Source organism: Cryptomeria japonica, chromosome 7 (genome assembly GCF_030272615.1).
Source record: "Cryptomeria japonica chromosome 7, Sugi_1.0, whole genome shotgun sequence".
Lineage (NCBI taxonomy): Eukaryota > Viridiplantae > Streptophyta > Pinopsida > Cupressales > Cupressaceae > Cryptomeria > Cryptomeria japonica.
Genome location: NC_081411.1, coordinates 768445032 through 768517120, shown reverse-complemented (window position 1 = coordinate 768517120; position 72089 = coordinate 768445032). Strand labels below are relative to the sequence as shown.

At 35.7% G+C, this 72089-nt stretch overlaps 3 protein-coding genes across 3 annotated transcripts; 1 reads left to right on the top strand and 2 right to left on the bottom strand.

The window, feature by feature from the left end:
• Nucleotides 1-41395: 41395 nt before the first annotated feature.
• On the top strand, nt 41396-45248 carry LOC131056716 (pentatricopeptide repeat-containing protein At4g02750). Its single transcript, XM_057990974.2, has 2 exons — nt 41396-42538; nt 42762-45248. Exon 2 carries the CDS (start codon nt 42812-42814, stop codon nt 44447-44449), a length of 1638 nt encoding a protein of 545 aa, XP_057846957.2. The 5' UTR covers nt 41396-42538; nt 42762-42811; the 3' UTR covers nt 44450-45248.
• An 8126-nt stretch (nt 45249-53374) lies between these two features.
• Nucleotides 53375-53752, bottom strand: LOC131056711 (calmodulin-like protein 7). Its single transcript, XM_057990969.2, has one exon. The coding sequence runs from the start codon at nt 53750-53752 to the stop codon at nt 53375-53377; it is 378 nt and encodes a 125-aa protein (XP_057846952.2).
• Nucleotides 53753-60733: 6981 nt separating this feature from the next.
• On the bottom strand, nt 60734-61492 carry LOC131056703 (calmodulin-like protein 3). Its single transcript, XM_057990952.2, has one exon. The coding sequence runs from the start codon at nt 61490-61492 to the stop codon at nt 60734-60736; it is 759 nt and encodes a 252-aa protein (XP_057846935.2).
• Nucleotides 61493-72089: the final 10597 nt, after the last annotated feature.

Sequence of the window (72089 nt, the reverse complement as noted above, 5' to 3'; positions counted from 1 at the left end):
AGTTGTGTCAGATACCATGAAATATGGAGAATGAGAGATATGATTTATTTAATAAATTATCTCAAAGAAACATAATGCAATGATTCTAGCAGTAGCATGGTATTGTTTTAAATGATCTTTCAAGTTTTCAAACCTATGGGATAAGAGGGAGTCAAGAGATATTTTTAAACATTGTTTAATTTGCTGCAATTGGTAATAACAAGACACTTTAAGAACTTCTTAGTATAAGAATCTGCAAAACACATCATCATGAAATAAAAGGCTCAAGAGTATGAGTATGCCCTGATGATCACCACCATGATTCCAGAGGTTCATGATACCAAGATTGGGCACATAAATTTGCAGGAGATCAAAAAGTTCTTCATGGAAGGTGATAGATCAAAATTGTCTTGTAGAGTGGCGGGAAGTGGCTTGATTGAAGCAACATGTTTTCCCATCTCAATTCAATGTACAAATTTGGTGCTAGAATGCTCAAAAAGATATAATCCCAATGCAAGAGAGATAAGAGCTGCAGATGGATCCTTAATGGCCAAACTAGACGGAATTTCAATAGCTATTATTCTTCATTTGCCATATAAGGAAAAGTTCACTCACATCGATAAGCAAAAAGCTTAAAAATACTTCAGCGATAATAGAAGCAAATGCCTCAACAATCTGGCTAAAGAATGGATGGTTGCACCACGGGGAGGACAGTCTCAGCTTCCAAAAACACTCCATCGTTCTCTTTTCATCAAAGATATTTGTTACTTGATTTTGTTACTCCATAGAGTGACAGGAAGTCCTGACTCCACTGATTTTGAAATGTGGATGTATCTCTTCATAACAGTCATCTCTGCCAGTAAGCAATTCATTGACTGGGGCCACTTCATCAGCAACTTCATACATGACCAGTTAGTGCACTTCAAAACAAGTCAACGCTTCCATATGACCTCTTACTTGATATATGCTATTGCTAATTTGAGGTCATGGCCAGGGTTAAGTACTAATGGTGTCCTGAATCAAGAAACTCAAATTTACCATTATTACAAGCAACTGCAACTCGAGGAAAGCTTTGTGTATTTCAGGCGGGTGAATGATGCTTTCACAATGTGGGCAGTAAGGTTATTACAAGGAGACATTGCCACCAGAATATCAAAGGAAGCCGCTAAATTGATAAAGAAATATGGAAGTTTCTTCATCTAGTTTTCGAGATTTACCTATCTTCGAGTAGGAGGATTTGAAGGTTATCCACACAAGCTACCCAGATATGTTGATGATAAGCTCATTTTAGTTGAGCTTTGTCGGCAATTGGTTTCAGTTCAAAAGAAATGTAGAGATAGAAAGAATAAAGGGGTAGCTTTTCCTATTTGTCTCGGGCACTATAGATGTGAGTCAAGTTCAAGAGCAGATGAGGCAGAAAAGGCTTTGTCTAAGGTCAACTTGTATCCATACCAGATGACGTTTCCTTTTGATAGTAAGGATTATGTCAAGAACAGCTTAAAGTTAGGTCCTGGCTATTTTCATTTTCCTAATCTTGAAGACTTTTGGGAGGATTGTGAAGATGAGTTCGAGGTTAGAAAAAGAGATTGGACGAGGTTGACTTTGAAGCAAATGAAAGATTTCAAGATGGATTGGACCATAGAAGGCATTGAAGATGATGGATCTGATTTGATTGATCCTATCTATTTTGAGCAAGTCCAGTCCCAGCCACTTCCTAATTTGAATTGGGCAGATCCATAAATGAGAGATGTCAGAGAAAGAACAAGTTTTGTAATCAAGAATTCTGAAGCCTGGATTAAGAAGAAGATTACTCAAATGACTGCTACTAGGCCAACAAAGGAAACTCCAAGAAGAAAAGGAAATCAGCTTGAGAGCTCTACTTCACTACATTCTTCCCATACTCCAGCTAGGGATACTCCTTCTTACCAGAATACCCAAGGAAGTGATGGAGATGAAGACCCTCCAAGGAGGAACAATCTTCTGAACACATGTGGTGATGAACCCCGACAAAAGAGGAAGAAATCCAGAGCAAAAGACATAGAAGAAAATTCTATTGCAAGTCAAGTAAAGGATCAAGTTCCAGTGGAAATTCTGGATGACACAAGATTTGATGATGGAATGCATTCTATATCTCCCTCAGTTCCTATTGAATCCCTACGACAAGAAGCACAACAAAATACTTTAGTCATGGATTCATCATTTCCAAGCAATCCAAGCGATCAATTTGAAGAAATCAGAGAGGTGACAACAACAATGGTAGCAAGACAAGAAATCATCCAAGAGTCTACAGAAAATTCTTCTTCCCATGGTTAGAACAAAGTCTATTGAAGAAAAGGAAGGTAGAAAAGCTAGTGATACCTGAATTTAGTAGCATATCTGATCTCTTTGGAAAAGCTGAAAAACCGAAGAAACTCAAAGTATCCTCAAGAATAAAGACTAATCCAAATTCAAGGAATATGTGCTTAGAGATTGCTCAACCCATATCTGAGAAAGATACAAATGAGGCCACCTCTGCAGACTTTGTCATGATGAAGATTGATATGGGACCTTCTTCTCATGAGTCTGATATACAGAACTTTAATGTGATGGCAGCCAGAATGGTGGAGAGAAGTGAAAAGGATAAGCAATCCAAGGATCAATTGAAACAACAAGTGCACACTTTGTCTTCTTACTTGAAATCCGTAGTTGATACCTCCACTATGCCACTAAGTGTAGATCGCCAGCCAATTATATTGACACCAGAAGGAGAAATTGAAAGGAATGTTATGGATAATCTTCAAAAGTACCAAGCCTATGGAAAGGTAACTGAAGGTTGGGTAGAAAAGGTCAAAACTCTCGCATGTGAATTCCTAGTCCAAGCAAAATCTATCCATGATGAGGCCTTAATAAAGAAAAATACTATTGAGAAAGACTTGAAGAATGTCAAGAAAGAGGAGGCAGCTTGGAAAGAAATTGTGAATGATTTTAAACAAATGATAGAAATTGGAATGGACACCCTTGCAACCGAGAAAATCTTGCCTAGTAATGAAAAAGATTATCCAGAGATATGGATAGAAAGCATTAACTGGAAACTAGTGATCATAGATCAAGTTTCATCAGAGTTAGAAAAGCTCATGCTTTCATGTGATCAAGTGTGTGTCAAACTCCAAGGACAACTCACTGCTCTTCTCCCAAATGTGACATTAATGGAAGACTTGCAGGTGTTACAGAATAGCTTCCAGAACATGGTAGATCAACAACTTTTTAACAGGACAAATTTCAATGAAAATACCATCAGAAGGTTGATTGATATTTACTATTCCTTGAGAACTTCTATGCCTTAGACACTCAACATGGTGATAGAACTAAGTGGCATTCATAGAAACTTGAAGACATGGAAAATAAGGATAGCTAACATCCTAATTCCCAAAGGAAAATCTGTCACTTCAGCCATTCGACTTTTCAGAATCTTCAGAGACAAAGGACCTGGACAACCTAATGTGCCTACAGAAGCAACAGCCTCATCGGCAATGCAAGGAGTTAGCTTAGAATAAGTGCAGAGTTGCATTTTGTATAGTCTTCATTTTTGTTGTGTTACTCGCATCATGTTTTTGTCTTTCTTTGTAAATAACTCTCATGATCGAGTTTCCTTTCTCTCATCTCTATTGTAATAAAGGATAATCTTGGCTCTTTTCATATGAGGTAGTTATCCTAAGTTCTCATTTTGGGTAGTTATTCTAAGTAGTTATTTCTCCCAAAGTTGAGGAAGTATTTCAAGTAGTTGAGGAAGTTATAAAGTAGTTATAAAGGTGGTTAGGGTAGTTACCTCAGGTGGTTACCACTTCACCTATATATACCTCATTATTATTCAATGTGAGGGGATTCCACTTTTTCACAAGCTTTGTATAAGAGACTTGGATAGTGTTATTCAAGCAATTAAGCAATAGAGATCAATTTGGATGTGTGTTCAACTTATTCTCATGGGTTATTATCAATGTTCTTATGTCTAATTGATGATTACCTAATGCTTTCCCTTTAACATTGAATGTGAAGAAGTTTATTTCAAGTTGTGGTATCTCAAACTTGATTATATGGAATTTATTTTAATCTAGATTCATACCTTATATGGCGTTCAATCTTTCTTTATTGTTCGTTCTTTAAATTTTTGAAAAATCCAAATACCCCCATTATACAAGGGAGCTGCCCCTCTCAAATGCAGAGAAGAATTACCATTTCTTTGTGATTCTTCAACTGTTGTGAACGTTTTTGTTGCTAATTACAGGGCAAAACAGAGTTTTTCAAGAAAGTTTCTTAAAGCAACAAATCCGTTTACCAACAAAACTAAAATTGGGTTACCTTTGGCCAATAAAATTAAGTTCCTCTTCAATTTATGGAGCCTTTTTAGATTTTTTTTTTTAATCTTTGAGAGTAAGTTACATATACTAGTGGCATGTTTCTTCTTACAAATTTCACATTTTTTTGGTTGATTCAAAGGATATTCTTTGAGTGGATGTTTTTACCTATACTTGGGGTAGTAAATGGCTAATGGTTCCATCATCCTTTTGTTTTCTTGATAACTATCTGCATTAGTATTGAGATATAGGAGAATGTTAGTATTGATATTTGCTAGTTCTTCCACAACCTTAGTGACATCACTAGATCTCTTTCCTCCTTTTCTTATCATTCTAGTGTATTCTCTAGTATGAGAGTAGTTTGTGAAGACATAATTTCTTCAAAGGTTAAATTATTGACTCACCCTTTCCCATAAGATTTAATACCTCTTTGGAATCATCATCAATTCCTCTCAAGATAATGGTTAAACTAATCTCCTCATCTAGGCCATTTCCACATCTCCTATGGACAAACAAGTAACAATCTACATAGTTTTCCAAGTTTTCATCTTCCAATTGTTTCATCCAGAAGAGTTCATCTTTCCTATCTCTTACCCTACAGTTTTCCAAGAATGTATCTAAGAATATAGTTTCCAATATTTCATGCCATGTATATATATATAGTTGGCATTCAATCCCATTAATCAACACAAATTTTATTCCTTTAATATTGAGGGAAATAGTTTTATATTTTGAGTATCAATCCCATAGTTCTTAAGTTTAAACAATAATTGTTTAGGATACTTAGACACTTTCCCTCTAGATGCGGGTAATATAGAAGGGGAGATGTTTTCCATTGGAGATCTATTTATTTTAGGATTTAGGGCTACAAGATATGCAAAATTTTTATTAACAACCCCATCATCTGCCTCTTCAACCATTATGTTGGATGGTTCAAATGATGTTTTTGATCCTAAAAATTCTACATTTAGTTGAAACTATACTTCTATTATGTTTTCTATAAGTATTCTCACAAATCAACCTAGAGGATGCTTAGGTATGCTCATCAAGTGAGATACATCTCATTTAACTTCTTAACTGACATCATGGCTTTGGATTTACAACATGTTCCTTGACAACAGTGTAAAAAATAATGGTGGGCTGAAATAGTTTTCACAATTCCTACAAGCATTTAATTTATCAATTCAGAGGTGTCTAAAGCAATCTATGGTAAGCCATGTTTGGGAATAGCATCTTATCATTTTCAATGTTCTCACCTTATTTTATTTTTTTTAAGATTTTAACTGTAAGGGAATACTCAAATCCCGTTCCATCATGCTATTCAATCAATCTATTTACTTACAGAAAAGTAAACATTATTCTAACACATCATGGAGAAATTAAGATGTTTCTTTTACTCCATTCATTTATGAAGAAAGATATGTAAAACTAACTCACACTTGTAAAAAAAATGTTACACTACACACACTTGTAGGAAAGGTAATCCACACTTGCAGGAAAGCAACTAATCTAAACCACATTGTGGAGAAAAAGGAAACTAATCCAATCCACACTTGCAGAATAGGAAACATTCATCATTACAACAATATTCTATACAAAAGCAAGAGTCCCACAAACATGATTCATTAATTCTTTTATAAGCATGTATTTTTCATGGTAAGTGTCTTAAAATTAAGAAAAATTCTTTAAACATGAGTTTAAAAATTCAATTTTTAATCTCATTAAAATCACCATTAACAAGCTAGAAAATGGAATTTGGAAACGATATAATTTTTACCCTTTGATTGGTAATCATTTTCAGTAGAAAATGTTCAAAGCATTAGGCTACAAAATATACAAAGTTAGAGCAAGAGAGCAATCTTAGAGAATGAAATGAATAAGTCCAAAAGAAAAAGAATTTAATCATTAATGGTGAGACAAGTTAAGACATCTACAAAGAGCATTTGAATTGATCAAAGAAAATTAAGACCAAAAACAACCATTCAAGGCATTCATAAACTTTAGCAAAGTCTAGTAACACACCTATTCTATATCTTCTCAAACAATAATAATAATATCTAGAATATTTTGGATTTTGATAAAACTAATCTATTCAAACTAAATAGTAAATAAAAACAAGTGACAAACACAAAATAAAAAAGCTTTTATCTATAATATTAAAGAAAATATGGAGCATAATAACAATACCTAATTATATATTTAAATAAATTTGTTTACCTTAAATATGCACTTAATATTGCCTTCATTTTAAACTATCACCTAGGGAACCTTGTTGCAAAAGCTTCCAAGTAAACTATCACAAGAGGGGTTTTGTCATTAGCCATTGGGAAAGCCTAATTTTATTTTGAACATTTTTTTAAAGAAATTTAGAGTCAGAGGAAAAGTTGGCAATAAAATTTGAACACGTGCCACATAGTGGTGAGTACTTTTTTTTTTAATCAGTAATTGCTTTTGATTGGAGCTATAAAACAATGGGTTCACATTGGGTGACCCGATCCCCGTGGTTACAATTCTATTTTTTGTAGATGCATTAACACCTCCTAGATTTTTTGCTCTTGCTGGAATTTCTATACTATTCATACTCTTTATCATTCCATACTCCTTATCCGATCTCCTTATTTCTCCATGCTCATGCAACCCTTATCTCTCCACTTCTCCTTGTCCCTCCATTGCACCAAGCCCCTCTTATCACTCCTGTCTTATTTTATCTCCTTATCTCTCCATCTATGAATCCTTATCACTCCATCGTATTCATCTTATCACTCCATATCCTAACTCTCGACCCTTATCGCTCCATGAATCTCCTTATTACTCCTGCTTAGCATTGGTGGGGTCTCTACCATGCTTCAATGTCACCTTCTATCTTCACTCGCCACATGGAGCACCTAGCATGTCGTCTGAGGAACATTGACTTTGGGGGGAAATATCCATCCAAGTATCCATCCAATACCACCACCATTCATACTTTGGTATCAACACCAATGATCCATTCCTTTCACGCATGTGGGGTTGTCCAACTGCCAACTTGTAGCACTTGCAAGATGAAGGCAAGAAAGCATGGGTTTCGAACTTGGGATTTCTTGATCAATAGGCTCATGACAAACTGTCATACTGTGGGGTCAATCCTACGTAGTGGTGAATAATTTCCTTCATAGTATTGTAATAAAAATATTTGTTAATTATTATAATTTTTAATTATTGCTATTTTTAAATTATATTATTTTAATTATATTTATGTAATATTAATTATAACTCTTTCAAGAAAAGGAAATTCCTCTTTGTTCCTTTCTAAACAAAGTGGAAGAGACAATGGTCGAATTAGTGAACAATACATCCACTTTGCATTACACCGTTGGCAATTTGGAGGAATTGATTATGTGTTGCATTGATGTTTTATCACTGATGTCAACATTAGCTACTTTGGCTGTTTACCAGTATTCCATTGGTCCTGGTAGGATGTTTGGTTTCTGGTTGGTTAGATCATGATGATCTAGTATACTTCAGTATGCTTTGGCTTAGATTTGCTATTCATGCTATTCAGATATATGTTCAGTCAATTGGTTTTGATTTGGTGATAGAATGCTATCTTATATGCTGGTAAGCTTGGTTTGTTGGTTTCACTGACAGAGTTGTGTTGAAGTTATTTTGATGTTATGCATAAGTGGTGTTGGTGCAGCTTCTAGTATGGTTTCAAGATGTTGATGGTGATCGTGTTTGAGACTTGATTGATTGGGATCATTGATTTAGCATGTGTGGACCTAAATTGGGTCTGGTTCTATCTAGGTTATGGACCGACTTAATGTAACGTGTTGTTTGGTCTTCTCGACGTGTTTCCGAGATGTCTTATGTGTTGGATGATATTTGTTTGGTCTTAGGCCGACATGTTTTATAATTATGTAATTGGTTTATTGTCTGGTGGCTGACCTTATTGTTTATGATCGAGGGTTTATATATATTTGTGTATGATCTTATTGTAAATTATGATGGATAATGGATGGAATGGTATAGGAGCAAATAATATAATAATAATTCATGCAGAGGATTTGGTCGATCATTGGTGATCAAGTTGGGTTTATGCAAGAGGTTTAAGTCCTCTGATATTGAGTTTAACCAAAACTATACTTAGGCATTGGAGATTCTATCATTACAGTTCAATCTTCCTTTTGGATTGTAGTCTAGATTTTTATGTAGTCAGTGAGACTCCTTTGTAATGAGCAGTGTGCTCTAGGCTATTGGCCTTCCTGCAAGTGTAGGCCCCTCAATTTGTAATCACATACTTACTGTAGAAGTATTATCTGACTGTGGGTAGGCTTTCCACCGTGGTTTTTCCTTTTACTGGGTTTTCCACGTACAAATCTTGGTGTGATGTGGATGTTATCTATTCTCTAATTGTTGGTTGTGCTTAATTGGTATATCTGCTATTTTGGTAATTGGTTTATGTATTATGGTATTGATCTTATGTGTTCCGGTAATAAAGTTTTAATTTCTTAAGGTTCTAGTAATCTGGTGACAATTGATTCACCCCCCCCTCAGTTGTATTCTGATTATTTGAACCATCTAACAATTGGTATCAGAGCTCTAGTCCTCTCTGCAAAAGCTTAACCTCTTGAGGAAGATCCTATGACATCTAATAGTTCAAGTTCATCTATTTCATCTGCAGTTATCTTTCAGAGAGAAATTCCTAGGCTTGATGGAAGAAATTACAGAGTATGGAATATTCAGATGGAGACTCATCTGAAATATCTTGGTAAGGAAATTTGGGAGATCACTAAGAATGGGGTTACTTCTTTTAATTCGGCATCTGGCAATCCTCCTCTGACAAACTTGGATAAGGAGCTTGAGAATAATTGTAGAGCTAGAGAAACCCTCTTGTGTGCACTCTCTGATCAACAAATAATGGGATTGGCTAACAAATCAACAACCAAAGCTATATGGGACAAGTTGGAGACTCTAAATGAAGGTGAACCTACTATTAAGATTGCTAAACTTGATGGTTACCGGGTGAGATATGAAAATTTGAAGATGGAAGAAGATGAAAGGATTACTGCATTCATGGAAAGGGTAAATGAAATTGTCATGATAATTCAATGTTGTGGTGAATCTTTGAGTGAAAATGAAATAGTTTCTAAAGTTCTGAGAGCTTTACCACCAACTTATAAGATGAAGGCTACTGCAATTAATGAGTTGAGAACAATAGCTAATACTTCTATCAATAGGGATACCTTGGTTGGGAAATTATCTTCTTTTGAGCTTGAAGAATTTGGACCTTCTAGAGATGTGAAGTCTGAACCTGCTTTTCATGCATTTACATCATCAACCGACAAGAAAGATTGGAAAGCTTTATATGCAAAGGAATTGGATGATATGAAGAGAGAAGATGAAGAATTTGAGCAACTTGAAGCCCTATTTGCTAGAAGAGTACCTAAAGGACCGGTAGGAAATAAGTATGAAGGAAAATCACCTTTTAAATGTTTTGCATGTAATAAGATAGGTCATTTTGCATCTAGATGTCCTAAAAGAAATTCAAGATTTGAAGAAAGAACTACCCTGGATATTAGAACAAGCATAAGTACAGGAGAAACAAAGATAAATCATGTTACTTTGCGGATGAGGAAGGTGTGACTGATTCTAATGATGAACCGACACAAGACTCTACTAGTGGTTCCAATAATAGAAAGGAATGGGTGTTCCTGGCTATCAAGGAAGATGTTTCGGCACTGGAAGAGAATGTACCTAAAGAAAAGGCCCTTCCAAATAAAATTGAAGATAAGGATGAATGGGTAATTGACACTGGATGTTCACATCATATGACTGGAGATAAAAGGAAGTTTCTTTCTTTGCAAGAATTTGATGGCGGTCTGATTAGATTTGGAGCTAACAAAGCATTCATGATCAAAGGAAGAGGAACTATATCATTAGATGGTAAGCACAATACTGATAATGTTTATTATGTTGAAGGTTTGAGGCAAAAATTTTTGACTCTAGGATAATTGGTGGATAAGGGATTTCAATTACAATTCAAGGATGGAAAATGCAAAATCATTAATAGATCTGGATTGGAGATTGCAACCGGTACTTAGACAAAAGGTAATATATTTCATTTGAATTCCAGTGAGAAGACATGTTTGATTGCACAAATTGATGAGAGTTGGCTTTGGCATAAAAGACTATGTCAAGTGAATTTTGATTGCATGGTAAAGATCAGTTCAACTAAGGTAGTTAGAGATATACCTAAGATTGTGAAGCCCTATAATCCGGTATGTAAGGAATGTCAAATGGGAAAATAGGTCAGAGCCTCTTTTAAGAGTATACAAGACAAACCTAATGATGTTCTTGATCTTATTCATACTGGTTTGGGTGGTCCTGCTAGAATTAAAAGTTTTCAAGGTGATAGATATTTTATGATAATCATTGATGATTACTCTAGAATGATGTGGGTTACTTTTCTAAGGGAGAAATCTGAGGCTTTTGAAAAGTTTACAATATTTACAGCTAAAGTTGAAACTGAGATAGGATTGAAGATTAAGTGCTTAAGGTCAGATCATGGTGGAGAATTCACATGCGGTGAGTTTAATAGCTTTTGTGAGAAGCATGATACAAGGAGACAATTTTCTGCTCCCCGGACGCCTCAACAAAATGGAGTTGTGGAAAGAAAGAATAAAACTATCTTGGATGTGTTACAAGCTAGGGTTGCTGTTGCACCAAAAGATCAACCTGTCAATGCCCGATACAACCACTAGACTTATAGAATCCACAGGAGGCTATTAAACCATGTCACGAATCCCCGCGAGGGACGCTGGCCCATTGCCAACAATCCCCCTCCTAGCATCACTCGTCATGGCCTGCGTGGTTCAAATATGTGACCAAGCTCTAATACCACTTGTTAAAAGCTAGGGTTGCCATTACACCAAAAGATCGACCTGTCAATGTCTGATACAACCACTAGACTTATAGAATCCACATGAGGCTATTAAACCATGTCACAAATCCCCGTGAGGGATGTTGGCCCACTGCCAATAGGATGCTGCTAGAACCATGATGATGGAAGCTAATCTACCTCATATCTACTGGAGAGAAGTAGTGAGCACAACAATTTATACATTCAACAGAGTTCATATCAAAGGAGAAATCCGTAAGACACCTTATGAATTATGGTTTGGCAATACATCTACAGTTAAGTATTTTTGAATCTTTGGTAACAAATGTTATATCAAGAGAGATGATTTCATTAGAAAATTTGATCCTAGATGCGATGAAGGAATATTTCTTGGTTATTCTAATGAAAGCAAAGCATATAGATGTTATAACAAAATATTGCAGAGAATTGTGGAGAGCACTAATGTCAAGGTGGATGAGTTGAATAGAAGTCAAATAAGAATTTATGAGCAAGAATTGGCAGTGGAAATGATCATAATTGAACTGGTAACACCTTTACTGGAACAAAATGTTGAACCAATTACTCCGACAGTATCAAAAAATTCAACAGTAACTAAAGAACAAGAAAGAGGAACAGAGAGTCAGAAGACTCCTAGGTATGTAAGGTTGAATCATTCAGAAGATCAGATCATTAGGGATAAAAACAATGAAGTGATGATAAGAAGAATATTGACAACTAATGAGGTATGTTTAATTTCTCAAGTTGAATCGATATCAATAACTGAAGCATGTAAAGATGAATGTTGGATGAAAGCTATGGAACAAGAATTAGATCAGATAGAAAAGTATAACACATGGACTTTAGTTCCCTAGCCTAAAAATAAGAATGTTATTGGAACTGAATGGGTCTTTAGGAATAAATTAAATGAAGATGTACAAGTTGTGAGGAATAAAGCTAGATTGGTTTGTAAAGGATATTCTCAGAAGGAAGGAATTGATTATGGTGAAACTTTTGCACCTGTAGCTAGGATTGAAGCTATAAGATTATTTCTTGCCTATGATGCACATAAAAACTACAAGATTTATCAGATGGATGTTAAGTGTGCTTTTTTGAATGGGGATCTTAATGAGGAAGTTTATATTGAGCAAACTGATGGTTTTTCACTTTCAGATGATAAAAATATGGTTTGCAGGTTAAAGAAAGCCTTATATGGATTGAAACACACACCTAGAGCTTGGTATGCAAAGTTGGACAAATACCTTTTAAAACTTGGCTTCACTAAAGGTAATGCTGACAGTAATCTATATTATAAAGTTACTAATGATGATATACTGATTATTGAGGTCTTTGTTGATGACATCATTTTTGGAGGTGAGGATAAGTTGTGTATGGAATTTTCTAACAATATGGAGAATGAATTTGAGATGTCTATGAATGGGGAAAGTAATTTTTTATTAGGTTTGCAGATTACTTAGACTGATAAAGTTATTTTCATCCGTCAAACTAAGTATGCTAGGGAGATGTTGAAGAAATTTTGTATGGAAAATTCTAAACCGGTTAGTACTCCTATGGTTACAAGTGAGAAATTGACAAAGAAAGATGAATCTACACTGGTAAATCCTACAAGATACAAGTCTATGATTGGAGGTCTGCTATATTTGACTCAGACTAGACCAAACATAATCAATTCAGTTTGCATTGTATCAAGATATCAAAGTGATCCTAGAGAAAATCATGAGAGTGTGGTGAAAAGGATTTTTAGATACTTACAAGGAACATCTAAATATGGTTTGTGGTATCCTAAAGATGATGACTTTACTTTATGTGCATATATAGATGTAGATTGGACAGGTGATCTTGATTATCAAAAAAGTACTTCTGGTGGAGCTTTCTTTCTTGGAAAGAAACTTATTTCATGGATTAGCAAGAAACAATCATGTACTTTTTTATCTACTGCTGAAGCTGAGTATGTTGTTGCTGCTACTAATTGTACACAAGTTCTATGGATGAAGCAAATATTGAAGGACATAAAAGTGCATTGCAATGGACCAATAGTTATTCACTATGATAACTCTGTTGCTATAGACATATCAAAGAATCCAGTATTTCACTCTAAGACAAAGCACATATCTATCAAGTATAACTTTTTGAAGGAAAAGGTGGAAAAAAATGAAGTTAGAGTGGTTTATGTGAACACTAAAGAGCAGATTGCAGGCATCTTCACCAAACCTTTGCCTAAAGAATCATTTGAGTACCTCAGAGACAGATTAGGGGTTTCTGCCCATCCGATAGAGCATTGATTGATGCTATTTGGCATCAGTCCAGGATGCATTATCAGAGCTATTAATCATTTTGGATTGATGTGGTGATGCTACTACTCAAGGGGAGTAGTTAGTCTTATGATTTAGTAGTTTATGATTTTTCTTTGATATTCATGTCAGATCTCTGGCATTGATGTCAAAGGGGGAGAGATATTCATGTGAAAAACTTAAGGAGATATATACATTAGGGGGAGAAATTTGTGGAGCTTAACTAAGATATCATCTACAGGGAGAGTATGGATCAAAACTTCATTGCTAGATTCTTGTATGAGAGATTTGTTTGGCATTTCTTGGCACTTGGATATTTTTCACATCTAGTGTTGCCATCAATGCCAAATGGGGACATTATTGGCAATTTGGAGGAATTGATTTGTATTGCATTGATGTTTTGTCATTGATGTCAACACTAGATGCTTTGACTGTTTACCGGTATTCCATTGGTCCCGGTAGGATGTTTGGTTTCTGGTTGGTTAGATCATGATGATCTGGTATACTCCGATATGCTTTGGCTTATGTAATTGTCTTAGATATGCTATTCATGCTACTCAGATATATGTTTAGTCAGTTGGTTTTGATTTGGTGATCAAATGTTATCTTATATGCTGGTAAGCTTAGTTTGTTGATCCGGTGAGGGTTTCACCGACAGAGCTATGTTGAATATCTTTTGATGTTATGCATAAGTGGTGTTGGTGAGACTTATAGTATGGTTTCAGGATGCTGATGGTGATCGTGTTTGAGACTTGACTAATTGGGATCATTTCTTTAGCGTGTGTGGACTTAAATTGGGTCCGATTCTATCTCGGTTATGGACCGACTTAATGTAACGTGTTGTTTGGTCTTCTCGATATGTTTCTGGGATGTCTTATGGGTTGGATGATATTTGTTTGGTCTTAGGCTGACATTTTTTATAATTATGTAATTGGTTTATTGTCTGGTGGCCGACCTTATTGTTTATGGTCAAGGGTTTGTATACATATGTGTATGATCTCATTGTAAATTATGATGGATAATGGATGAAATGGTATAGGAACGAATAATGTAATAATCATTTATGTAGAGGATTTGGTTGATCATCGGTGATTGAGTTGGGTTTATGCAAGAGGTTTAAGTCCTCTGGTATTGAGCTTAACCGGAACTATACTCAGGCATTGTAGATGCTATCATTGCAATTCATTCTTCCTTCCAGATTGTAGTCTGGATTTTTATGTAGTTAGTGAGACTCCTTTTGTAATGAGTAGTGTGCTCTAGGCTATTGGTCTTCCTGCAAGTGCAGGCCCCTCAATTTGTAATCACATACTTACTGCAAAAATATTATCTGACTGTGGGTAGGCTTCCCACCGTGGTTTTTCCCATTATCGGGTTTTCCACGTACAAATCTTGGTGTGATGTGGATGGTATCTATTCTCTAATTGTTGGTTGTGCTTAATTGGTATATCTGCTATTTTGGTAATTAGTTTATGTATTCTAGTATTGATCTTATGTGTTCTGATGATAAAGTTTTAATTGCTTAAGGTTCCGGTAATCTGGTGACAACTGATTCACCCCCCCCTCTCAGTTGTCTTTCGATTATTTGAACTGTATAACATACACCAAGAATGCTAAATTTATAGAGAGAATAAAGATGACAATCGCTACAATTCACTTGGTTTAAACTAAATTTCGACGATGCTTCATAAGGGAATCCTAGTCGCTTTGGGGTAGGTCGCATCATCAGATTATGGGATGGTGAGGTAGTGGCCAAATTAATAATTCCCCTGGAAAAAGATACCAACAACATGAAAAAGTTGAAAGCCTTGACATAGGTTATTATTTTGCAAATATTTTGATATTTCTAAGCTAGAGATTGAGTGTGACTTGACCCTCATAATTAATGTTATTAGAGTAGGATCCATGGTGAACTAGAAGCTTCCAGCTTATGTGGACAAGATTATGGAGTTTCTTGGGTTTTTTAAGATATATATGATTAATTAATACTATTAGGAAGCAAATTCAGATGCTGATGTCTTGGCTAACTTGACGACAGATGCATCTGAACTGGGAACAATTGACTTCGACTAACAAGGTGGTGGCAACAACCGAATGACGTAAGTATTACCTACTAAATTTATTGTAAAATTGTTTATATGGGTGTTTTTGATACCGAGGACCTAAATTCCTAGACTTCCTTTATCCTTTCATAGCTTGGGTGGTAAATATTTGGAGATTTTCTTAGGAATTTGCATAAGTGTTAGAAACATGGCTTCCCCATTGTCTCGACTAGATAGAAAATTTAATTTTCATCATCGATTGGTATTAATGCAACTTGGGAAATGGTGTCACTTGCATTATAAGAGAGGAACTGAAGGGTTGTTAATCCTTTAGTTTAAAAATAGAGATACCAATAAGGCTGAGGTCTGACAAAAGACAAATGTCGTTCCTTGGCTTCATATCAAAGCTAGTTTTTCAACAATCCTTTTTGACATGGCTTCCCAAAATATGATGCATTTCATCTTGGGAAGATTCACATGGCTCTTGTAGGGCATTGGTTTTCATGGGGTTATTGGGGTCTTAACAATTTTTTTTGTAAGATGTGTTTGCTAGTCTATGGCAATATAGGTGTTTGTAGATATTTTTTCTGGGTTTTGTATATGGGATGAAACATGGTGTGGCCTTTCTAGAGCATTTTGTTAAGTTTTGATCAAATTATAAAAGGTAGGTAATTTTAAATTTTATCTGAACTTTAATCTCTGTTTGATGTCAATTCAAACTATATACGATGGAGATCCAATTTGCAAAATGTATATTGAATTCACTGCAAGTGAATATCACAAACTAAATGTGTATATGTCAAAGACTACTGTATATGTATCCACCTTTTATTGGTTATAGTTCTCTACATGAACAATGTATTTATTGCTAGCCACTGATTATATCTTCGCCTTATTGTATCATGTATATATCGTTGTCTGCTTATTATATCTCCGTCTTATCGTATCCTATATATATCATTGTCTGCTTATTATATCTTCACCTTATCGTATCCTATATATATTCCTCCCAAAGGAATTGCATTGTATGATATAGGATACTCGAGGTCATGACTCTACACGTAGGGGCATGATACCTTTGGAGGCAAACCGATACATTAATGTAATTGGTATTTATAACTAAACCAATTTTAAACATAATCAGTTATGTGCAATAACACACATCACCAATAATTAGACAATACAGTGATAATAAGGATCGATAATGTAATATAGATATTGATAGTTGATTATACATATCGACAACAATCATTTGCTAATGTTTTTCATATTATATATATATATATATAGACATTAACTAATATCGATTTTAATATTGTTTAATATATCAGGCATTTAATATCAGTTTTCATTAATAGCTGGTATACGTAATTGTCCAAGGCTGATAGGCCAATTAGACAATTACGTTGTCTCTGTCGGTCCTAATAGATTCTGACCGTGGCTATTCTATCATCAACACTCCCTCTTAGCTAGGGATAGATCTTTCTTAACCTTTATAAGTTGCATCACCTCTTGTGATGATATATCACAATAGCTACATCTATTTGTGGAAGAGAAAGACACCACCTCACAATGATATCAAGCATTATGGCATATCCACGGATATCACTTCTCATGATATCCATTATAGATATATCCTTATGTAATATCCACCATTATGGCTTGTCCACATATATCACTTCACATGATATCCACCATTATGGTATATCAATAGATATTACTCTCAAGATATCAACCATTATGGCATATCCATAGATATCACCTCACGTGACATCCATCATTATGGTTTATCCATAGATATCACCTCATGTGATATCAACCATTATGGCATATCCATAGATATCACCTCATGTGACATCCACCATTATGGTTTATTCATAGATGTCACCTCACGTGATATCAACCATTATGGTATATCTAAAGATATTACTACATGGCGTATCCACGGATTTCATGTCACATGAAATCCACCATGAATATCTCTTTATGTAATATCCACCATTATGGCTTATCCATGAATATCACATCTCATGATATCCACCATTATGGCATATCCATAGATATTACTACTAGAGATATAAACCATTATGACATATCCATAGATATCATGTCCCATGATATCCATCATAATGGTATGATCAATCAATATCGTAAGATCGTCAACTTATGATAATGATCAGATGTACAAGTGTTCACTATTGAGAGATCATCACCAAAATTGTCACGGAGTCACACACAAGACATCCACCATGAACCATATCAGAGGGTGTAGATAAGGGCTTTCTCCTTAAGTCTCTCTCAAAGAGAAATGCAATCATAAGAGTTTACACTTTAAAACATCTTTTGAAAAGAAGAATACATTAGTGAGTAACATACCTTTCCACCATGTCTCTAACATAGTGATACTTGATTTCCACATGCTTTGACCATTCATGAAACACAAGGTTGGAGTCTGTATCACTCTTGGTGTATTCCAAGCTCACCAAGTATTCATCTATCCAGGAATACCATGACCTAGAAGTCAGCATAAAGGCCTTCAACCTACATAAATGGGACTCCATCTCATTAATCATAGTCCTTTGACTGATCACTAGAGAAACCATCTTGACATTGTCCACTCCCTCTAAATCAATATAACCAAGATTCTTGGATATCAATAGAAGAACATCCTCTTAACTACTCCCTCTGTCATGGAAGCATCCCCTGCTCACATGGTCCCAGTCATGGAAGATATATTTCTTTAGGAGACTCTTATCATCTGGTATGATCCTCATACGGTTGGAAGTGCTAGATCCAAAACCACCATGGATCTACTATCATAAGATCAAGCTCTAGGCAGGAATATGACCATCTTGAGATTTAGAACAAAATTCCCTTTCAATATGCACCCTCTCATTGAGAGAGCCCTCTTGTCTCAATCTTGGCTTTGTAACCCTAGATGCTATCATTACCAGCACAAGTGCCTCTATGGATTTCACAAGTGAATTGTTGCACTTCTGCTGGTAGATATTTGTTTTATAAAAATGGAAATGCAAAATCTCAGAATCTCCACTAAAGTCCTGCATATTCCTCCTTAATTTTATTCTCTTCATCACAAATAGAACTTCAAAACTCTATAGCCTAAAAAGCAACAGACTGTTATTCTAAAGATGTCCTAAATGTAAGGGACAAATTTCTCATAGTAAATTGAAGAAATTTAAAACACAGGATATCCAAATGTAGCTACCGTAAGCGAACATCTACTGACAAAGTTGTTTCACAAATAACACAAATTAAGTTATTGCATGAATTAACAAAAAAACTACATATTAAATTCATGAACATTATTCAACCAAAAAGAAAATTTATCTCTTTCAAATCAGAATATGAATCCATCTGAATCCTTTTGTGGAATAGTCTCACCAACATCTGCAATGGAGGCTTGAGGCATAGTCCTGGTTGGACATTTCATTGCGTAGTGACCATGTTTGTCACATCTAAAGCATTGGATTTCTGAAATGTCCTTCCTTCTTTTGTGCGTAGGAGCACCATTTGATTCCTCATCTTTCTTTCTTTTGGAGTGTCCTTTCTTACCCTTCTTCTTTGAGGAGTGTGTGACAAGAACATGAATATCTTCATTTGTGGAGCTTTGACCAATACCTCTTGTAGCCAATTTTGACTCTTCTTGAATGCAGTTTGTCTTCAATCGATCAAACTTAGGAAGTTTAGATTGTGCACTTATCCCTTGAATGAATGATTCCCAAGAAGAAGGGAGACCATTGAGGGTCAACATGGTTAACTCTTTACTTTCAATTGTGTGACCAATGGTGGAGAGCTGGTTTCTCAGTTTTGTTATCCTCATGAAGTATGATGTGATAGATTTGCCCTTGATCATTTTTACATGATGGAGTTGTTGCTTTAATGCAAGAGCTCTACTAGTGTTATTTATCTCATACATACTTTCTAATGATTTGAACATGTCATAGGCCGTTTCCAATTTTGAGATAATTGGTACAATATGATCTTTCACAGAGTCAACCAACATTTTCATTGCTTTGTTGTTCTTTCTTTTCCATTGAAGCTTCTCATCCTCTTCTTTTGGTTATGGTACGACATCTTTCATTAAGTTCGTGTAATTCATTTCCCCCCAAGGCAAGCATAACTCTAAACTTCCAAGATATGAAGTTTAATGCTCCTTCAAGTCTATCCTCAAATCTAACACCATTCACCATTTTGATGTATAGAAGGGAGTAGAAGAATTCGAGGATATATAGAGAATAGTCTCGCCTATATAAATCTGATTTGATCTTTTTCTTATGCTGACTCTGATACCATGTTAATTTTTGATCAAATACGAAGTTTAATGCTCCTTCAAGTCGATCCTCAAATCTAACACCATTCACCATTTTGATGTATAGAAGGGAGTAGAAGAATTCGAGGATATATAGAGAATAGTCTCACCTATATAAATCTGATCTGATCTTTTTCTTATGCTGGCTTTGATACCATGTTAATTTTTGATCAGATTATAATAGGTAGGTAATTTTAAATTTTATTTGATCTTTAATCTCCATTTGATGTCAATTCAAACTATATACGATAGAGATCCAATCTGTAGAATGTATATCGAATTCAAGCAAGTGAATATCACAAACTAAATGTGTATATGTCAAAGACTGTTGTATATGTATCCATATTTTATTGCTTATAGTTCTCTATACGAACAATGTATTTATTGCTAGCTGCTGATTATATCTTTGCCTTATCGTATCATGTATATATCACTGTCTGCTTATTATATCTCTGCCTTACCGTATCCTATATATATCGTTGTCTTCTTATTATATCTTTGCCTTATCGTATCCTATATATATTCCTCCCAAAGGAATTGCATTGTATGATATAGGATACCCGAGGTCGTGACTCTACACATAGGGAGACGATACCTTTGGAGGCAAACTGATACATTGATGTAATCGGTATTTATAATTAAACTAATTTTAAACATAATTGGTTATGTGCAATAACACACATCACCGATAATTAGACAATATGGTGATAATAAGGATTGATAATGTAATATAGATATCGATAGTCGATTATACATATTGACAACAATCATTTGCTAATGTTTTTCATATTGATTATATATATATATAGACATTAACTAATATCGATTTTAATATTGTTTAATATATTAGGCATTTAATATCGGTTTTCATTAATAGCTGGTATACGTAATTGTCTAAGGCTAATAGGCCAATTAGACAATTACGTTGTCTTTGTCGGTCCTAATAGATTCTAACCGTAGCTATTCTATCATCAACACATTTGTGCTTGAATGTCTGCTAAATCTGATGTAATTTTTCTTCTAATTTTTAATATAATTTTGTAACATTGGTTGTGCTTTATTGATAAAAAACAATTTTATTTATAACCCTCACTTTAACAAATAGTATTAATACTTATCTTATAATATAAACATTATAGTAAAATATACATTTTTTAAAAACACAATTCTAATTTAATTAAAAATCTTATATAGTTATGATTATAATAATAAAATTAATTATTAATTATTAGTTTAAGATTATATGATTTTAATTATATTTATGTAATATTAATTATAACTAATCTAAATAAAATAACTTTTTTTTTTTTTTTTTTCGGTAAAAGGCCGAGGCCAAGAATTTTATTAATCATTTTGAAATTATACACTACTCCACTCATGCGGGCGCCGATAGGAAAGAGTGGAGGCGAGAAAACCTCCGGCCTTGCCCGAGACCATAGTCCAACAAAACATTTATACTAGTTTTAAATTTAATACATCATCACCCCGGGCCAGGGTGATCAGGTGGGGGGTATTTTATTTTCCTCCCCTTACAAGCCCAAAAGTATAATTTTTAATAATCAGTTAATCATTCCTTCAACTTCTGTCGGTTTGGCTCAGAGGTTGTTCTTTGATTGTTTATACTCTCTCCTTAATTATCCCAGATAACCTGTTTGACCTGCATTGTTATATCTCAAACACTTGGCAGATCTGTTAGTGTTATCCAATCATTTATATCATATGAAAATTCATTTGTAAAGTTAGACTCTGCCTATCATGCAATTTCCTGTGAAAACCAATCTTTTTAGATCATAGAATAAAGAATTAAAAAAAATAGAATTGAGATTCTGATTACGATTAGGCTGGAGCAAGATTGACCAGTGTCCTAACCAACCAAATAATCTTTAGGCTACCAACTCTTGTTTATGCTCCTGGATTTTGTCCTTCATAAAGGATCAAACCCAGGCTACAAAAACAAGAGTAGGTGAAGGATATTCAGTCATACCGACCCTCCCAGCCTAGTAAATTTATTAGTAGCATCATAAGCCAAATTTCATAATGTAAAACTATTGATCTATTCTTCAAACAGTTATTGTAGCCTTGTATATCTCTTATTTTGATATCCCATTATTTTGATTATACCAAGATAAGAGACCACCCAGGCTATAATAAATGAAGTTAAGTCGTGTCTTACAATCCAGAGTTCTTGTCGGCCACTTCCGGACTGGGCTTTTTGAATATAAGGATGTAGGAAAACAACTTAAAATCTTACCATGTTTGTAGTGTCCCATTTTACCTGGTTGACGAAGCCTTAATGCTACCAACGCTGCATTTACCTCTTTTGAATTCTTAGCCTTTAATCTCGAACCTTATGTTCCAACTGCCATTTCCAAGGGCCATTACAGCTGTGGAAATCTCAAAAAGAGTGTTAGCCGATCAAAAAAGGAAAGTAAGAAGATACTAAAAATGTCATTCGTAAACCCCTGCTCATTTTACCATGCCATTTAGGACAGCTCATAAGCAGTATGTATATACCATCCTTATGTTACTATATGTATATGTCTATATACATGAAGATATAGGTATGCATTCGATCAAAAAATTCAACCACATAATCTAGTAGAGTTGAAAGAGTGTATTGAGAGTACAGTCTATTCTAATTTTAAGTCTTAACTTAGGACTATATTTGCATACCTATTCACATATTAAGTAGTCTTGTAGATATATTAAAAGGTGTTTGCCTAAATTCAGCCTTAACCCATATTAACAGGAACCATTGGTTCCGCATATACAGTGATATTTTTTGCTGCCAGATAATCCTCAAACGAATCCTCCTTTGTTGGAGGCTTCACATGCATTAACCAGCATAGAAAATCCATCCTTCGCCTGATCTCTTCCTGTCGAGATTCGAAGTTGTCTTCCTCCCCTAGCATTAAGATGGGGAACCTCGGTGGTGGTCTGTTATTCCTTATGAGAATGTCATAATATCTGGGCCAAGGGATTGTGAGATTGTCATCTATATTGAAAAGAACCCTGTCTAGTTCTCCCAGAATGGATGGAATAAAGATGTTTTTGCATAAATTCCTTATATTATCTCTGTTGCTGTCGAAATGCATGGCTACTACGAGGAACATTGCAACAATGTCACTGTTTGCCCTGGTTCTGTCATCATTCTGAAGGAAATCCTTTCCTAGCACCTTCTTTACTGCATAAATGACAACTTCATGTGGGAGTAAGATAATCTCATTTAGGCATTTTTTGGAAATTTCCCCACAAAAGGGCATTTGTCTCTTGTCACTCTTGAGTCTGATAATTGTATCCATTTTTCCAGTTTGAGTTTGAGAGATATGGGATCTATGTTTTAATATAAACGTGAGCCAGGCTAAATATCAGGTTATAATCATTATTCGAAATGGCAACACGTGTTTTCATGCCATTTTAGTTATTGATAATCCAAGTTAACTTTTTGTTAATTGTGAAGATCTAAATCGTATCTAAAAATCTCTTGGGGTGAACTCACAATAATGGTTCCCACTTTTTTGCCACTTTTGACACTGAGATGTACATTTTTAAAATAATCTTCAACTTCCGAGAACTATAAATTTTAAACTATTAAAAATTTGAAGATGATGTAAATTAGTGATTTCTATAATTTTGTTTGTAGATTCTATATACATTTTTTTCAATTTTTTTTGAAGGATTTAAAAAAAAAAATTCCATCTCCCTCGAAAAGTAGTTTTTTACAACAAACTACATTTTTTAAGAGTGAGGTGCCTCCCGAAACCTATAACTTTTTTTCTATAAATGATAAAAACTCAATTCTTTCGAATTTTGGTTTGTGACATCAATATCTAGGGCTTGCATTTGGTTTTATAGTGATATGTTGAATATTTTTCATTTTATAAAGTTTTGAAGTCCGACTAGTCATAATTTAGACATAGGTTTACGTTTGAACACATAACTTGTTCTATATAAATCGAAATTCAATATTTTTTTTTTGTTAGAAAGAAGACATCAATACCAGGGGCATAGATATTTTTCAGAATTTTTTTGAATTAGTTTCTTATTTTTCCCAATGCGTTGAACAAAGAAGTTCATGTTCGATGAAAAACCAATTTTCCATAAAATTAAAAAAACAAGAACATAATAAATTCAAAATATAACAAAATTATACTCGTTGGAAAGCTTGCTCCGAGTACTACAATCTAATATTTTTGGGTTATTAATATTATTTCATTCATGCTCTGAACCAGAGCTCCAAAGTCATTAATTCTTCAGAATTCTAAATTTTTTTGGGAGAAACCTCAAATTAGAGGGTTCGAATGAACAGTACTTCGAGCGAATGGGGTTCGCTCAAATCAATTATGGTTCGAGCGAACCCCCATTCGCTCGAACCAATAGGCTTGATTTTGGCCCGTACAAAGTCACCTGCGGTTCAAGCGAACCCAGGTCCGCAACGTGGTTCGCTCGAACTCCCAGGGGTAGTTCGAGCGAATACCACTATTTCGCTCGAACACCTAGAAAATCGAAGTTCCCACTTTCGCCAAATTCCTTCGTTGGCAAAAGTGGGAACCAGCTTTGTGAATTCACCCCTTGATGTCGTATTCTCCTTTAATGACTAGCAGATGTTCCGTAGATTGAGATCATGCTTAATTTATCATTAATTGATTCATTTGAGATGACATGCTTCGGAGGTCATATCTGTCCTATCCTTCACATGTTTCAAAAATAAATTTTGGATATCAATATCATCGAAACTAATGCATAATCTTCATTCTTAATTATGCTATTAAGTCTGTATGAGGATCGAGCCTCTTGGAGAGCATCCGTGTCGATCTCCATAAATTCGGCCAGTCTGGATCAATGCTTTTATATTACTCAGTTGTAATAAATTCTACTAGAGAGTGAGCTAGGTTATAAGGGTATAGGACCATATATATATAAATGCATTTATATGAATATACAAGTATATAACAGTATATGTATACCCATATGTTTATGAAAATATATATCTATCTGTATATATATTTGTATGTATATAGGTATATACAAATATATATATATCTAGATATATATGATTATATATATATCAAGATATACAAGTAAACAAAGATATATATATATATATATATGTATATACATGTATATATATACATATACATATATATACATACATATATGTATATGTATGTATATATATATGTATATGTATATATACATATATATATATATGTATATGTATATATGTATGTATATATATATGTATGTATATGTATATACACACACACACACACATATATATATATATATATGTATATGTATATATGTATGCATATATATATGTATGTATGTATACACACACACACACACACACACACACACACACACACATATATATGTATCTATACATATATATCTGCCATATATATATATATATTTGGAATATATAAGTACATATGCATATATATCTATATATAAATATATAAGTATATGTCTATATATTTATACATTTGTATATATATAAGTGCATATGTAAATATATATCAATACTTGTCCAATCTATATAAGAATATATTCAAATATATATGCATATATATATATATCTATATATATATATATATATATATATATCCGTGGGTATCTTTGTATGTGCATAGATTGACTGAGTCTGAGCAAATATGTAGAATATTTTTGTCTATGCCTTATCTATATGTGTATAGATATATAAAAATTTGTTTATCCAACTTGTTCCTTATCGGTAGAGTCTGATATATTAATCATTGTCTTAGTTATCCCATCTGCCCCTAAATTGGCTAGAGCATCAACTGCCAAGTTTGTCTCTCTGTATATGTGGTTGATAGTGAAATCTGTGAAATAATTGAGTAATTCCAATGCTTTATCAAGAATACCTTTGAGTTTCCAATTAGACATTCCTTTAGTCCTAATTGCATTGATTATTATTGTTGAGTCACCTTCAATTTCTAATTTACGTATCCTTAGTTCTCTGCACATCTTTAATCCTTTTATGAGGCTTAGGAATTCAACGGTATTGTTGGTGGTTTGTCCTAAATGAATGGATTTAGATCCAATACTCTTCCCTTTATCTGAATGTATTATACATCCTGCCCCTGTAGTACCAGGGTTTCCTTTGGATGTTCCATCAAAATTTAATTTGAACCATCCGTGCTTTGGAGGTTTCCACTTGCATGTTTTCCTTATTTCTTCTTTGTCTGTTCCCGTTTTCCTAGTAAAAGGAGGGATTTTTATTCCACTCCATTGCTTTCTAATAAAGTTGTCCCATTCTGTGAATGACTTTCCATGTAATGGAGTGTTCATATTCCTATTATTGGAGGTTTCGGTTATAGCCACTTCTATTTTAATTATGAGTTTTTCTACTTGCATTTCCTTTTCTTGAAATATTCTTCTATTTCTTTCTTTCCAGATCTCCCATATTACTATGGATGGGCTGCAGATCCATAAATTATGAAATAGACTTTTTTTCTTGATAATTGGCTAGTATGAACACCATTCTATCAAGGAGGAGCTAAGAGCTCCTGATCATCCTAGCTGTGCCATTAACCAGTACCAGCATTTCTGGGTATATTTGCATGTCATGAAAATATGATCACTTGTTTCCTCATCTTCCCTACATAATAGACAGATTGATGGTCCTTCATATCCCCTACGTCTGAATTGATTGGCAGTAAGTACTTTCCTTTGAATTGCCGCCCAAGCAAAGAAGCCTACCTTTGGAAGACACATTTTATTCCAGCAAAGTTCGACTGGAATGTGATCTTTGTTGAATTTTGCCTTATTGTATATGCTCCTGAAGCCATCTCTGCAGTTATATTGCCCGTCCTTGGATTTTGACCATACTAAATTATCATCCCCTTCTCTAAATGAAATCAGTTGGTGATTAAGTATCTTTTGCATTTCTTGGAATTTGATTTCAGGCATAAATGGATGCATGTTTTTCCATTTCCATCTGAGTGCCGATTTTGGTTCAGGAATTATGTAATCCTTTACATAATTCCCCCAAAGGTTCTTTATTTTATGCTTGATGTTGGATGTATCCATCAATACATCTATTGGAGGTTGACCCCCCCAGGAGTCTTCCCAAAACAATGCCGATTTGCCATTGTGGATGTCCCAAGCCAGATGATTTGTTATGATGGAGTGACAATCTTTTATAAAATTCCAGATTCTTGAACCCTTCTGCAAGTCTTTTTCCTTGAATATTGCCTCCTTATGGTTGTTTGCCAGATACTTATTTCTTAGGATTCTAGCCCATTTGGCATCGGATGAGATATATGTCCTCCAAATTAATTTTGCCCCTAAGGCCTTGTTCTACCATATTAGGTTCCTTATACCCGTGCCCCCATTGCATTTGTCTCTGCAAATTTTATCCCAAGATATCAATTTTATTTTGTTTTTGTTTTCTGTTCCCTGCCAATAAAAATTTCAAAAAATTTGGGATATGTTCTTATGTACTCCTAATGATATAGGAATGCAAGATAGAAGGTAAATGGGTATTGCCAATAAGACTGATTTTATCAATGTTATTTTGCCTGCCCCTATCAACCAAAGGCCTTTCCAAGATGAGAGTCTTTTCTTGATGCGCTCAATGAGGTGGTCCCAAAGCTTGTTCGATCTTGTTCCTTTATCTATTGGTATTCCTAAATATGTGCATGGTAATTGTCCAATTCTATACCCAAGCCAGCTAGCTATTTTATTTTCCTCTTGTATAGACATATTAAAGCAAAAAATTTCTGATTTTTGGTAATTTACTAATTCTCCCGACGCTTTCCCATATGTGAGTAGGATTCTTTTGATTTCCTTAGCCTCTTTGAGTTTGCCCTTTCCCAATATCATTGTATCATCTGCAAATTGTTGATGTGTACAGGGTTCTACCCCTATTGTTATCTGAATACCTTGCAGCCTACCTCCTAATCTTGAGGCATTAAAGGCTTTTCCTAAGGCTTTGGACATTATAATAAATAAGAAGGGGGGGAGCGGATCCCCCTGTCTCAAACCCCTTGTTGCTTCGAAATATCCTTCCAGTTTTCCGTTTATCAAGACCAAGTAACTGGGACTTGAAATACATATATATACCCAATTAATCCATTGTCTATTAAAGCCGAAGGCTTTCATACAACTACATATGAAATACCAGTCTACTTTATCATATGCTTTCTTGATATCAAGTTTTATTAGCATATTTGGTTGTCTTTGATTTTGTATGGAATGAATAGCCTCTTGTACAATAATTATCCCATCCAAGATTGATCTGTTAGGAACAAATCCTGTCTCTTCTTCAGAAATGATAACTGGTAGGAGCTTTTTTAATCTATTAGCCATGATTTTTGTTAATAATTTATATGTCATTGTAGCGTCATAAATTGTACGCACTTGCTAGGGTGGTACAATTTCACACCTAGTTTAGCACCCGCCTTGGCGCATTTTGCATTTTGCATTGCATTTCCCCTTTAGCACTTAATTAATTAAAGTAATTAGGTCTAAGGTTCTATTTTATCATCTCCCATATCATAAAGTTGGGCCCTTTTCATTAAAGTGTGCCCCTTTCATTTTATTCTTCCAATACATCATTTAATCTAAAACCCTAATTAGGTCCTATTTTGAACTTGGGGGCTTGATTTTGGGGGTCAAAACATCTTGAAATCACCTATAACTTCGGGATTCGCTCTAAAATCATCATATCCGACGGCCCTGAAAATTTGGTGAAAAGTTGTCGGGACCATGGCGCCCAGCCTGCACACGGTCCCGGACATTTTTCCCGAAATTTTAGGAGCGCGATCCAATCATAAAATAAAGCTTAACCCCAAGAAATTGGTGGGAGATTCAATCTCTAAGTCGGCCTAAAGTGAAATTAAGACCTAGGGTTTCATATATAAGAGCTCTCTTTCTTCATTTGAGAGGATCCGATTTTGGGTTTCAAGGACCTTCTAGGCAGCGAAAGAGCAGATCTTTGAAGACTTCAACAACATTCAACATCCATCCATTAAGCATTCATCAATTTCATTCATCCATTTAGGGCTTTGAAGGCATTGAAGAACAATAAGGGATCACCGACTGAAGATTGGCTTGTACCCCTCCCTTGGGGTTGGGTATGATTTCATGTTGTTTTCATGTCTTTGCATAAGCTTCATCATATCATTTGTATTCATGCTTTAGATCACTTTGCATCTTGATTTGGAGCATTTACATTATCATGTACAAGCAATTAGGGTTTACTTTTTAGGTTGCTCTAGTTTGCTTACTTGCATTTTAGGATCTTGCACACACACAAGGTCTGCACACACTACTTTTACAATACAACTTGGCTATTCGTGGAGGTGGAAACCACCAAAGCGGGGGTTTGACTAAGGCAAAACCCTATATAGTCGCCCACCATACCTTTTCAGATATAAGTGCAGGTTTCGGGATTCGGATGACGCCGCAAGTTGCAGATCCAACGGAAGCGGACCGAGACAGAACAACACACCAAATTTTAGAGCAAAAGACCAGGATAGGGGCATGGGACGCCCTGGTCCTGCCAGGACAGGGGCGCTGGGCGCCCTGGTCCTTCTGTCAGACAGCAAGTTTCAGATAGCTTTTCAGGTTACAGAACAACAGTTTCAGGAGCAGTTTCAGGGGCAGTATCAGGACAGTGGCGCTTGCGCCCCCATCTCGAACATTTCCACTCAGATTTTAACTCCGGGTACACATTTGCATTCTTGTCTTGTCCTTGTGTTTATAGCTTTCCATTGTTTAGTTTCAATTCTGCAATCTTGTTAGTAGTTCATACTTGCACTTTGGGGTTAGGAGTTGAACTTGCATCATTTTATCTTTCAATTACAACAAAGGAATAGAAATCCTAATAGGTAGCCCATGGATCTCTCTTCCACAAAAAGAAGTAGCCAATTGTGTGATACCTCTAGGCTCTTTCGTATTCCGCAATGTGTGTCAAAAGGTAGGATTAGGACATGTTAGCCTAGTCTCGCTTTTTCCCCTACACATTTTGGTGAACCTGACGTGAAACTTATTATTTCTTTCTCTTGCATTACATTTGTTAGATCTAAATCTAGATTTAGCATGTTTCATTTAAGTTTCATTTTCATAGAAAAAAAGAAAAAAGAAAAAAAAAAAGAAGGAAAAGAAAGAGTGTGTTTTGTTTCTTTGCATTGTGTGCAATTTTTATTTCAAAATGTCAGATTTTTATTTGCAAGATGTTCATATTTGTGATGATTATGAGTTAGATGAAGCTTTAGATGAGTTTTTGAAACCTAAAGATACCAAACCTTCATTTTACCAAAAACTCATAAACATTGTTACTATGCCATTTCGTTGTGATGAGAAAGATAAGTCGAATGATTCCTCTCAAGGGTACATTCCTATCAACTTTTCCACTAAATCTAGTAACATGGTTGTTTTCAATGATCCCCTCTATGAAGAGATATCTCCTTTTGAATCAAAAGATAAACCTTTTAATAGATATGATCATGCTTTGTTGGATGATGCCCTTGATGACCTTGTGGCTCCTAAAAAATGCTCCCTTCATGAGGATCCTTTTGTGCAAGAAGATGACATTATCCCTACATTTCCTAGTGATGGCATTTCCTTTTCCAACAAAATTCCCACTAGAGATGATGAATTAATGATAAATGCTTACCCTTCTCCTAAAGTTTGTCTTACCCATAAGCATCCCTTAGAGAAAGAAGATGAAATAAAAAGCAATTTCCTTAATTCTCTCTCCCCTAAATATCATATTGAACATATTTTGAGGAAAGAGGATGAGTTTAACACATCTATTGATGCTCTCCCTCCTAAGGATGAGGAATTAATAAACAATGTTATCTCCTCTCCCGAAATTGACAATACTTCAAACACTCCTTTCAACAACCTCACTATTTGGGATGAACCATTAGAAGAAGGTGTAGATTATTCTCTTCCCCATGAGAGAACCCTAGCCAAAGGGGATGAAATCAAGATTGAAAACTTCCTTGATAGTTTCTCACCTTCCTTGAATCTCAATTATTCTCCCTCTAAAAATAAACCATCTCCCTCTCCTCAACTTGGTTCTACTCATAAGGAAACCCTAGTTCAAAACAAGATGGTTAACATCTCTTTCAAAGATCTCCATCTCAAAAGTGAGACTTTAGAGAGTAATGTTGATCCTTCTCCTAGAGAGTTTATTCCCCATGTAGATCCTTTGATGATAGAGGATGATATGACCTTTCCTAGTATTACTTTTCCTACTAGAACATCAATGCCTACCCCTTGTCTCTCTCCTAAAATTGATTTAATCTGTGATATGATTTTAGTGCAAGAGAAGACTATCAATAATTCTTCCAACACTTTTGTTCATTCCTCTAAACCATCCTCAATCAATTTGATACATGTGAATGAAACACCTAACAAACCTCTCTTCACTGTCCAAGGTGCTTGTCCTTCTCAAAATTCTCAACCTTTAAATAAGCCTATCTTAGTGGTTCAAGGTGGTTATGCTAATGATTCTTTTTGCACTCCTAAGAAACCTATTATTACTGTGCAAGGAGGTTATTCTACTAAGAGCCCTTATGAGTATGCTAAGCAACTGACTAGAGAGAGTTATAATGCGGTTGCTCATACCTATAACACAAGAAACAATAGGCAACCTAATCCTCCTCCAGTTATCCCAACTTCACTTCCTCCTTCCCAACCTATTCTTCCTCAAGCTCCTCGGATTTCACAAGTTCTTGGTAAGGAATATGATCTCATAGAACAACTTAAAACTACTCCTGCTAAGATATCCCTTTGGGATTTGATCCAAACTTCTTCCGCTCATCATGGAATGTTACAAGATGCCTTGAAAGATTTGAATGTTCCTCCACCTAATACATCTAGTAATATAGTGTCTTTGGTTAACTCTGTGATGAATCCTAAAGCTCAAATTGTGTTTACTCAAGATGAGTTGCCTACTAGTGAAATTCAACATCAATGTGATCCCTTGATGATTGTGGTTATCATAAATGACACTGCTATAAGACGAACACTGGTAGATAATGGTTCTGGCCTTAATGTGTGTAGCATTAATCTATTGCATAAGATGAATGTGGATACATCCCTTATTGAGCCTGACTCTCGTCCCATTCGAGGCTTTGATAATGTGGCTAAGTCTTCATTAGGTATTATCACCTTACCCATCACAGTGGGACCTGTTACTTTGCCTACTCCTATCCATGTTATTTCAGGAAATCTAACATACAACTTGTTATTAGGAAGACCTTGGATTCACAGTATGCAAGCTGTCCCCTCTACATTGCATAGACAAGTTAAATTTATTTATAATAATAAGACATATACCTTGATAGGTGATACTAATTTTCAAGCTTGTTTGCAAACATCTACTTCCAAAGGGAGTTCTTCTAAGCCTTCCTCTTCTAGTGATGACTCGTTAAACAAGATACCTATGGATGAATCATCACCCTCTGATAATCAAAATTCTTTGGATGAGTCTGAAGTTCCTGAAGAATATTCTTCTCAACTTGAATCTACACATGAAAAGGTTTTTGATCCTGAGAAGGTTCTTGCAGATGACGATTCGGGATCTCTTGATTTTAATCCCACCTTTGTAGGTGAGTATAGGGTTCCTCCTAGAGAGCTTAAAGTTAAAAAGAAGGAAGAAACTAGAGATCAATTAGTCTTACCTGAACCTATGAGCAATAATTTTGTGGCCGCTTCTCAAACTTCTTCTCCTCACACCTCTAATTCTGAAGAATTTGATTCTTTGTCTTATGAAAAACCACCTTTTCTTTCTGAAATGGCTAATCGTTATGGTCGTGGTTTCCATATTTTGGCTAAGAGTGGGTATAGTGGAAATGGTTGTGGCACAAATGAACAAGGAATTAAAGTTCCTTTAGAACATAACATGCATGAATATTCATTTGGACTTGGATATAGTCTTTCTAAGCCCACCAAAGCATCTAAAAGACCATCTCTCAATGTGAATGCTATATTTAGTAGTGATGATGATCTCACTTCAACTAAATCATCTTCTACTTCTATCAACTCTCATTCCCCTCATAAGGAAATCTTGGCGATGAACAAATCTCTTTATGAATCCCCTCAAATTTCTAAATCCACTTATGAATCTTTATCTCCTATTCATCATAAAGTCCCTTCCTCTAGGGATAAGGCTCTAATAAATTACACTCATCCCTCTTCTAAGATTTCTTGTGACTTTTCTTCTTCAATTTTTATCACTTTATACATGTTTTTGATCTCACTTATAGTTGAGCATTTAGCATGTCATATTTAAATACCTCATTTAGTCTATCATGTCTTTAAATAACATTAATGGCTATTATGTTGCTCATCATTATGTGACATTGGTAGCTCATTTACTGGGGGCTCATTGTAATTCATGATGGTACAATTTCAAGTGCAATCATATTTTTGAAGCAACATAATAGCCTAATTTTTCTATGTTATCTCTTGTTCCTATGGGGTAATAATGTGGAAATATTGATCATCTTTGCTGTAGAACTCTCTTTTCCTAGATATGGGAGAAGATGCGTATTCTCTTTCTTACCTTACCCACTTCTTGTGAGGAGCATTTTACATACACTAATGTCTTGCTTGCATGAACTCATGTGAGTATGTAGTACATTTTGCTTATGTCTAAATTTCTCCCTGGAAGATTGTGTAACTCCTTCTCATTGTCCTTATCCTTGGAAAGCAATGATCTTTTCTTATTTTTATCTAAGGATCCACTTTTTCCTATTTTGTGGATGGTGTGAACTTTATTACTTGATGTTATTCCTTGTATGCATTTGTTGTTGTTTGTTCAAGGATTCTGTCTTACAAGAGGTATAAGTCCTTGACTACAACCTCTTTTGCACTTGGTAAAATACATCCATAATGAATTCACTCTCCCAATTGAGTTAAAAAGAGTGTCATCCTTCATTAAGAATCACTTTCACCTCGCAAAAGAAGGAAGTATTGCATTCTTATTCTCTTCTTTGTCTTATTCTAGAAGATGTTATATTTGTCTAAGACAATTCCTCTCGGGGATAGGTGTCTTTTGTACAAAGATCTCTTCTCCTCTAAGGATCTCCTTTACACATACTACAAGATATCTCTTTTTCAACTATCTTATCCTTGCTTAAAGAGTGCAAAACTCTCTTGCTTGGATCTATGACATTGTTGCATTTTCGGGGTATCTTCTTTTGTGATGAAGGTAGGTATCCTTGTTCTACTTTTCTTATGACGTAAACATTACACTTTTTGAGCAATGGGTCATTCTCGGAACCAGAGCACAGACTCTTAGAGCGAGATGTCTCCATTTTTCTTTTATGCAAGGTGATTATTCTCGGAACAAGAGCACAGACTCTTAGAGCGAGATGTCACGCTTTTGTACTATACATATACAGGTTGTAGCATACTCGGGCATAGACTCCTATGAGGTGCTTCTAACCTCCCGTACACACACATGCATGAGGTTGAGTGGAACTAGTGGCATAAGGCTAGACTTTCTCACTCTCCTCCCTTACATGGATCACCTAGACAAGATCTAGGGGCTAGAAGTCCATGTTTTCTCTCTCACTATTCTTCTCATGGATCACCAATGTGTGTATTCATGCTTTTTTCCTTTCTTTTCTTCTCTTTGCATTTTGTTTCCATTTACATCCTTCATCTTGTGTTAGAGAACTCTCAAATCCTCACACTCTTTGTTGTGTTGGAATTGAGACTTAGTCCTCTTTCTTACCAAATGGTTCTCCATTAGTTTTTGATCTCATATCAAATCTTCTTGTGAGCATTTGTCATCAATATTCTTTAACAATTCGAAGTGGCAAACATGATACCCTGTTTCAACTCACTAAAATTAGCAAGCCGAAATAGGGGGGGGCATATAGCTACCCTCTAATTTTCATCACCTTCCTTAGTAAGCATTAGGTGATTTTGTGATCTAACGTGTGTTTTGTAGGGTGCGGTTCCTAACTGTGTACTGCATATACCGCTGGGGGCTTTGTTCGACAGACTTATGGATATATCCTTTTTCAAATAATGTTTACTTTTCTGTACTTTAGCTTGCATATGCACGTAGTGTTCATATGACCGCTAAAGTGGGGGCTAAATGTAGCGTCATAAATTGTACGCACTTGCTAGGGTGGTACAATTTCACACCTAGTTTAGCACCCGCCTTGGCGCATTTTGCATTTTGCATTGCATTTCCCCTTTAGCACTTAATTAATTAAAGTAATTAGGTCTAAGGTTCTATTTTATCATCTCCCATATCATAAAGTTGGGCCCTTTTAATTAAAGTGTGCCCCTTTCATTTTATTCTTCCAATACATCATTTAATCTAAAACCCTAATTAGGTCGTATTTTGAACTTGGGGGCTTGATTTCGGGGGTCAAAACATCTCAAAATCACCTGTAACTTCGGGATTCACTCTAAAATCATCATATCCGACGGCCCTGAAAATTTGGTGAAAAGTTGTCGGGACCATGGCGCCCGGCGTGCACACGGTCCTGGACATTTTTCCCGAAATTTTAGGAGCGCGATCCAATCATAAAATAAAGCTTAACCCCAAGAAATTGGTGGGAGATTCAATCTCTAAGTCGGCCTAAAGTGAAATTAAGACCTAGGGTTTCATATATAAGAGCTCTCTTTCTTCATTTGAGAGGATCTGATTTTGGGTTTCAAGGACCTTCTAGGCAGCGAAAGAGCAGATCTTTGAAGACTTCAACAACATTCAACATCCATCCATTAAGCATTCATCAATTTCATTCATCCATTTAGGGCTTTGAAGGCATTGAAGAACAATAAGGGATCACCGACTGAAGATTGGCTTGTACCCCTCCCTTGGGGTTGGGTATGATTTCATGTTGTTTTCATGTCTTTGCATAAGCTTCATCATATCATTTGTATTCATGCTTTAGATCACTTTGCATCTTGATTTGGAGCATTTACATTATCATGTACAAGCAATTAGGGTTTACTTTCTAGGTTGCTCTAGTTTGCTTACTTGCATTTTAGGATCTTGCACACACACAAGGTCTGCACACACTACTTTTACAATACAACTTGGCTATTCGTGGAGGTGGAAACCACCAAAGCAGGGGTTTGACTAAGGCAAAACCCTATATAGTCGCCCACCATACCTTTTCAGATATAAGTGCAGGTTTCGGGATTCGGACGACGCCGCAAGTTGCAGATCCGACGGAAGTGGACCGAGACAGAACACCACACCAAATTTCAGAGCAAAAGACCAGGACAGGGGCGTGGGGCGCCCTGGTCCTGCCAGGACATGGGCGCTGGGCGCCCTGGTCCCTGGGACAGGGGCGTTGGGTGCCCTAGTCCTTCTGTCAGACATCAAGTTTCAAACAGCTTTTCAGGTTACAGAACAACAGTTTCAGGAGCAGTTTCAGGGGCAGTATCAGGACAGTGGTGCTTGCGCCCCCGTCCCGAACATTTCCACTCATATTTTAACTCCAGGTACGCATTTGCATTCTTGTCCTGTCCTTGTGTTTACAGCTTTCCATTGTTTAGTTTCAATTCTGCAATCTTGTTAGTAGTTCATACTTGCACTTTGGGGTTAGGAGTTGAACTTGCATCATTTTATCTTTCAATTACAACAAAGGAATAGAAATCCTAATAGGTAGCCCGTGGCTCTCTCTTCCACAAAAAGAAGTAGCCAATTGTGTGATACCTCTAGGCTCTTTCGTATTCCGCAACGTGTGTCAAAAGGTAGGATTAGGACATGTTAGCCTAGTCTTGCTTTTCCCCCTACACAGTCATGTTGCATAAGGATATGGGTCTGAATTCTTCCCATTTTGAGGGGTTTTCTTTTTTAGGTATAAGTGCTAAGAATGTGTTGTTTATCTCCTTCGAAAAATTGCCTGCATTTCTAGTGGCTTCTAAGGCATCTGACACTTCATCACCTATAATATGCCAACATTTCTGATAGAAGCCAATAGGGTATCCATCTGGTCCAGGGGCCTTGTCCCCTGAAAATTGAAATAGAGCCTGTTTTACTTCTTCCTTAGTGATTTTGGCATTAAGCATCTTATTATCCTTTTCTGATAGTAGTTTAGGAATGTTTTTAATCAAATCCCGATTGTGTGGGAGATCCGAGTATTCCTAATTATTCAACAAGTTTCTAAAGTATTGGATTGCATCCTTCGCAATGATCTTTTGATCTATGATAATCTGGTTTTCCTCATTAGTAATTTGCGAGATTCTATTCTTGGCTCTCCTCACCTTTACACTATTATGAAAAAACTTAGTATTTTTATCTCCATCACTCAACCAAACTTCTCTGGATTTTTGTTTCCAGAAAATTTCTTCCTTGGCTAGAGTGTCCTCATACTCACCCAGGAGCCTTTTCTCTGTTTCGTATAAGACTTGATCCATCCCATGTCGAATTACTTCAGTATTTACATTCTCCAGTTCTTTTTCGATTCATAATTTTTCCTCGAAGATGTTCTTAAATCTTTCCTTGTTCCAATCTAGTAATTTATGTTTAATTTCTTTTAATTTTGAAGTTAAACAAAACATTTTGGAACCCTGAAAATTACTTTCTGTCCACCATTTTTGTATGTTAGGAAAAAATTCCTCATGCTTAAACCACATGAGTTCGAACTTGAATGGTCTCCCACAGGATTTCAGTTCTCCCATTAGTTCTAGCATTATTGGAAAGTGATCGGATCCTGACCATGGCGGAACAGAGGCTTTCATCTCGGTTTGGAAAGAAGTTAGGTCCCCTTTGAAGAAGAACTTGTCCAATATTTCGGAGATGTTAGAGAATCCCGATCTCCTGTTATTCCATGTGTGTGAACCCTTGTCAGTTTTTATTTCTAAAAGGTAGTTATTATTTATCCATTCCATAAAATCTTTTTGAGGTTGCCTTATGATTTTTGATCCTCCACGTTTCTTTGATTGGTGGAGAATGGTGTTGAAATCTCCACCTATAATGTAGTGTGGTGCCTTTTGATTTGTTAAAAATTGATCTATTTCTAGCCATACTGACTTTTTCTTCTCCGTAGTTATCGGGCCATAGATATTTATGATGATAAATTCTGTATCTCTATCAAGTGCTTTAATTTTGCCCGCCATCCAGTGTTGCATCTTGATATATCCTGTATAATTTATTGTGTTTTTCTTCCACAATAATGCCAATCCACCTGATGCCCCAATGGATTCTATTGCCTCTGTCTGCCATTGGTAGAGGTTCTTACAGAATTTGGACATATCTTCCTTGTTTAATTTAGTTTCTTGCAACATGACTATATCCATATCAGATCTTTTTAAGCTACGCTTAATAAAGAGCTACTTACTAGGGGCGCCTAGGCCCCTTACAATCCATGTCAATATTTTTATACTAGCCTGGGGGCTGGCGGGCTCTTTCCTAGGCAAAATAGGGTTGTTATTTTGGTCTGCCCCTCCGCTTGCCCATCCAATTTCATTTTGTCTAAAAAAGACTTTCGACCTCTCTTATTGTTGCTGGGTTTGCCATAGTTTGGGTTCTCTTTGTTTCCTTCTATCAGCATTATACCCATGTTGGGTGTGTCCTCGAGATTAACATTTGATTCTCAGTTCCTTTCCTCCTCCTGCATGTTAATTAATTCCTTGATTATGAAGTTTCTTTCTTCTATTTCATTCATCCCTTTGACCACAGGAGAGGGGTTATCCATGTTCTGAGTCTCAGGAACCACTTCTTCTTGTTTGCTCATATTAACCATTTCCTGAGGCATGTCTGAGATGTGATCATAATCTTCTGAGGGGATGTTATTTTCTGCTATCTTGGCTTCTTGAATCATTTCGTCTACTATTTCTTCCGCAAATTTTCCCATTAGATTGTCAATGACATCTCCCAATTCTTTTTGGATTTTGCCCTCATCCGGCGTTGCAGGGGCCTCGTTGTCATTGGCAAATTTGGTTGGATTATTTCTAATCTGGGTAGGTGGTGACCCCTGTTTATCCCCAATCTGTGAATCCGTAATGATAAAGCCGCCAATGTCATTGTTGAATTGGATGTTAACCTTATTAGCTGGTTTCATCAGATTCCCTATATTTCTATTCTGGGTTTTTCTAACATTAGGGTTTAAACCGTATATCTCCTTCACAATCTCACCATTAAACCATTCGGGAATTAAATTATAATTCCCATCCATCATGTTGATGGATATATTTCTTAAATTATCAGTGCTTCTTTCTACATCTATTAGTATTTTAATGTTGGATTTGTTCGACCAGTTTTTTTCTAGGGCGACGAATTTACCTAAACTGTTGCCAATGTCAATAAGAATCTTGACGTGCATCAGTTCCATAGGTAGGCTGTGAATGATTATCCATCTAGATTCTGTGCTAAATTCGTGTCTATTTGGGTCAAATTTAGGTTTCCAATCTAGAAATTTAAAATTCATTCCTTTGTAAAACACCTGCTCACCCTCTAGCAATCTAGATTTTAATGATTCCTTAACGCATTCAATGAAGATGAATTTATTGGTTAAGGATATTATACTTACCTGGCCGCGGAACGTTTCTCTCCACCAGTTTGCTATTTCTGATGAGGATTGCCCACTGCCTTCCCATTTTGCAAATAATCCATGCTTAACGCAGTAATTTCTTAACTCCGTAGCGGCATTTGGGGCCGAGATTTGGATGGGCTCTGGCCTAGGGTTTTTTAGATTTGTGGATATCTATTTTCTAACAAGGATTTTTGGTTCCTTCCATGTTTTTTGCATTACATGAGTGTTTTTGATATTGGTATGATGTGTGGCTTCTCTGATTCTGGACGGTTTTATTGAACCCTCTGCCTGGAGTCTTCGAGGTTCAAGTTGAGACCATTTAAATTCTGCCTTTGAACCTAATGGCACCCTGTTTGCTTTGGTAGCGAAGGAGGGGATTTGTGCAGTAATGGGGACTGCCCAAATATGGGCTATGTCCAATGTGTCCCTAGCCTTTCTTTTTTCCGCATTAATGGTTCTCCTGCTTCGAACCACTTGCCATGGTTGATCCTGCAGAGGGGGAGCCCTTCTAGACATCGACGGAACCCCACTATCGCGCTCTTTGCTGTCTCTGTTTCAGAAATTCGCACTATCGAGAATTCGCAGAGCTGGATCTTTTTTTATTCTTAATAGAATTTTAATTATTCAAATCCCTCTAAATAAAATAACTATTAATAACTATAAAATTAAATAATATAAACATTAGAGTAAAAATATGCAATTTTTTAATGACTAAATGAAAAAAATATAAATTTATGATTAAAATTATTAAATTATTTTCTATATATTAAAGTGAATAATTTTTTTATGATTTTCAAAAGTATTAACAAATAGAACGAGTTCAATTTTTTTTATGTAAAATTATAATTATAAAGAATATACATATATTGAATTTATTTTTTAATTGAAATATTTTTGGTGTCATGTTAGTTCAATTTTATATTTAACTTAATTTAAATAGTGTGAATCAAATCTCTATAAATAGAAAATTCACTTTATTGACAATGTTATAAATAATTTTTTTATAGAACTTGTCTTATAGTCCATACTACTATTAGATGTAAAAATCTTCATATATCAATATAATTATGCCTATTACCTATTTTTTAAAAAAGTTGTTTTTATACAAATAGTTTCTACAATATATTAAGTTTAAAAATATAAAATATTTTAAAAAATACAAATTTTTTTTTTATAAAAGTGTTTATTTTTATTTTTGTATTGAATCAATGCATAAAAGAAAAATATACAATAAAGAAGTGCACTTCAAGGATTGCCACAAGAAACAAGTGAATTATGCAAAATGTTTTTGTTATTTGAAATGTTTTTACAACATATGTTTACAATAAATACAAGAGAGATATTACATCAAATGCATTTGTTGTTATTTGGTGTGTTGTTTGAGCTACCAGAAAAAAATGAATGATTAATGGGTATTGAGCAGCCATAAAAATATCGGGCCTATTAGCTAAGTACCTATATTCTTGCCTAAATGGTTGTCACGAACATTATTTGTTTTAGATTTCCGAAAAATCCCCTTATAACAACAAAAATTGTATTGGCCAATCAGGACACAAACAAATAATTTTTATAATATGTAAACTTAAAAATTGCACAAGTAACTTTAGAAAATAAAAATATTTTTAAAAACAAAAATAAAACCTTATTTGTAATTGGTTCAAATTAATTTTTTTAATAACTAGTTAACTGTAAAAAAAGAAAAACTCATTAGCTAACAACAAGTACTAATAACAAGTGTCAACATAACACTATATGTGACCAAATAAGAGATAAGAGTTTGCAGCCAAACATGGAGCCATAAACATCATATACAAGGTTTTGCAGCCTAGCAAGAAACTCATAATAAGAGATACAAAAGTTGCAACCAAACAAGAAGCCACAAATAGCACATAGAATCGTTCATAGACTAACTTAGAAACACACAACATAAAATTACACATGAAGGTCGAACTTGAAAAAACTTTGAAATTGGCTTGAACAAGGAATGACTTTTTTCAAATGTTGGAGAACTTGAAACTTAATACAAATCAAGAAGTAACTGATCTTGCTGTTGTTCATGGCAACACCCTACAACTGAAAGCAAATAAAGACAATTTGAAATAAGGTGTTGGTGAATAAACTGATTTGAACACCTTTAGTGTTTGTTCAATCTGGGGTTCAATGGCAAACCAGGAAGAAGGTTTAAATAGATGTTTTTAATGGAAAGCAAGCAAACTGATATTTAGATAACCAACACCAATTTCTTGCTCTTGTAAGATTACAAGACAATGGAATGGAAAGTTTAATAACAATGTCCAAAAGGACTATTTGGTTTCACAAAATAAGAAATCTTTTAGCCATATTGTTCAAATTAAATTTATCCTTCAATGTATGCCATAAGATCCGGTTAAAACAATTGAGCAACTGCCTGTTCCACCAGATGGAAGAGTTTTCGAAACTAAACCCATGCTGCAGTGAAACATCTTTCCAGTATAAGAACTCAATGATAACTTGCCAAGCCTTCCATATGAATTGAAGAGGAAAGGAGGCTTTTGAGCGGAAAAAAAGAGCAAGCAGAATCTTGTGAACTCAACCAACGTCTTGCGATTTTTTATTGGCTGTAGCAAGAATGATACGGTGACGAATGAGCTTTTTCCAAGGTTCTTCTGGTGAAGTTATTGGACTTCATTGATGCAGAGATAGGGAAAATTTTGAGTGAAATCAAAATCTTAAGATCTCTCTTCATCCATGATCCGAAATCCCGCCTTCAGTATGAGAAGTTTCAGGAATATGGTGTGGGTACGCAAAGCTATCTCCAGGAAGAGAAGCAACCCATGACTATAATGAAGCATAATTCGGATGGCGGGTTCCCTTCAATTCAAAAATGCGAGTATGGGATCGAATTATATTAATCAGAAGAAAAGGCTAATTAAGTTCGTTGGATTCAGTACTTTTTCTTCTTCAAAAGTAAGAGCAAACGATTCAAAACTCCATGAAAGTACCAACAACAAGAGCTTCCTCACTGCCGAAGTCTTTGTTGGTCTTTTGCAGGGCTGCACTAATAAGATATCCTTAGCCGAAGGAAAACAAGTGCACGCCCAAGTCGTAAAGGCTGGCCTATCTCTGGGCAATCATCTTCTTCACATGTATGCGAAATGCTTGTGCGCGGAGGATGCTCGCCGAGTGTTTGACAAAATGCAGGTACGAAACAGTTACTCGTGGAATACAATAATTGCAGTGTATGCTCAATGTGGTAATATTGCGCTCGCATCTTCCATTTTTAATGAAATGACTGCTAAAAATGAGTTTTCTTGGAATGCCATGATTGATGGATATATCAAATGTCGAAATTTAGAGGATGCGCGCAAGCTGTTTGACGAAATGCCTCAACGAAATATTTTCTCATGGAACATGATGATTGCAGGTTATGTGAAATGTGGGATTTTGGAAGTTGCTCGTGAACTGTTTGACAAAATGCCTGAACGGGACACAGTTTCTTGGAATGCCATGATTGCAGGATATGCTAAAAATGGACTGGCGGATCAAGCCTTGGCGCTCTACTGGGAAAGGTGGAGTTCAGGATTGAGACAGGATAAGTATTTGGTTGCCAGTGTGATCAGTGCTTGCGCAGGCTTGCTCGATTTGGAACAGGGGAAGACAATCCATGCTTCTGCTATTAAAATTGGACTCCTGTCGGATGCTTTTGTGGAGAGTGCTCTTGTTGACATGTATGCAAAATGCCGGTGTATAGAGGATGCTCAACAGGTTTTTAAGAAAATGTCTAAACGAGATGTAGTATCTTGGACGGCCATGATTTCTGGTTATTCATGTTGTGGAAACGTCGTAGATGCACGCCAGTTGTTTGACAAAATGCCTGAACGAAATGTGTTTTCATGGAATGCAATGGTAGGAGGATATGCACAGAATGGGCATGGGGAAGAAGCTGTAAGATTATGGCGTCAAATGCAGAGTACTAGTATTAAGATGAACAATGTTACTTTTGTTGGTGTTTTGAGTGCCTGTGCTAGCCTGGCAGTGTTAGAGCAGGGTAGGCAGATTCAAGGTCTTGTTATTAGAAGTGGATTTGTGTCAGATGTTGTTGTAGGTAGTGCTCTTCTTGACATGTATTCAAAATGTGGCAGTGTAGAGAGTGCACGGCAACATTTTGAAGAAATGCCACAACGAGATTTGATTTCGTGGAATTCTATGATTACATCATATGCCCAGAATGGCTACGGAAAGGAAGCCCTGCAGATCTTTGAACAAATGTTGCAGGTAGGCATGAAGGCAAACCACATTACCTTTATTGGTGTTCTTTCTGGATGCAATCATGCTGGCCTAGTGGAGGAAGGTTGTCGTTATTTTGACTCAATGAGTAGAGATTATTTTGTTACACCTATAATTGAGCATTATTCTTGTATGGTCGACATCCTTGGTCGAGCTGGGCACCTGGATAAGGCGTTGGATTTAATAAAAAACATGCCTTTTGAACCCAATTCTACTGTTTGGGGAGCATTGCTTGGTGCCTGCAGAGTTCATGGCAACACGAAACTTGGAAAACAAGTGGCAGAGTGCCTCTTCAAGTTGGAGCCAGAAAATCCTGGGCCTTATGTGCTGCTCTCAAACATCTACTCCGCAGCTGGCATGTGGGAAGATGCTGCAAAGATACGAAAATTTATGAAAGAGAGGGGTGTTAACACAAAGCCTGCGTACAGCTGGATAGAGGTTAATAATAAGGTGCATATATTTTATGTTGGAGACAGGTCAAATCCTGACAGAGAGGAAATCTATGCAACTCTGGAGAGACTCGCTACAGAGATGAAGTTGGCAGGGTATATTCCTGATATAAATTTTGTGCTACATGATGTGGAGGAGGAATACAAGGAACACCTCCTTTTGTATCATAGTGAAAAATTAGCTGTTGCTTTTGGTCTTATTCGCACACCTCCTGGGACGCCTATCCGCATCTTCAAGAATCTTCGTGTATGTGGTGACTGCCATACTGCGATCAAGCTTATATCTACTATCGCTGGAAGGGAAATTGTTGTGAGAGATGCTATTCGCTTTCATCATTTCAGGGAAGGCTCATGTTCTTGTGGGGATTATTGGTGATTAAGAGTATTTTTCATAAGAGAGTGGGATATTCAAAGATGATTTTTCCAGCAATATTAACAATGTTGAGCATGTACATTAAAGTTTCTGATGGGTGCCATATTGCGTGAATTTGTATGTTGGAGATAGGAAGATGTCTTATTCTCATCTGATGGCACTTTCAGTGGTCGCACCAATTTGTGAAAACACTATTGTATTTCACTCTAAGAGTTGCAAACTTGGGTTCTGCGTAATTATCTGTGATTTTAGCTCAGAAGATTTTGGAGCAAAGTACAATGAAAATGTTCATCGCAGATAATTCTGTTACCATGCCTACAGGCTACAGGTTATTTTTAAACGTATTATGGTTCTGCACCAAAGATTTGTCACTTGATTTTTTCAGCATATTTTAATGAAGACTTACACAAAATACATGCGGCAATTGATAAAAAAGTACCCCAAGTACCCCACTGTGTTTGAACAGGTGCAAATTTCTAGCCCATGGTCGCAAGTAGCAGCTTAAAAGCCTTCGTCTGTTAAGAATGCCACTACAGATTCAGGAGAAATATCAAAATTTTGCAGATTCGGTATTTGAAAGGTTTCATGGGACAACCTGTGCAATATAAAAACAAGCAGTGTCCTCCTCAATGGGACCCCACTGTAACGAGTATAAGTTTCATTTGGCTTATTGGTTGCTTTTGATCTATGGAATGCAATGCAGGCACATTCTTTGAAATTGTCTATACATGCTTTATGGGGATGTAATTCTAAAATTGTGAACTGCAAAGGATGTATATTTATTATTTCTATGTTGGTAATCTATTTACCAGTTCATTTATAATCAGCAAATTTGAAACAGTATACTTTCTCATCGCACCTTGACTGGTTCTGGATAGAAAATTAATCCAGGGAGAGGACCCAGCAGTTGTGCAAATTTGAAACAGTATACTTTCTTTTGCTCCTTGACCGGTTCTACATAGAAAATTAATCTAGGGAAGAGGACCCAGTAGTTGTGCACCCTAATTTCAAGCTTCTCAAAATTTTACATGGAAATTTCAAATCATTCGCAATATTTTACAGCAGCTTACTTGGCAAGTCCCCTGTTTATAACTAAGGTTTCAGGACCACAACATCAAGTATGGTGCCACATCAGCATGCTTTTTGCCAAGGTGTCCAAAACAGCCCCCCAAAAAGTGAGACCAATAGTTGTGCAAAATGGCTGCAGCTATTCTGGCTCCAAAATGGTCAAAACATACACCGTGATATTGACAACTGAAAAAATCACAGCCACAAATCGTGAAATCAATGGTCAATAACATGCGTATAACTTTCGTGTTATTGACAAAATGTGTTTTTTATGTGTTTTTTTGGAGCTAGACTAGCTGCGTCCGTGCAAAAGAGGCCCCTAGACTTGTGCAGCTGATGTGGCATCACATGATTGGTTGCTTTTTACATCTAATGGTACATTTCTTAGCAATAACAACATTAAAGTCACAACTATTGGTACAATGTATTGTAATTATTAATATATAAAAACACAAAAATTGATATTTAATGTTTCAAACAATAGTTTTTATTTGTATTATTATTGGAGCAAAAAGTATCAACAACCCTCACAACTATTCATACATGATCACCTATTGGTACTCTTCCCCTAAATATGCACTGCTTTTTCGGTTTGTATGTCTGAGCATCACTTAAATGTTTATGTCAGACTCGTGTTAGGTTGGACCATTAGAAAGGCAGTATGCATGGGAAATTTTTTGATTCTGAAATTTGAAAAGAACACGATTTTGAGACTAGAGTGCCATTCTTATTAATTTCTGGGAAAGACATTCATAATTTTTTTTCTATTAGTTTAACCAATGAATGAAAAGAATTAAATTTTTTTTTTATAATTTAAATCTGATTTTTATTTTATATGATTATAAAAATATCATTTTTCTCTATTCTATTGATTTGTGTTCAATTTCTCAAAATTTTTACAGATTGTTATCATGAAATGTAGTACCCCTACCGTAATCGATCTCTAACCTTGGTTTAATCTTGATTAGTTATCTTAATATAATGATTATTGTCAGATGTTTGATTTAACGCATAGCTATTGATGTGGTTTTCACTCTAGTATATGCTAGTCGGTTAGTGTACCTAGTTCGTGGTATCAACATTGAGCTAACGCTTTCATTAAGTTATTATATATGTATGCATGTATGATCTTTGGTTGCAGGAAATTTCAGGTACCATGCCGCTTGAATGCGAGGTTCGTCTTCACCTGGAATTGCAGGTTTGAGTGTACCTTTTTAATCCTTAGAGTTGGATTAGGTGGTCGTAAGACCCTAGTCGGCCTTAGTCGTGCTCAAGTGAGCATCGCCAGTCGTCGTCGGTAATCCCTTTTTGTTTGGGTTGCGAGTCGTCTGTTTGGTTGACCTTCTCGTTTTGCGTGCCTGGTGTGTTTGGTTAATTGATTAATTAGTCCTTAGTAATTATTTTGATTATTTATGCGTTTGTGCTTTGAAGATTAATGGACTAAATTAATCTGGTTTCCGTTATGCGATTTTCGTTGTTAATGAATTGCCTATTTTAAATTGGAAGTAAATTAGATTTAATGACTGATCTTGAATATTTAATGCATTTTATATATGCTGTTGAAAAAGAAGATTTGTATTTAATTGCGATAGGTTTAATTGCATTCGGTTGGCTTTTAAAATTTGAAAAGTTAAATCGTATTATTTGAGGAAATCGATTTTTAATTGATTAAGTAAGTCAATTTGTTCCTATAGTTGAAAAATGATTTAATTTTGTGAATTAATTGTAAATAAGAATTTTTATTCCGAAAAATGGAATTTTTGGGTCAACTCTTCCATATAACCCAATTTGGGGAAAAATTGGAGGATGGACAATTTTGGAGGAGATTTTGGTTGGAAGGGAATTTTGGGGGTTTTGGAAAGGAATGTTGCTGGATCTGACAGGTGGGCTCTCCCTCAGCCATACCAGGATTGCGAATTAAGGTAGGATTTTGAATTTGTTATTGAAAATCAATTTGATTGTTCATTATGAATTTGGCTGGAAATTTTAATGGAGATGGGTTTTTTTTCCTCATTGCTGTTTGGGTGTTTGAAACCCTTTGTTATTGGAAAGGATGAGAAACCTTCAAGTAAATATGACATCTAAACCTGTTCGTCTAAACCGAACTCATAGTAAATCAAAATTTATGTTCCTTATGAAATTGTGTGCTGGGCGTTTGTGTTTATTTATGAACTGTGTGTTAAAAAAAAAAAAAATTATTATTCATTTTTTTTGAGCTGGGCGCTTGTTTTAGTAGTGGGACTGTGCGTTGTTTTATTTTAAAACTGTGTTTTGGGGGTTGGAGGGCGGGGAGCGGAGCTCCACCCGCTCCTCCTCCCCTTCCCCCCTCGCACGTCCCCCTTCTTCCCCGCTCGTCCCTCTGTTTCTCCCCCCCGCTGGCGGTAAAAACTCGGGCCGCGGCACACTGCGGTGGCCGCAGGGCGCCGCGGACCTGCGGGCACCGCAGTGGCGCCGCCCGCATGGGCTCCCCTGCAGTTTGGTGTTGGACGGCGTTAGGGTTAGGGCACGGCCCGCCCTCGCCTCCATCCTTTTTAAAATGCATTTTTTGTTTAAAACAAAGTTTTTGTTTAAAACAAAGTTTTTTTTTAAAAAATGGTTTTTTTTTAAATGTATTTTTTTTATCATTCAAAAAAAAAAGAAAATGCATATGATTTGCAATATCATTTTAATGTATGGTATTTTAATGTTGAGTTTTAATGAGTTCTTAATCTTGATTAGGTGGCATAAGAATGATAAACGATAATTTGATATTGATTAATCCTATAATGGAGTTCGTAAGTTAATCATTTGAGAAATTGAAAAGTAGTGAAATATTTATCGTTGGGCATTAGAAATTTAAACGATATGCTTTGGAAATGATTATCTCCATTTAGATTCTCTTTTTATATTTTTTTTTATATTCCGTAATCCGTATAATGTATCTGGAATTGAAATTATGAATCTGTAGAGTTTGATTTTAGACCAGTATGTTAATGACGTTTTGATTGGAGATTAAATATCTTATTTTAATTGTTTAATGGTTGTCTGAATTTTATTAATATGATTTGGTTAAAAACTCATTATGGCTTAATTTGCCTGTTCGATGCCTTGAACCTTAGGAGTTAGAAAACCAAGAACAACCTATCCCTTGATGAGGTAGATAACTGTAAGCTGATTTAGATCTTGTAGAAAACTTGATCAATTTTAATGATTAAATCAATTTGAGGAAATATTGTCTTTTCTGATTATTGCCTTGCGAGTTTAATTTCTGTATTCGCCTTTAATTAAGAAATGGCATGTTTTGCATTGTTTAGTAGGACCCTGTCGTATGGATTGACTTGGGGTACCTGTTTCAGTCCTCGATTCCGAGTTGACTGTTGTATTGTGGTAGTGTCGTTTTGATCATATCCTCTTTGTGTGAGTCGAATGATGATTCATGGTTGACCTTAGTTTGTCAGGTCTCTAGTTAGAGAACCGTCAGTAAGTGTTCACCTTTGAGTCGTGTTTGACCAGATGATTGTTTGTCCCTTCTGGAACTCCGTTCGTCTGACCATGTGTATTCCTTGGTTTTGAGTTCGTCTGAGTTTAGTCTAGTGTCGTATGGGAAAGTGGCTTTCGATTGGGGGCCGCGCCCAAAGTGGCTGCTGGGTAACCCGTCGAAAGTGAGTCTAATAAGTGATAACCTAAATAGATTAGAATGTAATCTCTAAATAAGATAATGTGCCTCACACATGGGACGAGTGCTATCATAGATTCGACATGCTGTGAGAAGGCCTGAAATGGCAAACCATCTTCCTTGTCTTCGCGAGAGGATGTGTGGGTCCACATGAGACTTGGATGGGCCGGAAGCTCAGATTAGGTTGCCAGGGTGACCCAGTGTATGGGGCCGGGACCTATGAAGACTTGCCATGGTATCCATACCAGGTTGTGTGATGACACTTGTCCCTACGTTCGCTAGTGTGTTGTCGTTTTGTCCTGTTAGGAGTACCTTGTGAGTCATCCTTTTTGTCTCTACCCTTGCGAGTGTCAGTTTCATGTTAGACCTTGGGTGGTGATGACTCAGTTTTATGGATGCTCTCATGGACCTCTTGTTTTAGCTTTGATTATGTTCAGCTGGATCTTGTTCTTTTAAAGGATCGTTTATGTATTATTGACCGATGTGGTCGCTTGTATATTGTTTATATTTCGCCTTGATGGCTGGATTGTAATGGTGTAACCTCTTGTATTCTTAACCTTTATTAATTATCAGAGGGGTCTTGCAGTTGCGCAGACCCGGAGATGTAGCCCTCTAGGGGTGAACTCCGAGATCATTATGGTGTTATGTGATGCATTCTCTTATGTTTCCTTTATTCAGCTTTATCATGTGTGAATAGCTTATGTTAGAATGGTTAAGTGGATAAATGGAATTAACTTTAAACGTTTATATGTGGTTCCTCCTTGAATGCCATGGTGATCGAATGCATAAGTAGTTTAGATGAGATTTATCGTAGATGCTAGAATGCAATCGTATTTTGAAATGCAATAGGTTGGAATATGAAAGAATGTAACTTAGAGTAATGAATTATACTCAGTTGTTGTTAAGGAATTTAAATATGCTTGGAAAGATCTCTTATGTTATGATGAAATTCTAGAGTATTAGAATGTTAGATGTATGACTTGTAATTTTAAATGTAAAGCTTGAATGGAAATTATGAATGGATCTTAATGGATGAATCTTCGCTTGTGGTTTATATTTCCATCTTTTGAAAGAAGTTATCCTGATTAAGAATTATCTCGTGATTAAAATATTCAGTTATTGGATTAATCGTGTGAGTTAAGTGAATTGTGAAATTGAAGTAATCTCGTTGGGAAACTCTTTAGGTGTTAGTTGATGTCTTCCGCTATGTAATCTGAATCTTTGATATCTTGTTGCTTCTTATGTGTTGTAACTTTAAAAAAAATAAAATTTTGCACTCTATTCTTGTGTATGGCTTAATCCCTTCGGGGTTTCCTAGCGGGGCATTACATGAAATACATCATTTATTACTATCACTGTCATATTAATACATGAACTATCTATTTACTATCAAATTAATTGCATTTGAGAAACTCCTAATTTAAAACCCCCTTTGGGAGAAGTAGCTACCTTGATAAAGAAGTCTACATCTAGATCCGGTTTGATGCTTGTTCGCTTCTCACGATGCGAAATTTCTTGCAGTAGCTCTGTGATCAACATAAATATCGGTATGGTCACAAAATTGAGAAAACAATGAATGCACAAGAACTCACCATATCTTGATCTGACACCTTGACATTGGCCAGAGAAATCCAGTGTTTCCCCTACAGTCATTTTCGAATAGTGCAAATCATGTTGGCTAATGCAAGCGGATGTTCTTGGTGGTACAAATTCTGTCAATAAGTGTTCCTTGTAAGTCAACAATTCCGGTAATATGTGGAAACGCATGTAATCACATTAGTATTTTCTCTATGACAAACAGACTATAAGAAGCAATTTGTTGTCATCACCAAGATCAACTTAGAGGTGTGGGACCTAATAAAGACAACAATTGTATCCAAACATTTCAACAGGCATGAACAAGCACAGGTTTTTATTTGGTCATGTTGCTCGTCATACCTACTCATTCACTTTAAATATCAATTAATTGAATTTCAAAATTTTAATATATTTTATTTATAAAAATTTATAATTGTAAAAGTAATGGTTTTATTATATTTGTAAATCTAGATGTGAGATATGAAATGAGTTGGTTTTTTTATCTTCTTACTATCCCCGTTGTTCATGTGCAAGCTTCAAATATAGATTAACAAAAATCTTGGATAGAGATCGTGTACACACATTAGAGATTGTTTTGTTAATGACTACCATCTATAAACTGCAAAATTCCTTTCATCCTAAGTAACATGGTAGTGAGAAAGCTTGACTTGTTTGTGCTAAAACAATTGCTATTAGTTACTTGTACATGTTATAAATTGAAGTTAACATCCATCTTTTTGGTCTCTCTCTCTCTCTCTTCATCTCTACTTTTATCTACTCTAAATTAACCACACTATTGGCAAGAACCTAACACATTGTGTCTCTTGTTAATAAATTGTTACTCTAATTTTTTAAAGTAGCGAAACAAAGTAGTTGATTTTCAGATAGACAATTTCAATATATTCCAATATTCCAGACAGTTGTTTGGATTTGTAAACCTTTTTTTTGCATCAAACAATGAGAGGTTTTATGATGGGTTGGTTAGTTTGCCCTTAAAGTGTGGAATATTTCTAGTCTTTTCTCAAAGATAAAGACATTCTATGAGATACACATTTTATTTCTTGTATTCCATGACATCATAAATCTTGTATCCTTAGGCAAAATAGATATTTTGCATCACCCGAATTAGTAGTTTAGAAGGTAGATTTCGAACGCTACAAATTTTGTTCTTCTTGCATCTTTAGATTTTGAGTGTAACTATCTCCAATTTTTCATTGAAGGTCAGACTTTACTGATTTCAAGAAATAAAGTGGCATCTTAAGACCCTGTTTTGTGTTACATCTTTGTGCACTTACTCTCCATTGTTAGCTTAACTGATCTTATTCTAGTAGATTGGTATCAAAAATGTTGTTACATCCCTCTTTTACACAAATGTTCAATTGTCTTATTTTGCTTTGAAATATGATGTCATCATGAACTTTATATGAATTGTGGATTCATGGTTTCTTTCTAAATGCTATTAGTTAAGCAAATATGTGAATTAATGATATGACATTGAAAAGCTTAATAGATATAAATTTTCAGCTAACTACATTTTTGATATGTATATACTCCCTTATACTATCCTTTATTGATTTCTCCCATGGTTGCCTCTTTACCATATCATATATAATGTTCCGTGTTTTGATATGTTTATGTGAGCACTTCCTATATCCATAGGCTACACTACTTACATTTTATGAGCTCTTATTTTGATGTTTTACTGGTTAGTGATACACACCATGCTAACATCAAACTAGTAATGTGAATGCCAAACTTATATATGCTTTCTAGTATATGTTTCTTTTTTTGCATTTTTATTCTAGGCATTATCTTGAGTAAGTTTTTTGATATGTATGTCGCGTCTTCATTGAAATTCTGATTGTGCTGATTAGGAGCAAGCTTAAACAACACACTCCAAGCTTCAATTTATTTAGGTGGTTCATCTGAAATCACACTAATAGGTAGGCTCTACTGAAAAAGACTCTGTGATTTCAGATGAGCCACCTACACAAGTCAAAGCTTAGAATGTCATTTAGACCAAAATTGCTAATTGTAATACATGTTTCTCCATACTAAACTACATCCTTTTTTATGCAACTCTTCATAATGTTCTGTTCTACATTTTTACACTATTGTTCAGTTCATTGTAGCCATTCCACCTAAATTATAAACTTTATTTACTTGTGCTTACTGTGTCAAATTTGAGGTTTTTTAACATATTATATTCAAATATCATTCAATTAAATGACTAAGCAATTAATAAAAAAATTCATTTTATTTATATTTAAAAATTAAATATTTATATTATTATTTGAAATATCAAATTTATTCCACTCCAAAACTTAATAATGGAAGAAGATTCTCAACTCAAATTTATATTAGCTCAAAAGAGGTAGAAATTTCAAACAATCCCACAAACTTGCTTTCTCTCTTACTAAATTAGACATAAAAAAACATATGAAGTGATATATCAGAACTAGAGAAACATAGTTGTTTCATTATTGAATTACAGAATTACCCCCCACATGCAATGGAAGACTGAACTTATATTAGCAGAGAAGAATTTCATCGCATGATTGCACTAAAAGACAGAGGATTGGTAACTCTTCACAATATTTATGCTAGCCATAGAATATTCTGTACCATTAGATTGCAGCAACACATTGGAGACAAGGATAAGCTCTGGAAGAAGTTCTGGTGATTAAATGCCTAAACTCATGAACATCCACAAACCCATCTCCATTATAATCTACACTCTCAATCATGCTCTCGCAGCAACTCAAATCTTTCCCCAATCTGGAGAGAACATCAGCCAACTCCACTGCACTGGTAAACCCATCTCCATTTTGATCAAACACATTAAATGCCTCACTAATTACCTTCTCAACCTTCACATTATCCATTTCCTCCTCCTTATTTGCAAATACAATTCTATAGAACTCAACAAACTCAATTAAAGTGAGAAAGTCATCACGACATGCAGACACTGATCTCACAGCTAATTCCACCTCCTCCTTTGGCATTTCCAAACTTAATCTCTCCAAAAACCTCTGTAGGCTAGATGAATCTTGTTTTCTACCACTATCAACTACTCTAAGCCTTGGTACTCCTCAATCAGCCTCTCTACTATTAAATAGTATTTCAATAGAAAAAAATCTTAACTACCAGACACAAAGCAAGGGTATTTCTAGTGGTTGAAAGTGGCCAAGGAAGGTGGGAGGAAGCTGCTTGAAGAATATCAATTTCAGTAGAATTGGTCATTTGTAACATTATTTTATCTATTGAAACCTCGTTCAAGTAAACTATTAGTAAATGCATTTATTCAGACCTCTAAAACATCAATTCCACAAACGGACACTTGGGGGCAAAATAGAAGTTCAAACCACAATTATAGTTGTCTATCCTTTCCTTTGTAATTCCGTACGTGTACGTGGAATCAAATTATCTTTGGACCCCACTCTCTTGTAATCAGAAGGACGTGTCCATCCATTCTCTAAACAAAAATGAAGCAATTTTGACGTTTGCAGGCAAAGGAAGCATCGTGAAGCATTCCAAAAGCAATTTCATTGGAGGAAAATCCACGTGAAATATGAGGTCAGAAGAAGCTTACTTGTACACTACAAAAATCTCATGATTGTGCATTATTGGTATGGATCTTGCTAAATGACACGATTGGAGGAATGGACAAATTGCCTTCAATGGCATTAATAGAGATTAATTTTACTTGTGTATTACAGATTCATTTGGTCAGAAAAAATAAATATTGAACATAATTGTATGTTGGAGTCAATCAAATGTGTATTGTGTATAATTGTATGTTGGAGTCAATCGTGTATTGTGTATTGGATATCATATTATCCTAATTGAATTAAATTGAAATAAAAATTTAATGAATAGTTGTGATTTTAAAATAAGATTAGATATCTTATATAAGAGAAGAGGATTAATTCTTTTTTTTTTTTGTGTGTACAAACTATAGTCTTGATTTCCAAATGTGATAGATAAAAAGGTCATCATATAAGAAGACATTATTAATTCTTTCAATTTTTTGCATATAAATTATAGAGTCCTGATTCCCAAATATGATAGCTAACAAGGTCATCACAAAAGAACCTTCATTAGTGTGCTTCGAAAATATATGAATTTAGCACTTTTAATTTAATTGGAAGATGTTTTGTTGACTAAGTTATAACTTATTGTGAAAAAAATAGTAGTAACCTGGCAGTTATTACAAATATTAGTACTTAAAGCAACGATGAATGCTAACACCTTGCTTTAAATCTCTAGGGAAAGAACCAAATTTCATTGTTATTAAATATTTAATCTAACCAGTATTTCATGTGCATTTTTGATATCAGGGGCAATACATATTTTTGGAATATTGAAAGATGAGACCAATTTGTGAAATTCGCATATAGGGGAAAGGACCCAGTAGTTGAGCGCATTCCAATTCTCGTGATAGAAGTTATTGATTTAATACCCCCATACTTGTTGATTTAATGTCCAACTTTTGTACAACATTGCACCAATAGTTGTATGATAAGTACCAATAATTGAATGAAATATACAATTTGTTGCGAAAAGTAACCAGTCATGTGATGCCACATCAGTTGCACAAGTATTGGGGCCCTTTTGCACATATTTTGGTCTCACTTTTTTTTTGGGTTGTTTTGGACACCTTGCCAAAAAGCTTGCTGATGTGGCATCATATTTGATGATGTGGCCCTGAAACCTTAGTTATAAGAAGGTGCCTATAAAAAAATTGGAGTGATTTGAAATTTCCACGTAGGATTTTGAGAAGCGCGAAGTTAGGGTGCACTACTACTGGGTCCTCTCCCCTAATTGAAATGTTCTTTAAGTGAAGGTTTGAATTGGTTTCAAATCAAGCATTCATAACAAGATGTTTTAAGATCTCCCACGCATGTCCGCGTTTTTGAAAACCCGCTCTGTTGCGCTTAACGACTCTTTTGTGCCTGAGTTCCCTCCTACCTTGGACCTTGGTGTTGTTGGTGCTTGCCATGGTGTTCTACCTAGCACTTTTGATGTGCCTTCTGTGGTATACCCTCCCCTTACCAGAGCTACTGGGTCCAGGTACGATGCTCCCTAGGTGAATGGTGATGCTGTCATTCCTCATGGGATTTGCTTGGTGCTTACCCTTCTGCACTCATTTCCTCTCGAATAGGTGCCACTACTACCCTCCCTTCTGGTGGGGATGTTGTAGCCTCTGGTTTTTTGTTGAGGGTGTTATCGTGGGTACTGGTGCTGCTCATTTTGGTACTGCTAATGCTACCAATGTTGCAGGTTCTAAGGTTTCCAGACCTTTTGCTGGTGGGAATAGTTTTGCTCATGTGGCTAGATTTACTGCTCATCCTTCCAAGGGGATCCATCCTTTTCCTTGTGCCAAGACCTCTCCTATGGTGGTCTATGGTCTGGAAGTTGCTAAGAATATTGATTACTACCAACGCACAACATTGGTATGTAGATTTACGGGTCTCTGGCCTTCTCTCCCGGATCTCCATCGTTGGGTGAGTGTTTCCTGGAAACCTTTGGTTGCCTGTAGTATTGAGTTTTTCCCTTGTGCTAAAGGCTTTTTCATTACTGCTTTTACTTCTTCCCATGACCGTGATTTGGTTTTGGGCAAGTTGTGGGCTTGGGGAGACCACTCTCTCTTTGCCAAACCCTGGACAACTTCCTTTAACCCTCTTAATGAACCACTCAATGTACATTTGATTTGGATTCACCTACCTAATCTTCCTCTTAATTTTTGGGAGCACTCCTGTTATGAGGCCATTGGTAACTCTATTGGCCGATTCTTGAAGGTTGATGATACCACATCCTCCATGGGTCATTTTACCTTTGCCTGCATTTTAATCAACATTGACATTTCCGAGCCTCTCATTGGGGATGTGGTTCTTATGGTTCGGAAAAAGCCTTGGATTCAATCATTGGACTATGAGGGCCTTCCCTTTCATTGCAGAAGGTTCTTCTTTATGGGTCACTTAGCCTCAGACTGTTCGAGCTCTCTCAACACAAAGGATCTACTACTTGGTGGAGGGACGCTACTCTTAATCATTTGATGGTCAATGCTGCTGATACTGATGACTCCTCTTAGGTAGATGATGAATCCTCTCAAGATGAGGTTGTGCCTCTTACTGCTATTGAATCTCCTATTGAACCCCTCAGTGGGCTACTGACTTGACCTCCTCTGGCCCTATGATTGCTGTTCCTGTTCTACATCATCGATCCACTCCTGCCGAATATGCTCCTGATTCTGTTTTTTTTGTAATAGCCTGCTGATGTTTTGTTGCAACAACTTGCTACCATTCTGCTATAACAGTGTACTGCCGATGCTAATTGTAACTCTACGAGGCCCTCCCCACCCAATCCTTCTTTTGATGGTCTTAATGATAGTATTGTCTAGACTATGGTTCATTGCAGGTGGACGAGAAAATCATCCCCACTCCCCCAAATTTTCCCTGGCTCAGATGATTCTCCCCATCTTTGAGCTGGGTTTTGGGTTGTTGCAGATTTGATAGGTTCTTTTCATCTATCCGACCTTGGTTCCTCTGGGGTTCGTACCACTATTTTGTTGTTTCCTTTACTATCTTTAGGCTGTGTTTTTAAGGGTCAACACCCTTGTCTGCTGTTTTTGTAATGTTGATAGTCTTTGGCTATGTTAAGGGTCAACACCCTAGTTAACACTTCTTAAATAATAAAAAACATGATGTTTTAAAATTAATTCTACTCATGGAAGTATTTAGTGTCTATAATAGGTTGCTAAGATCCTATATCATGTGAAGATATAATTTTTTTTGCTACTCTGTATTATAATAATTAGTTGTCATTCCCATACATGGTAATGTGATCCATACCCTAAAATATAACATGTTAAAGAGGGAATTAGTAACCTCATAAGAGATATGCTACTTGGATTTTTCCCAACATTGACTATGATTCATTTGAATTTTAACATTAAGATGAATGAGTGTTTAATATATTACTTAACTAAAAAACTCATGAAGATTTGACTAGATGAAACAAGCATGAAGAAGGTTAGTGATTGTGAAGTGACTATGTTATGGCTGTGAAAATTCTATTTCATATTAAGAGAATGAGATTTTTTTGTAAATTACAATTAACATTGATATTTGTGATGTTTCTGACATGTTGCAATCAATTGGACACATTTATAAGATGTATACTATACTTGGATGTAACATAATGGGGTAAGGAGATATTAAAAATATATTAGATCATTACTTCCATAAGGACATAAGTTATACTAGTTAGATGGTAAACTGTTGATAGATTACAAGTATTATTTCAAAATTTATACCCTTTAATTATCTATGAGGTCCTTGTTAGATGGAAATCATTATTATTACAATGTTGGGTCATAATATGAATGTGTAGTTTGAAATGTTTCTTCATATTATGACCATTGAAATCTAAGTACAACTAGTATTGCTATTATAGGAATTCAATTATCATTGACTATTGATGACACATTTATCATGAATGTAAAGTATGAATAATTTCTAATTTGTGAACTAGACTATTAAATAATATTAGGTTGCACCATAAGGTAAATAAAACCAACATGTTAAGATTATTAGTAATAACATTTTCAAATGCATATCTTTATATGCTAATTTGATGGATGTAGTGTTGCTAATTATCTTGAGTATGACTCGAGCATTGATCATGCTTAAAGAAACTTTATAATTACTATTGTATATCTTTCAAAATTCAAGTGATTTTTATTTGGTCTTGTAGATGCATGTAATTTTTTTATCAAGAAGAATTTTATAATATAATGTGATTATGATATCAATATCACTGAATTATATTATGACGAGACATTGCTTGGAGCCGTATTAAGGCTTTTGCTTAATTGTTACATGATGGTATTTTTCCTATTACTACCTTGTGTTCTAATATGACCATATTTATTTCATGTCGACTATGCATTATTGTAGTTTATAGATTTGAATCAAACACTTTGTCCTTGTAACACAACATTGTCTAAGATGTTTCACTAAGATGCTTAGTTGTGTATAAAGATTAACTAATATTTGGAACCATTGTATATAGAGGTAATTTATAAGACTCGTTCTTAGTAATATTTTGGATCCTAACATGTTAAATTGATTCATTAAGTAGAATCATATATAATTGTATTTTAGTTTTTCCTACATGATCTTCCTAGGTTATGCTAGTCTCTAGTTTCTTTAAGGAAACCTTCTATCAAGATTGGAAATCTTGGATAGCTATACCTTGTTGATGTATGCAACAAATGGTTGTTTCTAATATTTTTGGTATGTGACAAATGGTTGTTTCTAATATTTTTGTAGGTTATCATAACTTAGAAAAGTGCAAGTTCTCAACCTAGTAGTAGCTTAAATTTGAATAAAATTGAATGTGACTTAAATGTTGTTGGGAAGTAGTCATTTAGGTAGTCCTTTCGTGAAAGATGCCCTAGAACCAAGATATTTGTAGATTTGATTTGGGAATAACTTTAGTGTTCGAGGGTTGTTCCTAATATTGATCTACCCTCCCTCTTTAGTATGTTTTATCTTGAGGGTTACTTTGCATTAGATAGTTGTGAACTCACCTTAATATGTTCTAGAACTATATAGATTAGGGCCAATAAAAGATAGTATATATCATTATCAAATCTATCCACTTTGAAGTTTGAGGTGTTTGGCTTACCAAAATCTATTATAGTGAATGAAATTTTAGAGTCATTGTCATCATGATCTATCTATGATGTAAAAGTATGAGAATGCTAGTGGACTTGGTTAAACATAAGAACATTACAATTTTGTGTTGAATGTACTTTGATATTATGTCTTGGCTTAGTGATAAGTATAGGAAGGTATAGGTTAGCATTTAGACATAGTTAAGTTTACTCCTCACAAGAGATGAAGATGTGTGATATTTGACCATAACATGGCTATGAGCATGTTTAAGAGACCTACTAACTTTTTATCTAATGATAATATAAATTTAAGCTATTATCTTAATATTTATAAATGATCTATGATTCTAAATATTTAATAGACCTACGCTAAGATTAGAATGATCTTTACGATTTGCCTTGCCATCGTGGACATGCAATAGTATGTATTACTGAATATGAATGGTTTTTTTCTTGAAATGACTTGCAATAAAAAACACGTGAGAAAATTCTCCACTATTATTAGTACTTGCCATTAGGTAATACTCTTGTGATGAAAATTCTTCTTTCATGCTTAAATAGTTATTAAAAAATATTATTTAGATCAATTAGAAACAAATATTTTCTTTCTTTTAACATTTTTAACTTATTTTTTGAGTATACATGCATATTTTATAATTTTATAATTTTAAAAAAAAAAATTTCTTGTAAACCATTGGCTAATATTTTTTGGCCTGTTATTTCGGAAGCACTCATTATCTCTGTTATTTCTGCAGCACTCCCATTTTTGTCGATGCCACTCCTCCAGCTCATAATTGTTTTTGATTCACATAGCTTCACACTCCAACCTTTGCAGGGAATTCAAAATGTAAGCATTATAGTCTTATTCTGGGTATCTGTTTTTTTTAGTAATATTTTCAATTTTTAACTCTTTCTGCATTTTTGACGAAGCACAAAATTCCATGGTTGGAGCGTTTAACATCACGTTTTCCTTCTTTTTTATAACATTTTCCATCCGAATATAAGCCTCACTTCGGCTACTTTATACAAAAATTTGAATAATAGAAGAAAATTCTCAAAATTTATATTAGCCATAAGAGGGTACACATTTCAAATAGCCCCACAGAGTTGCTTTCTCGCTTACTAAAATACACAAGACAAACATAGAAAGTGATATATCAAAACTGGAGAGGTACACGGTTGCTTCCTTTCCGAATTACAGAATTCTCTACCACATACCATGGCATACATTTGAAGTTATATCACCAGAGAAAAATTTATAACTCTCTAGATATTTATTCTTGCCGTTAAATATTGTGTGCCATTAGACTGCAGCAACGCATTGGAGACAAGGATTAGCACCAGAAGTAGTTCTGGTGATTAAATGTCTAAACTCATGAATATCCACAAACCCATCTCCATTATAATCTACACTCTCGATCATGCTCTCGCAGCAACTCAAATCTTTCCCCTCCACAAAACCCAATCTGGAGAGAACATCAGCCAACTCCATTGCACTGATAAACCCATCTCCATTTTGATCAAACACATTAAATGCGTCACAGATTGCCTTCTCTTCAACCTTAAGATTTTCAGCTTCCCCTTCCTTTTCTGCAAATAGGATTCTATAAAAGTCACCAAACTCCATGGCAGTCAGAAAATCATCACCACATGCAGACACTGATCTCACAGCCAATTCCACCTCCTCCTTGGGCATTTCCAGACTTAATCTCTCTAAAAACCTCACTATCTCATCTGAACTAACTCTTCCATCACCATCTTCATCCAATGCTCTAAACATACTTGCAAGACACTCAGCCTCCTTTTCTGCATCTTCCTCAGAGATTTTAGCTGAATCAAAATCTTTTGACTCAAAACATGGACTACTACCATTGCTACTTTCTTCTTTCAATATTTTCTTATTCCTTGCTATGGGTTGCTTGGACTTGGACTTTTCATCTTCAGCAATGCCATGATCGATATCAGTATGCTCATTAGGACCATACTGATCAACGCTCTTCTTTGGACTGACGAGAGAACCATAATACCAACACCCATCATTAACATCCAACATTGAAGACATCTTTGATAAATTCCTAGCTTGCTTCTCCTATTCTCTAAACTATAGATGAATCTTGTTTTCTACCACTATCAACTACTCTAAGCCTTGGTACTCCTCAATCAGCCTCTCTACTCTTAAATAATATTTCAATGGAAAAAATCTTGACTACCAAACACAAGTAAAGGTCTGAGAGTAGCCAAGGAAGGTGGGAGGAAGCTGCTTGAGAAATATCAATTTTAGTTGTATTGGTCATTTGTAACATTATTTGATCTACGGAAACCTATTTCTAGAACAAGTTTAATAAATGTATTTTTCCAAAGGTCTAAAACGTCAATGACTGCATAAATGAGTTCCACTAAGAGAACCACACAGCCCTTCAATCAGAAGGCCGTATCCATCCATTGTCTAAAGTAAAAAAGAAGAAGTTGTTTTGACGTTTGCAGGATTTATGAGTAAAAGACAGAGGAAGCATTCCAAGAGTACTTTCATTGCAGGAAACTCCACATGAAATATGAGGACAGGAGAAGCTTACTTGCATTGTTGTCTCGAATCTTGGTAAACGCGAATCTTGGTAAACGACATGAGTGTCCTCACTATCGTTAATACATCATTCATGACGAACTTCAGTCATACTTAGTTTAATTTAGTTGTTTTCAAATTATAACATGTTTTCTCTGTAACAGGACAAAGAAGATCTTCACATTAAATGAAAAAGATATTAAGGCGTTTTTTTAAATTTAAAATTTGAATAATAAGATATCATGGACGGAAATTGAATAATAGTAAGAAAATTTTCATTTTTATGTTTTTTAATAGTTGTAAGAGATGAGTTAGAAAATGATTGCAGGGGATATAATTTTTTTCTATATAAATGGAAGTTAATTACATGTAATTAATAAGTATACAATTAAGAAAAATTCTAGATAAGTTAGGAAATGATAGAAATTAAATTTAAATAGATATAGTATTTAGTTTTTGGAATTAAGCTGAAGAATCATGTTAATGTTGGTTAGATTTGATTCATTAATGTCTAAAAAATTGACGTCCTTGGTGTGTTCATCTTCTTGTGACTTAATTTATTTATTTTTTCAAATTATAACAGTTTTTTTTTTCTATAATAAGATAAGGAAGATCTTCATAGAAAACAATATTAAAGGGTTTTTGAAATTTAAATTTGAATAATAAGATATAGTACATGAAAATTAAATAATAGGTAGAAATTTATCATTCAAAACTTTTGGTTACGTTTTTTTGTTGTTGGTGATTTTAATTAAATTGTGAGGTGTATTGTAGCTTGTGGTAATTTTAATAATATATATGTTTACTAGTTGGTGTTAACAAGTAGAAGATTGGCAATTAGTTTTGACAATTTATATATAAAATGCTAGTTGGCAGTTTCCTACCCAATAGAGTCATGATTTGATGGTTTTCAAGGCTTTTTCAATACTCTTGATGACAAAAATGCCCTAAATTTTCATAGTATCCCACATGATAAGAAGAGTGCCAAATCAAGGCACTCTTAGGTTAGATGAACAACTAGCAATCTAGAGCTAATACATGTTGTACCAAAATTTTCTAATCTTCCTAGCCTTCAAGAGATCTAGTGATCCATTTGGTCAATGCCTTGTCTACAAAATAAGAGCGAAGTTAAACCTCTAGAATACTGATGTAGGAAGAATAAATTTCAACACGCCTTATGAAAACATAAATTCCTTCACTATTAGCCCAAATAAAATCTTCTAAGAGACTTACAAGGAAAATATTAGAATCTTAGGGGGTGGGGGGGCACAAAACAAAAAGAATAATGCAAATGTATGGTAGCAAGCACTTTGGAACAAATATAGAAATTACCAACCAATGACAAGGTTTTGGCAATCCAATAACTAGTGTTTCTCTCTACTCTATCTATCACAACTTGACAGAACATGGAGGGCAAGACCAAGAATAAAAAAGTATTTTTCTAAAAATGGAAGACTTCCCCATCATCAATTCACTTTAAACCAAATTGGTGTAATCACTATATTAAAAGAAGAAAGGATTTCCTATCGAATTGATTCATTTTTCATTGAATGCTTGATCCTAAAGGCTAACACAAAATGTCTAGACATTGGATGGAATTAATTGTTGGCATTATGTGAACTGGTATGTGGACATAATGACATTGTATGTTGTCATTGATGTCAATACACTGAAGAGGTGTCAATTGACATATGTAAGAACCGGTATAACACTGTGAACCGTTATCTGTACCAAAGTGAAGCGGTGTGCTTGTTCAAGGTGAACCAACATAAGGTTATGGGAACTGACACATGGAAGCAGTGCATGACTATCGGTTGGTGGTCTCAACTTCAGGGTTTCCGGTTGGAGTGCTTCAAGGTGAATTTATGTGATGAAGTTAGCATGATAATGAAGAACATATAGTGTTGCCATGTAAGCCTTGTGCGCGTGAAGGATCTTGCATAAAGAAGAGTGTTCCTATCTACCTCGAGAATGTGCGAAGTCTGTAAATGGTGATAACGTTTGATGGGTTATCAGCCACCATGAAATCGGTGGAAAATGAACGATGGAGAATGTCTTGAGATTGGATCAAGACTGTTGCATTCAATACAGTATGATCAACGGTCAGGATTGAACCGTTTGAATTCCTTTACCTTACAGGTCTAGGGTTTAGGGTTTATGCTACCGACTTGTCTATTGTCCTATAAGGTCGATGTTGTGATTCTTTCAGAGGTTGTTGGCAAAAGTTGTGTGTGTATCTAAGAGAAGAGATACGTGATTCTTGCCAGACCAGAGGAGAGAAGTTATATCTGCAGAGTGTAAGTGCAGAAGGTGAAGAGGAGCTTAAGTGAATCTGCATTGGCATTGGGTGCTATTATCAGGTCATTGATATACCTGTTGATCTTTAACCACTTCAACAATTATGAAATCCCCTAACAGGATAGCCTTAACTGGCTTGTTGAAAATCCTTTAACAGGGTAACTCGAAGCTACTGAGTCATTGATATCCTTTAGCTATTGAGTTCTTGAAATCCTCTAACAAGGTACCCTTAACAGGGTTTAACCCTTAACAGGGTTTAACCCTTAACCGGGTATTGTAGCTATCCCTTAACCGGGTGATCCCTAACAGGATCGGTTCCTAACAAAACCTATTGTATCTGTCTTTAACCGGACAAGACTCCTAATAGAGTGGACTTCCAAAGAGTTCAAAAACAAGCTTGTGGGTATTTATCCCCACCGTGGTTTTTTCCAGTTGGGTTTCGATGTGAAAAATATGTGTGTCATGTGTGATGCTTTCTTCATGTGATGTTATGATTGTTTTCTGATTAAGTGGTGATGCATGTTGATCTTGCTGTAATATGTACACCTTTGATGGTAGATTGCCTGTTCATGCATTAGGATGAAATGGGAATGAAGAGTTAGATTATATGAGAAGATAAGTGTCAACTGGTCTTTGCTTGTCTCAGTCACACTGGGTTTTGCTAGTTGAACTCTGTTGAAGGACCGGTGCTGCTGTTTGTTAGTTAGTGCATAAGTGTTAGTTGACAAACTGGTTAAGGTTGTGTTTTTGTCTGTATTGATTCACCCCCCCTCTCAGTACCGGTTTGGTACTATTCTTTCATCATTAAGTTATTAATTAGTATCAGAGCATCCTCCAGGTCCTCTATGTTGTAAGCTTAACCGCTTGAGGGAAAGATCCTGTTGTAATGATAAAAAGGGAAGGTCCAAAGTTTAACAAAGAAAATTTCAGTATATGGAAAGACAAAATGAAGATATACATCAGAAGCATGGGTGCTCAACACTGGAGCTATGTTGAGAATCCCTATGTTGCCCCTACTGGTACTCTCATCGATGATCGAAAGAGAGAGATACAGGAGAATGGGCAAGTCATGGAAGCCCTAATCAGTAGTTTATCTGATATTGAGTTCATTGATGTCCAAGATAAGGTAAATCCCAAAGAGGTATGGGATGCTCTTGAAAATATCTATGGAGGTGATGAGCATGTAAAACAAGCTAAGGAAGAAAGCCTTAGAGGAAAGTTTGAAGATATGTGAATGATTGAAGGTGAAACCTGTTTATGGTGAAAATGGATTAACAACAATGTTGAAAGACTAAATAGATTCAACCACAAAACCCTAGCCTAACAACAACAAAGATCCACCATAACATATGAAGATTACCTAAGACAATGCAAATCAAATGAAATCACAAAATTATACCATCACATGTCCAATAGGGTTTGGATCTCCATCCTTCCTATCTCCATTGATCTTGCTTGATATATTTGCTCTCAGATTTTATGTGTGCACAAGAGCTCAACAAAGAATGGAATGTGGTTGCAAGTAGGATCGCCTATGTTCAAAAGCGTAGTGTAGTCAAGTAGTCAATGGGGGTGAATGCATAGTGAGTTAGTCAGAATGCATAGATTGATTAGAAGGATTGATTAGGGTTGATAATGAAGGAAGCATCTCCTTATATAGAAGACACTATATGAAATGGAGGGATAAGATTGAGAGGTGTAAAAGATAAATGGTCGGCTATGATTAGAGGGCAGGTAAAAGAAATAATAAAATAATGAAAGGGGTAGGTAGTGTATGAATTAAGAGATGAATGACATGTGTCATGGGTAGAAAAGGTTAATGACTTAATTAAATAAATAAAGATTTATTTAATTAATAGAGGAAGTGGGATAAATTAAATAAATAAAATATTTATTTAATTTAGGAAAAAGGATAATTTAAATAAATAAATGTATTTATTTAAATGAGAAATAAGGCTAGAAGAGGATAAATGAATTAATTAAATAAATAAAGTTTTATTTGATTAATAGAAGAATTAGGCTAAAATAATTAAATAAATTAAGATATTTATTTAATTAGACATGACAATTTTAGGTGTCTACAAAACCATTCAACAGTATGGTATTAGAATCAAAACTGATGTCGGAGATCTCAAGAGTGCAGGTGGTAAAATGGAAGATTCCACTGTGGTAAGCAAAGTCGTGAGATCCCTATTGCCGGTCTATGCAATAGGGGTTGCTGCTATTCAGGAGCTGAGATCAATAGACAAGACTAAGGTATCCTTGGACTCCATCATAGCAAAGTTGACAACCTATGAGCTAAATAGTTTTGATGGCAGTGTTCAAAAGACTGAATCAACTTTTAGAGCTTCTACTGTACCATCCAGGAAAGGAAAACAAGCAAGCACTAGTGGTGAACCAAGATAGAGCAGAGTAATGGATGATGAGGAGTTTTTGATGGAATTTGAAGCTCTTCTTGCTAGGAAATTTCCAAAAGGAACCAGTAAATACATAGGTAATCTCCCTTTGAAATGTTTTTCGTGTAACCGGATAGGACATATTGCTATGAACTGTCCTAATAGTGACAACAAGGATAAACCAAAAAGATTTAGGAAATTCAAAGGAGGAAACCGGAGAAACTATTTTGTTGCAGTTGATGAAGGTGTCACAGATGAGGAATCAGAAGATGAAGAGAATGAAGACATTGTGTTTGTTGCTGTAAAGGAAGATGTGTCAGACAAGAAGGCTCTTGTCTCCCACTTTAAAAATTCTAATGAGTGGATTATTGACAGTGGTTACTCTCACCATATGACAGGTGACCGAAGCAAGTTTCTATCCTTGGAAGAGTATGATGGTGGTGTGGTTCGTTTTGGCTACGATGCACCATGTATGGTTAAAGGAAAAGGGTCCATCTCTCTGAATGGAAAGAGTAGTGTTGACAATGTATATTGGGTTGATGGTCTTAGACACAACCTTTTGAGTGTTGCCCAGCTGAATGACAGTGGTCTCACTCTGAAATTCAAGAATGGAGTGTGCAGAATCAAAGGAAAGAATGGCGAAATTGTGGCTACCGATATGCAGACCAAAGGTAACCTATTTCAACTGAATGCAAATGTAAGTACAGGTCTTATGGCTAAATTTGATGATAGCTGGATATGGCATAGGAGACTCTGCCATGTTAACTTTGATAACATTGTGAAGGCTAGTAAGATCAAGGCAGTTAGAGGGTTGCCGGTGCTAAGAAAACCGGATAATACTTTGTGCAGAGAGTGTCAATTGGGGAAAATGTCTTCCTCAACCTTTAAGGGTAAATCTTTCACTACTGACAACTTGCTTGATCTTGTGCATACTGATTTGTGTGGTCCTATGAAAACTAGAAGTATGCAGGGTGATAGGTACTTCATGATTCTCACTGATGACTACTCAAGAATGATGTGGGTCACATTCTTGAAAGACAAGTCTGGAGCCTTTGTGAAGTTCAAAGCTTTCAGAGCATTAGTGGAGAAGGAAAGCGGTAAAAGGATCAAGTGGCTCAGAACTGATCAAGGAGGGGAATTCACTTCCGGTGAATTAAACAAGTATTGTGAAGAATTTGGCATCAAGAGGCAATTGTCTGCCCCCTGGACTCCACAACAGAATGGCCTAGCAGAGAGAAATAATTGGACTGTGGTTGAAGCAGCTAGAACCATGTTGATTCAAGGAAAGGTAGCTCACACCTTTTGGAGAGAAGTGGTAAGCACTGCAGTCTACACAATGAACTAGGTACTCATCAAGAAAGGCAAGGATAAAATTCCTTATGAGTATTGGACCGGTAAGACACTTGTGGTTAGCTACTTTAGGGTATTTGGTAGCAAATGTAACATCAAGAGGAGTGAACATCAGGGCAAGTTTGAAGCTAAATGTGATGAGGGAATATTCCTAGGATATTCCACCAAGAGTGAAGCTCTCAAGTGTTTCAACAATAGGACTCAGAGAATTATGGAAAGTATCAATGTGAGAGTTAATGAAACCTCTGAGAAACTGGAGGAAACCAGTAGTGAGCAAGCTGCAAATGAACTGGTTGCAACCTTCTGGGAACTGGTTGTCAGTCAACCAAGTACCAGTAACAGTGTTCCTGAACCGGTGAATGCTGATACTGATGAAGATGAGGATGAAGAGGAAAACCAAGAAGAACCAATCAAGACTATTCCTCGATATGTCAAGCTGAATCATGATCCTAAGCAGATCATAGGAGATAAGGATGCAAGAATCCTTACAAGAAGAAAGATTAGAGAAAACTCATGTATGATCTCTGAATTTGACCCTAAATCATTCAAAGAGGCTCATAAATATGAAGACTGGATCAAGGCAATGGAAGAGGAACTTGACCAGATAGAGAAAAATGATACATGGTCCTTGGTACCCAGACCGGAGCATAAAAATGTCATTGGCACCAAATGGGTGTTCAGGAACAAGCTGAATGAGGATGGCACAATGATTAGGAATAACCCCAGATTGGTGTGCAAAGGATATGCTCAAGAAGAAGGAGAAGACTATGGAGAAACCTTTGCTCCTGTAGCCAGATTAGAAGGAGTTCGTATGCTTCTTGCATATGCAACTTTTAAAGGATTCAAGGTATATCAAATGGATGTAAAATCTACATTCCTAAATGGTGTACTAGAAGAGGAGGTGTATATAGAGCAACCAGATGGGTTTTCCCTATCTGAAGATAGTGATATGGTGTGCAGGCTACACAAAGCCTTATATGGTCTAAAGCAGACACCTAGGGCATGGTATGAACGTCTACATTCCCATCTTGTGAAGATTGGATTTGAGAGAACAAGTGAAGATAACAATATCTACTTGAAATCTGAAGGAGATCAGATCCTGATCTGTGAAGTTTTTGTTGATGACATTATCTTTGGTGGAGATGACAAGATGAGTCATGAGTTTGCTGATGAGATGAAGGAAGAGTTTGAGATGTCACTCATAGGAGAGATTTTAAGTTCTTCATTGGACTGCAGATCCAATAGATGAAAGATGGAATCTTTATCACTCAGTCCAAATATGTCAAAGAGGTGTTGAAGACCTTTGGCATGGAAGATAGCAAACCGGTTGGTACACCGATGGTGACCGGTTGCAAATTATCAAAAGAGGATGATTCCGCATTGGTTGATGAGAAGGAATACCGATCAATGATTGGTAAGTTGCATTATGTAGTGCATAACAGACCAGATATTGCACATGTAGTTGGTATTACTGCAAGGTTCCAGAAAAGTCCAAGAGAATCCCACTTGGTTGCAGTCAAGCGGATTCTTAGGTATATAAAGGGAACATTTGACTATGGATTGTGGTACCCATACAACAATGATTTCAACCTGAAAGTATTCACAAATGCTGATTCGGCAGGTAATGTGGATGATTGGAAAAGCACAACCAGTGGTGCATTCTTTCTCGGTGGTAGACTGGTCTCATGGATGAGTAAGAAGCAGAGTTGTATCTCTCAGTCTACAGCGGAAGCGGAGTATGTTGTAGCTTTCATGAACTGCACTTAGACAATCTGGGTGAAGCATGCATTAGATGGCTTCAAAATCCCTGTATCTGAACTAGTAATTATATTCTATGATAACACAAGTGCTATCAATATTTCAAAGAATCCAGTTTTACATTCTAGAACCAAGCATTTTGAGCTTAAGTATCATTTCTTGAGGGAAAAGGTTCAAAATAAAGAGATTGCACTGGAACATGTTTCCAGTAAGGAGCAGTTAGCAAACATATTCACCAAGCCTCTCCCAAAGACTACATTTGTGTATTTAAGAGGTGAATTGGGGGTACTGCCCCTTTAGGAGGTAAATTAAAAGTATTTGTTCCACATCAATCAGGTATTGCATAGTCAATTTTTTTTTGTTGATTGATGTGTTGAAGGATGCTACTCCTCAGGGGGAGCAGCATAATGGAATAGGGATATGTGTGCCTCCACTTTGACATTGTTGTCAAAGGGGGAGAAGAAGTGTAGCGGAGAAGATATCTATAGAAATTGGGGAGAAGATGAGTTAGTAGAGAGATATATTTGTATATTGCCATCAATGCCAAAGGGGGAGATTGTTGGCATTATGTGAACCGATATGTGGACATAATGACATTGTATGTTGTCATTGATGTCAATACACTGAAGAGGTGTGAATCGGCATATGTAAGAACCAGTATAACACTGTGAACTAGTATCTGTACCAAAGTGAAGTGATGTGCTTGTTCAATGTGAACCAACATAAGGTTATGGGAACCGACACATGGAAGCAGTGCATGACTACCGGTTGGTGGTCTCAACTTCAGGGTTTCCGGTTGGAGTGCTTCAAGGTGAATTTATGTGATGAAGTTAGCATGATAATGAAGAACATATAGTGTTGCCACGTAAGCCATGTGCACGTGAAGGATCTTGCATAAAGAAGAGTGTTCCTATCTACCTCGGGAATGTGCGAAGTCTGTAAACGGTGATAACGTTTGATGGGTTATCAGCCGCCATGAAATCGGTGGAAAATGAACGATGGAGAATGTCTTGAGATTGGATCAAGACTATTGTAATCAATACAGTATGATCAATGGTCAGGATTGAACCATTTGAATTCCTTTACCTTACAGGTCTAGGGTTTAGGGTTTATGCTACTGACCTGTTTGTTGTCCTATAAGGTCGATGTTGTGATTCTTTCAGAGGTTGTTGGCAAAAGTTGTGTGTGTGTATCTAAGAGAAGAGATACGTGATTCTTGCCAAACCAGAGGAGAGAAGTTATATCTGCAGAGTGTAAGTGCAGAAGGTGAAGAGGAGCTTAAGCGGATCTGCATTGGCATTGAGTGCTATTATCAGGTCATTGATATACTTGTTGATCTTTAACCACTTTAACAGTTGTGAAATCCCCTAACAAGGTAGCCTTAACCGGCTTGTTGAAAATCCTTTAACAGGGTAACTCGAAGCTATTGAGTCATTGATATCCTTTAGCTATTGAGTTCTTGAAATCCTCTAACAAGGTACCCTTAACAGGGTTTAACCCTTAATCGGGTATTGTAGCCATCCCTTAACTGGGCGATCCCTAATAGAATCGGTTCCTAACAAAACCTATTGTATCTGTCTTTAACTAGACAAGGCTCCTAACAGAGCGGACTTCCAAAGAGTTCAAAAACAAGCTTGTGGGTATTCATCCCCACTGTGGTTTTTTCCAGTTGGGTTTCCACGTGAAAAATATGTGTGTCATGTGTGATACTTTCTTCATGTGATGTTATGATTGTTTTCTAATTAAGTGGTGATGCATGTTGATCTTGCTGTAATATGTACATCTTTGATGGTAGATTACCTGTTCATGCATTAGGATGAAATGGGAATGAAGAGTTAGATTATATGAGAAGACAAGTGTCAACGGGTCTTTGCTTGTCTCAGTCACACTGGGTTTTGCTGGTTGAACTTTGTTGAAGGACCGATGCTGCTATTTGTCTGTCAGTGCATAAGTGTTAGTTGACAAACCGGTTAAGGTTGTGTTTTTGCCTGTACTGATTCACCCCCCCCCTCTCAGTACCAATTTGGTACTATTCTTTCATCATTAAGTTATCATTAATGACATTATTCTCCTTCTCAATATGAGTGTGGATCAATTTAATCAATACTGTGACCATTAACCAATTGTTTGGAGGAATTGAGAATACTTATCCCCTTATCCAACAATTTAGAGATTACATGAGCCAAAAGGGAGACACATCCTTCAGTTTGAAGAACAAAGAGTGCTAGTGTCAAATAACAACCATGATGCATGGACATATGAAGCCCAAAATGTATATATTTTTGATTTGAAATTAT

Coding starts and splice junctions, on each gene's coding strand:
- LOC131056716 (XM_057990974.2), top strand. CDS start 42,812: ATGCCTGAACGGGACACAGTTTCTTGGAATGCCATGATTGCAGGATAT.
- LOC131056711 (XM_057990969.2), bottom strand. CDS start 53,752: ATGCCAAAGGAGGAGGTGGAATTAGCTGTGAGATCAGTGTCTGCATGT.
- LOC131056703 (XM_057990952.2), bottom strand. CDS start 61,492: ATGTCTTCAATGTTGGATGTTAATGATGGGTGTTGGTATTATGGTTCT.